General features: G+C 44.0%; 1 protein-coding gene and 1 pseudogene across 2 annotated transcripts in view; both read left to right on the top strand.

Annotated features, from left to right (window-relative positions):
• Window positions 1–2,047, top strand: part of LOC131193417 (uncharacterized) — a 14,212-nt gene extending 12,165 nt beyond the window's left edge. For both annotated transcript variants that reach the window (XM_058173536.1, XM_058173537.1), the window contains exon 5: window positions 411–2,047. In XM_058173536.1, coding sequence (XP_058029519.1) covers window positions 411–1,300 — 890 coding nt within the window. In that variant the 3' untranslated portion in view covers window positions 1,301–2,047. The remainder of the gene's footprint in view (window positions 1–410) is intronic.
• A 13,290-nt stretch (window positions 2,048–15,337) lies between these two features.
• Window positions 15,338–67,771, top strand: LOC131193449 (zinc finger protein 845-like; annotated as a pseudogene).
• Window positions 67,772–72,089: the final 4,318 nt, after the last annotated feature.

The following is a 72,089-nucleotide window of genomic DNA, read 5'->3' as shown; positions in this document are numbered from 1 at the left end:
TCGGGGTCCCCAATCCCTCGGTTGCGGCCATGGCCCATTTGGAAGTGGGCTGCGCAAGTGGCGGGCGAATGTGCATGCACACCTAGCTCCACCTATGTGGGAGGCGGAGCAACTGCACTCGCAGCTCCACTCACGAGAAGCGTGTGCGAGCTGACACACATGTGCCTGCCATTCGCATGGAACCATCCCTCCTTCCACCAATACCATCCGCACTGAGCCGCCAAGCCGGAAAGGTTGAGGACCACTGGCTTAGACCAGAGTATTTAACGTTAATCGGCAGAACACCTTTCCAAATAGCGCAGAACCCTCGACAGAATTTACACTAGGACATTTTTATTTCCTGTGCTGTGAATTCTTATTTTGCTTCCCCTACCTTGCCTCAAATTTTCATTCCTTCGTTTTCTCTGAAGGAAATCACGTTCAAGAGAACAAGGAAGCCTTCCAAACATCCGGGGATGAAGAGAAGAGAGCAGAGTTTGCAAATCCGACGGAAACAAAAGAGCACGAAAGAAATCTGTCAGGAAACGACAGCAAGAACAGCTCAAATTCGCCCACTCCGGACATTCAATACTCTCTTCCCAAAGGAGATCCGAAAGACAAAATAAAAATGGAAAGCGCAGAAACATCTGAGGAAAGCTTAGATTTATATGAAGAATGCACAATTCGCACTAAAGAAGAGACTCTGGGCCAAGAGGATGAAGAAAATTACAGGAATAGGACTACTTTCCTTTCTGAATGTGGAAAAACTGACGTGGAAAATAAGCTACATAAACAGAGTGGGAAACCCTTCGATGAGAGTGGTTCCTTCGCTCCCAGGGAAAGGATCAATTCAGGGGAAAAGCCATATAAATGCATGGAATGTGGAAAGAGTTTCAGCCAGCGCAGGTATCTTACTTCCCATAAAATAATCCACACGGGGGAGAAACCTTTTAAGTGCGCAGATTGTGGAAAGAGCTTTAACCACAAGGCTAATCTTAATTCCCATAGAATGAATCACACAGGAGAGAAGCCGTATAAGTGTAACGAGTGTGGCAAGAATTTTACCCACAACTTTCAACTTACCTCCCATAAGAGGATACACACCGGGGAGAAACCGTACAGATGCGCGGTATGTGGAAAGCGTTTCAACCAGCGCAGTAACCTCAATTCTCATAAAAAAATCCACACAGAAGAAAAACCGCATAAGTGCACGGAGTGTGGAAAGAGATTTACTCAGAAGGGTAACCTTAAATCCCATAAAAGGATCCACGTGGGGGAGAAACCTCATAAATGCAAGAAGTGTGGAAAGGCATTCCATTAAAAATGGGTCTGGGGTCCCCAGCTTTTATAGTTTGATAGCCTGGGTGTGTGTGTGTGTGCTATCTTGTGCAAGTTGAGCTGCGTGTGCACGCTGGCTCACCACTCACTCATACAAGTTGACTTGTGTAGGCCTATACGCCGGCCCGCCGCTCATAACCACCCGGTTCTGAACGGGCCAGAGCCTGGTAGTGTTCTGCAGCCCAGGGACTGAGGACCCCTGCCTTCACTCTCCCCGAAATGATCCATATTGGAGAGAAGCCGTGTAAATGCTTGGAAAGTAGAAAAGAAATTCTGCGAAAAATTCACGAAACCAGTGGTGGGATTAAAATAATTTAACAACCAGTTCTCTGCCCTAAGGATTTCTTCCAACAACCGGTTCACAAAACTGATCAGAAAGTTCGCAACCGGTTCTCCCGAAGTGGTGCGAACCGGCTGAATCCCACCACTGCATGAAACCCATCAGTTCAGAGGTCCAGCGCTTGGAGCTTCCGAAGTGTCCACTTCCAGGACAGTAAGGGGCCCAAAGAGATTCCCGCCTGCCTACACCACCTTCGCCGTCGGTGGCTGAATCCAGAAAGGCAACCACATTTTCAGATGCTGAATCTGTTGCACCTGGAACAGTTCTCAGGTCCTGGCCTTGGCTGGAGCCTTCCTCCTGAGCCAGACGGAGGACAGGACAGGACAGGCGGCAAGTGGGAGTAAACTCTAAATGGGATTTTAAATAATAAAAAACTGTTTAATTGTGAAAGGGCTTCCTATCTTGAATTGTTGGATTTAATAATAACAGATGTTTCAAGGCAAATTGTTCCAGTTCTAGTTCCATCCCAGACAATGTATTTTAAGAGAAATCCTTCCGCTGTCGCCTTCCGTTCTTGCCTGCTGTAATAAACGATTAGGCAGCTCCCCATGGGACACTGTGTCAGGTTTGCCTCTGTCCCGTATCCTTTGCCTTCATACAGTAGATTTAGAGAAAAGTACTTTTACTAGGAACCAACTGAAAGCAAGAAATTCCAGGCAAGCTCTGAGGCAAAGTGGGCGAAAACAGCAACTTGAAGCAAACTGTACGGCCCAACCCCCTTGTAGCTAGGCAACCAGAGGCTGCTGCATACCAGAGCTAACAGAAATGGCCTTGGAGAGAGAAGCGAAAACCCAGGCTGTAGTTGCAAAGCTGCAATGAAAAATTCTCCCCTCTTTTCTGTGGCAGCAAGCAGCAGGCTAGCTGACACAGACCCAGGGCCACAACTCACACTACCAGTTCAGACACCCCAAATATAACAGAGTTGGAAGGGACCTTGGAGGTCTTCTAGTCGAACTCCCTGCTCAAGCAGGAGACCCTATAGAATAGATTGGAATAGAATAGAATAGAATAGAATTTTTTATTGGCCAAGTGTGATTGGACACACAAGGAATTTGTCTTGGTGCATAGGCTCTCGGTGTACATAAAAGAAAAGATACCTTCATCAAGAATTCTAAAGTACAACACTTAATGATAGTCATAGAATAGAATAGAATAGAATAGAATAGAATAGAATAGAATAGAATAGAATAGAATAGAATAGAATAACAGAGTTGGAAGGTACCTTGGAGGTCTTCTAGTCCAACCCCCTGCTGAATAGAATAGAATAGAATAGAATTTTTTATTGGCCAAGTGTGATTGGACACACAAGGAATTTGTCTTGGTGCATAGGCTCTCAGTGTACATAAAAGAAAAGATACCTCCATCAAGGTACAACATTTACAACACAAATGATGGTCATAGGGTACAAATTTAACACTTAATGATGCAACACTTAAAGATAATCATAGGGTACAAATAAGCAGTCAGGAAATAATATCAATATAAATCATAAGGATTACCAGCGACAAAGTTACAGTCATAAGTGGGAGGAGATGGGTGATGGGAACGATGAGAAGATTAATAGTAGTGCAGATTTAGTAAATAGTTTGACATTGTTGAGGGAATTATTTGTTTAGCAGAGTGATGGCCTTTGGGGAAAAACTGTTCTTGTGTCTAGTTGTTCTGGTGTGCAGTGCTCTATAGCGACGTTTTGAGGGTAGGAATTGAAACAGTTTATATCCAGGATGTGAGGGATCTGTAAATATTTTCACGACCAGTGATGGTGAACCTTTTAGACAACAAGTGCCCAAACTGCGCGTGTGCTCATGCCCAAACTGAAAGTTGCGCATGCACGCAGGTGCAAACAGGCACATGTGCGGACGTGCGCACGGATATGCATGGACATGCATGCATGTGCAGCAGAGACCTAAAGACCAGCTAGCCGGCAGGAAACGGCGTCCCAACACCGGCAGCGTGGCAAGCGGTAAGATCTGTTTCTTTCGTGAGCTTCTGTTTTCTTGTTTGCAGGGAAAAAGCAGCTTACAAAAGAAACGACACGGAGATCTAACCTGTGGTGACGGCACGCGTGCCAGCAGAGAGGGTGCCATAGGTTCGCCGTCACGGCCCTACACTATTTTAGACAAATGGTCGTCCAATCTCTTCTTAAAAACCTCCAGTGTTGGAGCACATCTCTTGACTGAGCTGTTGCTGGAAAGATTCACCCAGGATTTAATGGGGTAAAAGGTAAAGGTTCTCCTCGCACATACATGCTAGTCGTTCCCGACTCTAGGGAACGACTAGCATCTCCGTTTCAAAGCCGAAGAGCCAGCGCTGTCTGAAGACGTCTCTGTGGTCATGTGGCCGGCATGACTCAACCCCAAGGTGCACAGAACACTGTTATCTTCCCATCAAAGATGGTCCCTATTTTTCTACTTGCATTTTTTACATGCTTTCGAACTGCTAGGTTGGCAGAAGCTGGAACAAGTAACGGGAGCTCACCCTGTTACGCGGGACTAGGGATTTGAACTGCTGAACTGCTGACCTTTTGATTGACAAGCTCAGCGTCTTACCCACTAAGCCACTGCATACCCATTTAATGGGGACTTTCCCTATTTGGACAATCCCATTATGTTATATTCTTTATCAATTTAAATTCTTAACCTATCCTAAAGTTCCAATATGATGGATGCTTCTCTTTGTGTTCAAAATACTAAGTTTATCAAAGCTGGCGTCTCCTGATTTTTCTCCTTTTCAAATTATTCCTCCTTTAAGGTAAAGATAAAGGTTCCCCTTGCAGATATGTACTAGTTGTTGCCGACTCTAGGGGGCGGTGCTCATCTCCGTTTCAAAGCCAAACAACCAGCGCTGTCCGAAGACGTCTCCGTGGTCATGTGGCCGGCATGACTCAACACCAAAGGCGCACGAAATGCTGTTACCTTCCCACCAAAGGTGGTCCCTATTTTTCTACTTGCATTTTTTACGTGCTTTCGAACTGCTAGGTTGGCAGAAGCTGGAACAAGTAACGGGAGCTCACCCTGTTACGGGGCACTAGGGATTCGAACTGCTGAACTGCTGACCTTTTGATCGACAAGTTCAGCGTCTTACCCACTAAGCCACTGTGTCCCCATTTAAGTTAGAACAATTAATCAGTGGAACAACTTGCCTGCAGAAGTTGTGAATGCTCCAACACTGGAAATTTTTAAGAAAATGTTGGATAGCCATTTGTCTGAAATGGTGTAGGGTTTCCTGCCTCGGCAGGGGTTTGGACTAGAAGACCTCCAAGGTCCCTTCCAACTCTGATATTATTATTATTATTATTATTATAATGGGGACTTTCCCTATTTGAACAATCCCATTATGTTATATTCTTTATCAATTTTAATTCTTAACCTACCCTAAAGTTCCAATACGATGGATGCTTCTCTTTGTGTTCAAAATATTAAGTTTATCAAAGCTCGCGTCTCTCCTGATTTTTCTCCTTTTCAAATTATTCCTCCTTTAAGGTAAAGGTAAAGATTTCCCTCACACATATGTGTTAGTCGTTCCTGACTCTAGGGGGCGGTGCTCATCTCCGTTTCATAGACGAAGAGCCAGCGCTGTCCGAAGACGTCTCCGTGGTCATGTGGCTGGCATGACTCAACGCCAAAAGTGCATGGAACGCTGTTACCTTCCCACCAGAGGTGGTCCCTATTTTTTCTACTTGCATTTTTACGTGCTTTTGAAACTGCTAGGTTGGCAGAAGCTGGGACAAGTAACGGAAGCTCACCTCATTAAACGGCAGTACTAGGGATTCGAACCGCTGAGCTGCCGACCTTTCGTCCTAGTCCCTGAGCCACCACGTCCTACTTTAAACTCCCTAAAATTTGCCCTTTGCAGCTGAAGAAAGTTAGCACTCTTAGACGAATTAGATATTTTAAGAAATATTAAAAAGGCAGAATATTATATTTTCCCTAAAGGAGAAAACACGTTTCTAAAGACAAACTCATAGCCTCGGCTTTCTGCCCCAAGTAGAAGCCAAGGGGCCAACTTTTAGAAATGCAGATTTGGTCCTCCATTCAAGTCTCAGCTCTCTGCCCCAAGTGGAAATTAAGGGGCCAACTTTTAGAAATGCAGATTTGGTCATCCATTCAAGACAGGATTAAAACTCCCAAGGAAGTCAGCGTCAAGGATTAATTTTATTAAACAAAACTAAAAACCCCAACACATTGCCTGCCTTTCCGGAGACAAAACAAATTAAAATCAAATAACAAAATCCACAAAACAAGCCTCTAAATTACAAAATGCTGTAGAACGAACTGTATAAAAATCCATACCGGGTGGTCAGCTACCCAGAATTACCGGTGCTTGGTGGTTCTGCTTCACTATTAAACCATCTTTCCAATTGGCCTCCATGTTTGCAATGCTTTTCTCCTCACTTGGAACTGAACCCAGATGGACATTTCTTCCAACACAGCCCTTAAATTTCCCTACCTTGGTATAATTCCTGAGCTAAAATTTTTGAAAAAGGGTGCTGCTTTAAGTATGTATTTTTGCTCCTCGAGGTCTTTTTAAATATTGTATCATTTTCTTCCGGGTTTTCATCCCTTTTCCACCTTTGGCTCTCCCTATCCTGGAGCTGTGGTAGCCTGTTGTTGGAAGAAATATCCATCAGGGTTCAGTTCCAAGTGGGGACAAAGACACTGGAAACATGGAGGCTGCTTGGAAAGATGGTTTAATGGTGGTCAGGATCACATGGCTTGAGTTCCTGAACAGAAAAGGGGCTGAGATCCTGTGTGCTCCCTGGCTTTATGCTTTTTCTGAGCTTTGAACTTTCTGGGGCACAGGAAGAGTATCCTGATTGGCTGTCAGACTCCCAGGGGGTGGGGGTGGGGTCTTAGCTAGCCTTGCTGGCTGATGTAATCTTCCCAGGTGCCATGTGGTGAGTTTCAGTTGCTAGATGGGTTCTATTATGATGCAGATGATGGCCCATTGACAAAGGTGGGGGGTGGCAGGAAGTTGCAGGGAGCTGCTTTGTCTTTAAAACATGTTTCTCCATTTCTCATCCAGGGAAATATATTCTGCCTTTTTAAATATTTTCTAAAATATTTCATTCTTCTAGGAGGGGGGTGGGTGCTAAATTCCTACACTGTGAATCTTATAATTGCTAAGGGAAACCGTTTAGAACGGAACCACGAGGTCAAAGATTCAGAAGCGCTATTATTTCGTAGGACAAATATCTTGGGGTTGTTTTCAGCTAGCCTGCTGCTTGCTGCCACAGAAAACGGGGGAGGGATCAGTGGAGAATTTTTCATTGCAGCTTTGCAACTACGGCCTGGGTTTCGCTTATCTCTTTGCTTAAGGCCATTTCTGTTAGCGTTGTGACCAAGGCCCAAGTAGTGATTACTAAACACAGTTCAGGCCTCAACAAACTTATTTTATTAAAACAGCTGAGAATTAATTCATTCTCAGCTTAGTCCAAAGCAAAATTCTTAATAACCAGTCCACAAAATTTCAAGAGACACTGACAGGGCCTCTATGGCTCAGACTGCTGAGACAGTCTGTTATTAACACAGCTGCCTGCAATTACTGCAGGTTCTAGTCCCACCAGGCCCAAGGTTGACTCAGCCTTCCATCCTTTATAAGGTAGGTAAAATGAGGACCCAGATTATTGGGGGCAATAAGTTGACTTTGTATATAAATATAGAAATAGGATGAAGACTATTGCTAACATAGTGTAAGCCACCCTGAGTCTTCGGAGAAGGGCGGGATATAAATGCAAATAATAATAATAATAAAAAAAAGAAGCACAGAAATCAACGTTGCTTTTCGACAAAGAACCCAACCGTTCGTTGCTGTTCTTTTAAGCTTTATGGGAGTAGCCAATCATCTTCTGGCCTTATTCCCTTTTTTCTTCAGCTGCTCTTGCCTTCTGGCAGCTCTTTGCATGCGTGCACTAGGAACAGGCTCCTCCTTTTCCTCTGCCTCTTTGCTGTCCGCCTCTGGAGGCTCCAGAGTTCAGGCATCACTCCCAGATGGTCCTGGCCCAATCTCTGCCTCCGATGCAGAGCCCTTGTTTGGGTCTTCCCCTGACTCCAGGAATGGCCCATTGTCCTCCCCAGGCTCCTCACTGTCTGACTCCATTGCCAGGTCCGCTGGCTGCTGGCGGACCACAACACTTAGCTCTGGTATGCCGCAGCTTCCAGTTGCCTAGCTACAAGGGATTTGGGCTGTACAGTTCGTTTCAAGTTGCTGTTTTCACCCGCTTTGCCTCAGAGCCTGCCTGGAATTTCTTGCTTTCAGTTCATTCCTAGTAAAAACTTCATATTTATCGTATTGTTCAAGTATAGCGACATTTCCTTTCAGACTCTTTAGAAAGATGACTCTTTTCCGATGTTTCATGTCCAGTTGAGTCTCAGTTTATTTATTATTTATTTCATTTATTGGCTGCCCATTTTACTGCAGGGTAACTGGGTGGCTTACAATTGTAAAAATTCCCCCCCCCTCTCTTTTCTCTCGCTCTCCAGATAGTCCTCGACTTACAACAGTGGGATTTGGATCTGGGGCAAGCCGATCATGAAAGACTATGGGGTAGGGCAGGGATGGCGAACCTTTTATCCACCGAGTGTCCAAACTGCGCGCGCATGCCCAAACTGAAAGGTCCGCATGCATGCAAATGTGCACATGCGCAGCAGAGACCCGAAGACCAGCTGGCAGCGCAAGCCAACACCAGCAGTGCGGCAAGAGATAAGATTTTTTTTTCTTTTGTGACCTTCTGTTTCGTCGTTTGCAGGGAAACAGTAGCTCACGAAAGAAACGTCACGGAGATCTGACCTAGGGCAACGGTGGCTTGCCAGCAGAGAGGGCTCTGCGCGCCCCCTCTGGCACAGATGCCATAGGTTCACCATCACGGGGGTAGGGATTTGCCTCTTCATTAACTAAAGGTAGTCCTCAACTTACAACAGTTCGTTTAGTGACTGTTCAAAAGTTACAACGGCGCTGGAAAAAAGTGACATGAACATTTTCCACACTTACGTGGAATGATGAAGGTATCATTTCTTTTATGTACACTGAGAGCATATGCACCAGAGACAAATTCCTTGTGTGTCCAGTTACACTTGGCCAATAAAGAATTCTCTTCTCTTCTCTTCTCTTCTCTTCTCTTCTCTTCTCTTCTCTTCTCTTCTCTTCTCTTCTCTTCACCCCATTGCAGCATCCCCATGGTCACACGATCCAAATTCAAACGCATGACCACTGCCTCATATTTATGATGGTTTATTTATTTATTTTTTATTTATTTTTATTTTGTCACAACAGTATATACAATCATCAACATAAACAATAACCATCATGAGAGTAAAAGTATATAAAAGTAAAAGTATGCATATAATAATAATAATAATAATAATAATAATAATAATAATAATAATAATAATAATAATAATAATAATAATAATAATAATAATAATAATTTAATTTTTATACCGCCCTTCTCCCGAAGGACTCAGGGCGGTGAACAGGCAGATAAAATAATACAATATATTACAATAAAAATATAATACTATAGTGAAGGGAACAATAGGACAGGAACGGTAGGCACTTTTGTGCTCTTATGCACGCCCTTTATAGTCCTCTTAGGAATGGGGTAAGGTCAATAGCAGATAGTTTTTGGTTAAAGATTTTGGGATTTTGAGAAGAGACCACAGAGTCAGGTAGTGAGTTCCAAGCGTTAACAACTCTGTTACAAAAGTCATATTTTCTGCAATCAAGTTTGAAGCGGTTTACATTAAGTTTGAATCTATTGTTTGCTCTTGTATTGTTGCGATCGAAGCTGAAGTAGTCTTTTACAGGAAGGATATTACAATAGATGATTCTGTGTGTTAAAAACAGATCATGCTGGAGTCGGCAGAGTTCTAAGTTTTCTAATCCCAGGATTTCAAGCCTGGTGGTATAAGGTATTTTATTGTTTTCGGAGGAGCGAAGAACTCTTCTAGTAAAATATTTCTGGACGCGTTCGATAGTATTAATGTCAGAGATGTGGTATGGGTTCCAGACGGATGAGCTGTATTCAAGAATAGGTCTGGCAAATGTTTTGTATGCTCTGGTTAGTAGTGTAGAGTTTTTGGAAAAGAAGCTATGTAAAATTAGGTTTACAACTCTTAGAGCTTTTTTCGCTATATAGTTGCAGTGGGCTTTGGCACTTAGGTCATTTGATATGAAAACTCCAAGGTCTTTGACAGGGTGAGGGTCATCAGTAAGGTAATGTCCATCAAGCTTGTACTTGATATTAGGGTTCTTTTTACCAATATGTAAGACTGAGCATTTGCTGGTTGATATTTGAAGTTGCCAAGTTTTAGACCAATCGGAAACAAAGTCAAGGTCATCTTGAAGGGTAGAAGTATTGTTAGTGGTATTGAATAGTTTGACATTGCAACATCCCCGGGGTCACGTGATCCCCTTTTTGCGACCTTCTGCCGGGCAAAGTCAATGGGAAAGCCAGATTCGCTCAACAACTCTGTTGCTAACTTTGCCACCGCAATGATTCGTTTCACAACTGTGGCAAGGAAGGTCGCAAAGTGGGACAAAACCCGCTCATTAAATGTTTCACTTTGCGACATAAATTTTGCGGGTCAATAGGGGTTGCAAGTCGAGGACTGGCTCTGTGTGTGTGTGTGTGTGTGTGTGTGTGTGTGTGTGTGTAGATAGTGAGAGAGAAAGAGAGAATTTTTATAATTGTAAAAGGAGGAGGGAGAGGGAGGGGGAGAAAGAAAGAAAAAAATTATAAGTTTAGAATTAGTTCTCCAGAAAGATGTTTATGGAGAGCCTCCATCATCCAGGTCATGATTGTTCCAAAGGTACTTTTTCCAAAAGGCGACTAGACTCGATATTTTTTTTTCTTTGAAAACGTTTCGCTTCTCATCCAAGAAGCTGAACTGAACCGAAGAAAGCAGCTTGGATGAGAAGACAAACGTTTTCGAAGGAAAAAAAAACAAAAACACAAGTCCGGTTGCCTTTTAGAAAAGAAGAGATTGGACTGCCATCTGTCAGAAATGGTGTCGGGTCTCCTGCTTGGGTGGGGGGGTTGGACCTACAAGGTCCCTTTCAAATTCTATTCTATTCTATTCTATTCTATTCTATTCTATTCTATTCTACTCTACTCTACTCCATTCCATTCCATTTATTCCATTCCATATTTTTTCTATTCTATTCTATTCTATTCTACTCCACTCTACTCTACTCTACTCTATTCCATTGTAATTATTCCATCCCATATTTTCTATTCTATTCTATTCTATTCTATTCTATTCTATTCTATTCTATTCTATTCTATTCTATTCTATTCTATTCTATTCTACTCCATTACATTCCATTTATTCCATTCCATATTTATTCTATTCTATTCTATTCTATTCTATTCTATTCTATTCTATTCTATTCTATTCTATTCTATTCTATTCTATTCTATTCTACACTACTCTATTCCATTGTAATTATTCCATCCCACATTTTCTATTCTATTCTATTCCACTCTAAGCTACTCTATTCTATTCTATTCTGTTCTATTCTACTCTATTCTATTCCATTCCATTCCATTTATTCCATTCCATATTTTTCTATTCTATTCTATTCTATTCTATTCCACTCTACTCTACTCTATTCTATTCTATTCTATTCTATTCTATTCTATTCTATTCTATTCTATTCTATTCTATTCTATTCTATTCTATTCTATTCTATTCTACTCCATTCCATTCCATTTATTCCATTCCATATTTTTTCTATTCTATTCTATTCTATTCTATTCTATTCTATTCTATTCTATTCTATTCTACTCCACTCTACTCTACTCTACTCTATTCCATTGTAATTATTCCATCCCACATTTTCTATTCTATTCTATTCTATTCCACTCTAAGCTACTCTATTCTACTCCATTCCATTTATTCCGTTCCACATTTTCTATATTCTATTCTATTCTATTCTATTCTATTCTATTCTATTCTATTCTATTCTATTCTGCTGTATTATTATTCCATTCCATTCTAAAACATGAACCACGACTCTCGTTTTGATCACGCTGGCTACATCTCCCACAGAGTCATGCTGCCCCAGCGCTCCTTTCTTTCCCCTTTCCCTGAACTAGGGGTTTTCCGATGAAATCTCAAGGAGAGATTCAACCTAGAAACAAGGAGACATTTTCTGACCACGAGAGCAATCAGTCCATGGAACAGAAGTTGCATTCTTTTTTTTTTTTTGTTTACATTTATACCCCGCCCTTCTCCGAAGACTCAGGGCGGCTTACAATGTATAAGGCAATAGTCTCATTCTATTTGTATATTTTTTTACAAAGTCAACTTATTGCCCCCCCAACAATCTGGGTCCTCATTTTACCTACCTTATAAAGGTGGAAGGCTGAGTCAACCTTGGGCCGGGCTCGAACCTGCAGTAATTGCAGGCTCTGTGTTTTTAATAACAGGCTTTTCTATTGCCTGTGCTATCCCGGCCCCTTCTATTCAGAAGTTGTGGGAGCTTCATCACTGGAAGCTTACAAGAAGAGACTGGACTGCCATCTGTCAGAAATGGTGAAGGGCAGGAGTCTCTAACCTTGACCACTTTAAGACTTGTAGACTTCAACTCCCAGAGTTGAACTCTGGGAGTTGAAGTCCACAAACCTTAAAGTTACTAAGGTTGGAGACCCCTGATCTAAAAAATATAAATAAAATAAAATAATAAAATAAAATATTTGTGCAGCTTTCTGAGATTTGGTGTTTTTCTGTGGTGTTTCACTCTAACTACACAAACACACAAAATCTCACAAAGCTGTATGTGGCATTTTGTGTCTCTGTGTGTGTGTGTATGTATGTGTGTGTGAGTCGTGGTGTGTGTGTGTAAAGTGTGAAAGTTGGTTTTTGAGCTTTTTGTGGCTGTGTGAGGTTCCTGCTTGTTGCAGGGGCCATTTTGGGTGAAGTGCAGCTGCTTTTACATTGTGTGTGAGTCTATTGTGTTGTGTGTGTATAAAGTGTGAAAGTTGGTTTTGGTACCTCTTATTGTTTTATATACTTTGTTTGTTATTTTTATTATTTATTATTATTGCCCATGCCCACCCAGTCACATGACTGCCACAAGTCTTGAAGTGGCCAAGATTGGAGACCCCTGGTGTAGGGTCTCCTGCTTGGATGGGGAGGGCGGGGGTTGGACTAGATCAGGGGTCTCTAACCTCGGCCACTTTAAGACTTGTGGACTTCAGCTCCCAGCCAAACTGGCTGAGGAATTCTGGGAGTTAAAGTCCACAAGTCTTAAAGTGGCCAAGGTTGGAGACCCCTGGAGTAGGGACTCCTGCTTGGATGGGGAGGGTCTCCTGCTTGGATGGGAGGGGGGTTGGACTAGATCAGGGGTCTCTAACCTTGGCCATTTTAAGACTTGTGGACTTTAACTCCCAGCCAAGCTGGGTGAGGAATTCTGGGAGTTGAAGTCCACAAGTTTTAAAATGGCCTTAATATGGAGCTGCTGATCCAATTCTACAGAGGAATTATTGAGTCTGTCATTTGCACCTCTATAACTGTCTGGTTCGGTTCTGCAACCCAACAAGAAAAACACAGACTTCAGAGGATAATTAGAACTGCAGAAAAAATAATGGCTACCAACCTGCCTTCCATTGAGGACCTGTATACTGCACGAATCAAGAAGAGGGCCGTGAAAATATTTGCAGATCCCTCGCATCCTGGACATAAACTGTTTCAACTCTTACCCTCAAAACGACGCTATAGAGCACTGCACACCAGAACAACTAGACACAAGAACAGTTTTTTCCCGAAGGCCATCACTCTGCTAAACAAATAATTCCATCAACACTGTCAGACTATTTACTGAATCTGCACTACTATTAATCGTTTCATAGTTCCCATCACCAATCTCTTTCCACTAATGACTGTATGACTATAACTTGTTGCTGGCAATCCTTATGATTTATATTGATATATTGATCATCAATTGTGTTGTAAATGTTGTACCTTGATGAACATATCTTTTCTTTTATGTACACTGAGAGCATATGCAGGAAGACAAATTCCTTGTGTGTCCAATTACACTTGGCCAATAAAAAATTCTATTCTATTCTATTCTATTCTAAAGTGGCCAAGGTTGGAGATCCCTGGTGTAGGGTCTCCTGCTTGGATGGGGAGGGGGGTTTGTTCTAGAGCAGGGGTCTCCAACCTTGGTCCCTTTAAGACTTGTGGACTTCAACTCCCAGAATTCCTCAGCCAGCAAAGCTGGCTGAGGAATTCTGGGAGTTTAGTATTTAGTATTTATTAAATTTCTATACCGCCCTTCTCCCGAAGGACTCAGGGCGGTTTACAGCCTACATAAAAACAATATTTATAAACAGAATTAAAAGACAATATAAAAATCTAATTCAATTTGGCTAGTACCTATTAAAAATTATTCAAAGAGCAATGATAAAACCCCACTTAAAACAATAGTATCTCAGGCCAACCCTGCGCGGTGAAATAAAAAAGTCTTGAGCTCGCGTCGGAAGGTCCAAAGGTCGGGGAGTAGTCGTAGCCCCAGAGGAAGCTCATTCCAGAGAGTGGGTGCCCCCACAGAGAATAGAATAGAATAGAATAGAATAGAATAGAATAGAATTTTATTGGCCAAGTGTGATTGGACACACAAGGAATTTGTCTTGCTGCATATGCTCTCAGTGTACATAAAAGAAAAGATACGTTCATCAAGGTACAACATTTATAACACAATTGATGGTCAATATATCAATATAAATCATAAGGATTGCCAGCAACAAAGTTACAGTCATACAGTTATAAGTGGAAAGAGATTGGTGTTGGGAACTATGAGATGATTAATAGTAGTGCAGATCCAGTAAATAGGCTCTCCCTTGTTGAAGTCCACAAGTCCACAAGACTTAAAGGGACCAAGGTTGGAAATTGGAGGTCCTACGGGGCCATCTACTGCCGGCCTCTATCTCCAGCGTCCGGTGCGTTCCCACAGAGAGGGACTCCTCAGGGTGCCGTCAGCCAAACAGTGTCGATTGGCGGCCCCCAGGGGGAGGGCCTTCTCTGTGGGGGCTCCTACCCTGTGGAACGAACTTCCCCTCGGACTTCGACAATTACCTGACCTTAGGACCTTTCGCCGCGAACTTAAAACCTATTTATTTCATATGGCTGGACTGGCCTGATTTTAATTTTAAATTTTAATTGAATTGTGATGGGTTTTAAATTTCTGTAATTTTATGGGGTGTAATGTCATTTTATTATTTATTTTATTATTATTTATTAAATTTTTATACCGCCCTTCTCCCGAAGGACTCAGGGCGGTGTACAGCCAAAGATAAAAAATTGATAGACATACAATTTAAAACCAAGATTTAAAACTAAGCAAATTACAAAAGGCCAATATTAAAATTTAAAAATTCAAAAAACCCTAAGACAATAAAAACCCGATTTAAAATTAATAACACTATTATGCCAGTCCCGCTTGAATAAATAGATGTGTTTTAATTTTAATTTCCTGGCAAATTTGAATCAGTTTTTTAAGGGTTGTTTTAATTATTGTGTATGTTTGTCTGTATTTTATTTGCCTGTTCACCACCCTGAGTCCTTCGGGAGAAGGGCGGTATACAAATTAAAAACATTATTATTATTATTATTATTATTATTATTATTATTATTATTATTATTATTATTATTATTATTATTATTATTATTATTATTATTATTATTATTATTATTCTTGGACTAGATGACCGACAAGGTCCCTTCCGGCTCTGTTATTCTATATTCCTATCTGGGTGCAGAAAGAGATCACCTTTCACCAAGTGGCGCCCGCGGGCCCTCGGTTGAAGGGCCGGGAGGCAAGGGGATCCCGCAGGCTGGCCGCAAGACCGAAAGGGGCGGGGTTTCACGAAGCTCCGCCTTTGGGGAGGGGGGGGTTCCAAGCAAAGGAGAGCGGACTTCCCACCAGCTTAACGTCGGGCAGTTAAAGAAGCAGAGCCGAGGCGGCTGAGCGATGCCTCCGCGAGGTTTCTCCCCGGAGCAGCTGGCGCGCCGGCTGGCCGAAGCGGAGGCGCTGCTGGCGGCGCACGTGTCGGAGCCCATCCGGGCCAGCTGGTGCTGGGCGCTGAAACTGGGAGAGCCGCCGGATCTCGAACGTTTTTGCGCCGAGTTCCACCAAGCCCGGCGAGGCCGGGAAGCTCTGCTAGCCGGAGACGCGGTTCTCACCGTGGACGAGCAGGAGCGGCTGCAGGGGTTGCTGAGGCTGGAGATGGCTCTCCTGCGCGGCATCCAAACGCTGGGCGATCCGGCGGCGGCGGCGGCAACAACAACAACGGCGCTGCGGGCGGCTCTGCTGAACGTGGCGGCGGGGCTGGAAGAAGGATCCGAGGGACCGAGGTCGCCCGGAGACGCCGCGGTCGCTCTGCAGCTCGCCCTGGAAGCGCTGCTGGAGAAACGGCCGCGGGAAGCGCTCTGGGTGCTGGAGTGGATGGTGCGGGAGGAAGGGAGAGTCCAGCCGCGGCGGCGGCGGCTGCAAGCCTTGATCCGAGCCCTGCGGGAGGAAGGCTGGGCCGAGCTGCAGCTGGAGGAGCTGCGCCCGCTGCTGGAGGAGGCGCTGCGCCTGGTGCGCAAGGAGCGGAGCTGGCCGGCTGCGGAGCCGGAGGAAGCACCTCAAGGAACCTCGCGAAAAATCTCGCCGGAGGAGGAGGCAGAGCTTCCACGGGAGCCGCTGGAGTCAGGAAAGACTGTGCAGGTAGTCCTCGATTGACGGTCACTGTGGAGGTCAAGCTTTCTGTCGTTAAAGCGAGGCGTTGGTTGAGTGAGTTTCGGTTGGTTGAGTGAGTTTGGTCCCCTTTTAACCCCCTTTCTTGCCCCAGTTGGGAAGCCAATCGCTGTGCAGGTAGACCCTCGGCTTCCGACCACAACGGAGCCCAATATTTCTGTCGTTAAGTAAGTTGTTCCTTAAGGGAGTTTTATGTCCCATGTTTGTTGCTTTTAACTTTGTTAACTTTGTTGCTGGCAATCCTTATGATTTATATTGATATATTGACCATCATTTGTAAATGTTGTACCTTGATGAAGGTATCTTTTCTTTTATGTACACTGAGAGCAGATGCACCAAGACAAATTCCTTGTGTGTCCAATCACACTTGGCCAATAAAAAATTCTATTCTATTCTATTCTATTCTATTCTATTCTATTCTATTCTATTCTATTCTATTCTATTCTATTCTATGACTATCATTAAGTGTTGTACGTTAGAATTGTTGATGAAGGTATCTTTTCTTTTATGTACACTGAGAGCGTATGCACCAAGACAAATTCCTTGTGTGTCCAATCACACTTGGCCAATAAAAATTCTATTCTATTCTATTCTATTCTATTCTATTCTATTCTATTCTATTCTATTAAGACCCTTCTTGCCACCGTGGTTATAAGTGAACCCCTGCAGTTGATAAGTTGGTCACACGCTTGTTAAGTGAGATTCCATTCCAGCCCGTTGAGTTTTTGCTCGTCGGGGTTGCAAAAGATGATCACATGATCGCAATGGTCATAAGTACGGACCAGTTGCCAAGCCTCTGAATTTTGACCGCATGGTCGTGGGGATCCTGCAAAGGGTCATAAAACTGAAAAACGGTGATGTTTTTCAGCGCCGTCCTAACTTTCAATGGTCACTAAACACTAACTGCTATAAGTCAATGACGACCTGTATCCACCGACTTCTGCTTTTCCATCATCCAAAGGAGCTGCAGGCAGAGACGGACCTCCCCTTTATGAGCGATGCTCCGTGGAGGAACGTGAAGGACCTGCGGGAAACGACCAGGAGGAAGATGCGTGTTTTGCCATCCAGCTTGTGGGACCAGGGGCTCCGGAAGATGTGCAGCCATCTCCACCAACTTTGCCGCCAGTGGTTGCAGCCGGAAAAACACACCAAGGGACAGATGCTGGACCTGGTTATCTTGGAGCAGTTCCTGGCTCTCCTGCCCCCAGAGATGGAGAACTGGGTGCGGGAGTGCGGAGCAGAGACCAGCTCCCAGGCGGTGGCCTTGGCCGAAGGATTTCTCCTGAGCCAGGCAGAGGAGAAGAAGGAACAGGTGAGAGACCATCACCTGGCAAGCCCAAAAGGGATCTCAAGAAATAACCATTTGTTGGCATTTTTTACAGGGGGCCTTAACAGGTTTGTGAAGATACTTGGGAGATGTTGAACTCACAATAAATCATAATACAGCTGGAAGGGACCTTGGAGGTCTTCTAGTCCAACCCCCTGCTCAAGCAGGAGATCCTCTACCGTTTCAAAAAAATTTATTACTTATTTATTAGATTTCTAGACCGCCCTTCTCCCGAAGGACTCAGGGCGGTGTACAGCCTTATTTAAAACATATAGATACACAATACAAATCCCAATTTAAAATGAAATATTTAACAGGCCAATTTAAACTAAAACGGTCATAGACTGATATAAAACCCTTAGAATTTAAAAATTATAAATAGATTAGTACAATTAAAATTCAATTAAAATTCAATTAAACTAAATATTAAATTAAAATAAATATTTAGGCTAGTCCCGCCCGATTGAATAGTAGAGTCTTCAATTCCCGCTTGAAGGTACGGAGGTCGGGAAGTTGGCGAAATGACTGTCTAGGCTCTTCTTACAAAGCACCTGCAACTCCTGATGGCAAGCTGTTCCACTGGTTAATTGTTTTCACTGTTAGGAAGTTTCTCCTTAGTTACAGGTTGCTTCTCTCCTTGATTAGTTTCCATCCATTGTTTCTTGTCGTGCCCTCTGGTGCTTTGGAAAATAAATTGACCCCCTCCTCTTTGTGACAACCTCTCAAATACCACGATCGTGTCCGGCCTTTTGTCCTTTTGTCTCTAGACTGGCCAAACCCATATCCTGCAGCCATTCTTCATATGTTTTAGTCTCCAGGCCTTTAATCATCTTAGTTGCTCTTCTTTCCACTTTTTCCAAAGGCTCAACATCTTTGTAATGTGGTGACCAAAACCAGAGGCAGTATTCCAGGTGTGGCCTTACTAAGGCTTTATAAAGTGGTACTACTACTTCATGTGATTTTAATTCTTATTCCTCTGTTTATACCAGGGGTCTCCAACCTTGGCAACCTTAAGCCTGGTGGACTTCAACTCCCAGAATTCAAAGCAACGCTGGCTGGGGAATTCTGGGAGTTGAAGTCCTCCAGGCTTAAGGTTGCCAAGGTTGGAGACCCTTGGTTTAGACAACCAAGGACTGTAACGGGGCCTCTGTGGCTCAGACTGGTAAGATAGTCTGTTATTAACAGCAGCTGCTTGCAATTACTGCAGGTTCAAGTCCCACCAGGCCCAAGGTTGACTCAGTCTTTCATCCTTTATAAGGTAGGTAAAATGAGGACCCAGATTGTTGGGGGCAATAAGTTGACTTTGTATATAATATACAAATGGATGAAGACTATTGCTTGACATGGTGTAAGCCGCCCTGAGTCTTCGGAGAAGGGCGGGATATAAATGCAAATTTTTTTTAAAAATAGTTTTTTTGGCTGCTGCCACATACCGCTTGCTCATTTTTATTTTTTATTTTTTTTTATTTTATTTTAATCAAATTTTTATACTGCCCTATCTCCCGAAGGACTCAGGGCGGTTCGCAGCCAGATAAAAATACAGAAATCATACACAATAAAAACTAATTAAAAAACTTATTTAAATAGGCCAGAATTAAAATTATAGTTAAAATGATAAAACCCCATTATCTAAAAATTAATAATTAACCCCGGTTAAAATTAAGTAAAACTTTTAGTCCAGTCCCGCTTGGATAAATAAATGCGTTTTCAGCTCACGGCGAAAAGTCCGAAGATCAGCCACTTGGCCTAAACCAGGGGGAAGTTCGTTCCAAAGCGTAGGAGCTCCCACAGAGAAGGCCCTGCCCCTGGGGGCCGCCAGCCGACATTGTTTTGCGGACGGCACCCTGAGAAGACCCTCTCTGTGTGAGCGTACGGGTCGGTGGGAGGCATGGGGTAACAGCAGGCGGTCCCGTAAGTACCCGGGCCCTAAGCCATGGAGCGTTTTTGAGCTGGCAGTAAGAATATGCTTCCTTTTTCATAAATTCTCTTACTTTTTTGTTGTTGTTGTTTTTGTTTTGCTTTTCCTGGTCCATCAGTTCCAAGGACTGAACTTGAAGTCTGTGAATCCGGAGGAAAGAAGGGATAGGCCTGATTATTCTGGGGACCTGCCCTTCCGTGAGATCTTCCATGAAAATCCAAGTCAGGACACCTTCTCAGGTAAGAGAAGGTTCTTTGGAAAGAAGGGATTTTTTTTCAGATTCTCTCTGCCCTGTTTTGTATAATACTAGCCCATATCTTAATAACTACGGTTCTGAAAATTCTGCTTATGTCACTTTTACCTCACAGGGAATGGAAAATCTGCACTCATAGGTTCTTCTGTTTCTCGTGAAGTTGAAGAGCCAGTTGAACCCCAAACTCAGGTAGGAGTGGAAATGTCAGTTAAGATACAAGCATCAGGTTTTTTTACTTTTAAAAGCATTTTTTCTACAACTTCTTCGGCTGAAGAGGTTGTAAAAAAATGCTTTTCAAAGGCTCTGGCGATCAGGCAACTCAGCTGAGATCGCCAGAGGAGCCTTTTTTTTTTTTTAATTACTTTTTTTGCAACAAACAAACAAAAAGAAAATACATTATTACACCCTTGTGCTATACATAAAAGGAAGATTTGGGTCTTCGGATATATCCTCATGATTGCCAAAATCCACGTTCTCGAGGTACAGGTACTGAAGCGTCCAATGTTCCAAGCGCAAAGTCCACAAATGGTTTCCAAGTCTTCCAGAAAATATCTTCTTTATACACACCACTTCTAATTTTAATATCACATGTCATTTTATCATTTAAAGCTAATTTCCACATTTCAGAATTCCACTCTTCTATTCTAAAAATCACATCTAGTTTCCAATATCTAGCTATTATAATTCTACCTATTATAATCATAATTCTAATCAATTCTTTTTCATATTTTGTTAATTCTATTTCCTTAATTACCAACAATAATATAGTTTCCACTCTCAATGTTATTACTTTCCCCATCATTTCAAATATCATTTTCTCCAATTGTTGCCAAAACTTTTTAACCTTATCACAATTATACCACATATGTTCATAAGTCCCCAATTCCATCTCACATCTCCAACATTTTTTACTAATTTTTTTATCCATTTGTGACAATCTTACTGGAGTCAAATACCATTTCCAAACAACTTTATAATTGTGCTCTTTAATCCTTATAGATAAAGTTCTCATAATTCTACTCTTCCAATTCACATTCCAATCTGACTCTGGTATTTCAATATTAAGATCTTTTTCCCAATTTGTCCTCATCACTCTTTGTAATTTTTCATCAGAATTTATAATCTTATAAACCCTACTAACGAGTCCCTTTAGCCCAATTTCATCTTTCATAATCCGAGATACTAAATATTCAAATTCAGTTTCACATCTATTTATCGAATAATTACCCTCAAAACGACGCTATAGAGCACTGCACACCAGAACAACTAGACACAAGAACAGTTTTTCCCCGAAGGCCATCACTCTGCTAAACAAATAATTCCCTCAACACTGTCAGACTATTTACTGAATCTGCACTACTATTAATTGTTTCATAGTTCCCATCACCAATCTCTTTCCACTTATGACTGTATGACTATAACTTGTTGCTGGCAATCCTTATGATTTATATTGATATATTGATCATCAATTGTGTTGTAAATGTTGTACCTTGATGAACGTATCTTTTCTTTTATGTACACTGAGAGCATATGCACCAAGACAAATTCCTTGTGTGTCCAATCACACTTGGCCAATAAAATTCTATTCTATTCTATTCTATTCTATTCTATTCTATTCTATTCTATTCTATTCTATTCTATTCTATTCTATTCTTTAGTTTTTTTGTCCATTTTTCTATCTGTATTTTTTCAAACCAACTTAACCCTAATTTTTCAATAATTTCTTTATTCCTCCTTTCATTTCCCATAACTTTTATCCAATCTTATCACCATTATATTCAGAGGAGCCTTTTAAAAGCATTTTGTCGGCCGAAGAAAAAATGCTTTTAAAAGTAGGAAAAAAAAACCTCTGATGATCGCGCGGCTCAGCTGGGCATGAGGGGAGGCAGGGATTTTTGCTACCGGTTCTCCAAAATGTTCATGGAGATTCTCAGTCATCCAGTTCATGGTTGTCCCAAAGGTGCTTTTTCAAGAGGCAACTGGACTTTCTAATTTTTCTTTGAAGACATTTCACTTCTCATCCAAGAAGCTTCTTCAGCTCTGACTGGATGGTGCAGAATGGAAGGATTTATACTTCTTGCAGGCAGCCAGTCGTTTGCATTCTTTTAGAGCAGGGGTGTCAAACTCTTGGTGTCACGTGATGTATCATGCCTTTATTGTGGTGAATCAGCAGCCTACGGAGCTGGCAACGGAGTTGGATAGCGAAGAGGCTGAGGTGAGGCCAGGGCCATCGGGAAGTGAGGTGCGGACTCCAGAGCCTTCAGAGACTGATGGTAGTGAGGCAGAGGAACAGGAGGAGCCTGTTCCTAATGCACACATGAGAAGAGCTGCCAGAAGGCAAGAGCAGCTCAAGCAGAGAGGACAACTCGGGAGTAGAGCCAAGAGATGATTGGCCCCTCCCATAAGGCTTAAAGCAGACCAGCACCGGCATTTGGCCTTTGCCAGAAAACAACGTTGTAGCTGTGTCTTCAGCTTCGTCTTCTGCTTCATATACGTCTTTGTTTTTGTGGCTTCTGGACGTTTGCCAGGAAGGGCCTTTGGCAGTTTGCCTAATTGGACGAAGGTTTGTGAGATAACTGAGGAATTTGTGTTGGGAGGCATTTGTTTTACTTTTAGTTGAACGAGGCTGGGAATGAAGTAATTCCCAGCTGTTCGAATAAAGTTTGTTTTTCCATGGACTAAGTTTACTACCACCTACTTGGGCCTGGGTCACAACAGACTTTTTCCTCCTTCACTAAACCGGGGGTGGGCGTGGCCAGTGCGTGATGCATCTGGTCTGCGGGCCGCGAGTTTGACACCCCTGTTTTAAAGAGTTGTTGAGGCCACTGGAGGTTTAGCTGTGTCGGCAGGGTCACCTGAGTAATATTTATTTATTTATTGTTTAAATTTCTATACCGCCCTTCTCCCCCAAAGGACTCAGGGCGGTTTACAGCCAGAATAAAACAATTGATACAAAAATTAAAACCAAAAAATTAAAACCAAAAGCCAAAAATTAAAACTAGTGCAAATGGGAGTGGAGCCTTCTTGGAACTGTTGAAAGGATTGTGTTTTAGACTGGAGATAGACGATGTCGTATCCCTCCCCCCACTGTTTTCACACAGATGGCCTCTTTGACCTCTCTTTGAAACCAGTAGTCCTCTCTGTCCAAAATGTGGACTTTGTTGTCTTCAAAAAAGTGTCCTTTGCCTATTATGGACAGGTTGTTGGGTAGGTTAAATGCCACCACGTGTTTACTGGACCCGTGCCCCTCCTGGTTGGTGCTGGCCACTCAGGAGGTGACACGAGGCTGGCTCCAGGCGATTACGAGCGCTTCTTTGTTGGAGGGAGTCTTTCCGGCCGCCTTGAAAGAGGCGGTGGTGAGGCCCCTCCTCAAGAAGCCTTCCCTGGACCCGGCTGTTTTAGGTAATTATCGTCCGGTCTCAACCAACCCGGGCGAAGGTTGTAGAGAGTATGGTGGCATATCAGTTTCCTGCACCTGGATGAAACTGTCTATCTAGACCTGCTCCAGTCCGGTTTCCGGCCCGGTTACAGCACTGAGACGGCTTTGGTCACAGGATGATCTCTGGAGGGCCATAGTTGTTCCTCTGCCCTGGTCCTATTAGACCTCTCAGCGGCTTTTGATACCATCGACCATGGTATCCTGCTGCGCGGTTGGAGGATTGGGAGTGGAGGCACCGTTTATCGGTGGTTCTCCTCCTATCTCTCCGACCGTCGCAGACGGTGTTGACGGGGCAGAGGTCGGCCCGAGGCGCCTCACTTGTGGGGTGCCGCAGGGCCGATTCTCTCGCCTTCTGTTCAACATCTATATGAAGCCGCTGGGTGAGATCATCAGTGGCTTCGTGTGAGGTACCAGCTGTACGCTGATGACACCCAGCTGTATTTCTTCACACTGGGCCACCCCAATGAAGCTATCAAGTGCTGTCCCGGTGTTTGGAAGCCGACGGGTCTGGATGGGGAGAAACAGGCTCAAGCTCAATCCTCCAAGACAGAGTGGCTGTGGATGCGGCATCCCGCACAGTCAGCTGAGTCCACGGCTGACTGTTGGGGCAGTCATTGGCCCCGATGGAGAGAGTGCGCAACTTGGGCGCCCTCCTGGATGAACGGCTGTCTTTTGAAGATCATTTGACGGCCGCCTCCAGGAGAGCTTTACCAGGTTCGCCTGGTGCGCCAGTTGCGCCTTTCTAGACCAGGATGCCTTATGCACGGTCACCACGCCTCGTGACGTCTCATCTGGATTACTGCAATGCTCTCACATGGGGCTCCCTTGAGGGGCATCCGGAGGCTTCAGTTAGTTCAGAATGCGGCTGCGGGTGATAGAGGGAGCCCTCGTGGCTCCGTGTGACACCTATCCTGCGCAGACTGCACTGGCTACCTGTGGCCTTCCGGTGCGCTTCAAGGTTTTGGTAACCATCTTTAAAGCAGCCCATGGCATAGGGCCGGGTTACTTACGGGACCGCCTACTGCTACCGAATACCTCTCACCGACCAGGCGCTCTCACAGAGAGGGACTCCTCAGGGTGCCGTCAGCTAGGCAGTGCTGTCTGGCGACACCCAGGGAAGGGCCTTCTGTGGGGCTCCCACCCTCTGGAACGAACTCCCCCCAGGACTTCGTCAACTTCCGGACCTCCGAACCTTCCGTTGCGAGCTTAAAACACATTTATTCATCTGCGCAGGACTGGATTAGATTTTAAATTTATACTGGTTTTAATGGGTTTTATTATTTATATTGCTTTTTAATAATTCGGCTATGTAGAATAAGTTTTTTAATTGTTATTTTAGTCTGTATTTATATGTACTTTTTTACTTGCCTGTGAACCGCCCTGAGTCCCTAGGGAGATAGGGCGGTATATAAATGTGAAAAATAAATAAATAAATAAATAAATAAATTATATGCAGATGGACTGCTGAATCTAGTCCTGATTTTTTATTTTTTATTTTTATTTTTTTTTGCATTTATATCCCGCCCTTCTCCGAAGACTCAGGGTGGCTTACACTATGTCGAGCAATAGTCTTCATCCATTTGTATATTATATACAAAGTCAACTTATTGCCCCCAACAATCTGGGTCCTCATTTTACCTACCTAAAGAATGGAAGGCTGAGTCAACCTTGGGCCTGGTGGGGCTTGAACCTGCAGTAATTGCAGGCAGCTGCTGTTAATAACAGACTGTCTTACCAGTCTGAGCCACAGAGGCCCTTTTTTTTGATGGGTTTGTTCTCAACATAAGAGAACACGTTTTCAAAGAAAAAACAGAAAGTCCAGTTGCCTCTTGAAAAAAGCACCTTGGGGACATGTGGGCCCAAAATTGATGTCACTAAGTGAGAAATTTGTTAAGTCGGCTTTGCCCCATTGTATGACTCCTCTTGCCCCGTTTGTTAAACGAATCACTGCAGTTATTAAATTGGTAACAGCGTCGTTAAGTCAACCCGGTTTCCCCCATTAAGTTCGCTTATCACAAGGTCACAACTGGTAATTATTTGTCCCCGGGATACTGCAGCCCTCAGAAATGTAATTCAGTTGTCAAACATCCGAATGTAAATCGAGTGACTGTGTATGCTGCAGTGGTGAAAAATGGCCATAAGTCACTTTTTTCAGCACTGTCGTAACTTTGAACAGTCACTAAGTGAATTGTTATGAGTCTAGGACAGGGTTCTGCAAACTTGGCTCTTTTAAGACTTGTGGACTTCAACTCCCAGAGTTCCTCAGCCAGCTGGCTGAGGAACTCTGGGACTTGAAGTCCACAAGTCTTAAAAGTGAATTGTTATGAGTCTAGGACAGGGGTCTGCAAACTTGGCTCTTTTAAGACTTGTGGAGTTCAACTCCCAGAGTTCCTCAGCCAGCTGGCTGAGGAACTCTGGGACTTGAAGTCCACAAGTCTTAAAAGTGAATTGTTATGAGTCTAGGACAGGGTTCTGCAAACTTGGCTCTTTTAAGACTTGTGGACTTCAACTCTGGGAATTGAAGTCCACAAGTCTTAAAAGAGCCAAATTTGCAGACCCCTGGTCTAGGACTACCTGTAAGTGACAGTTTCTGATAAACGTTACTCTGGGATATCGCAAATGGCCCTAAACGCAGCCATGTTCCCAAGGCCCTGACGTGTAGTCATACGAGGGGAGTCGCCACAAGTTCAGATGCGGGTTGTAAGTCCCCCTTTTCAAGTTGGTTGTAAGTCAAGGCCTACCTGTAAATCTCTCCAGATCTGGATGATTGCGAACTGAAGCCTGACTGAAACAGATCTAAAAGAATCCACTTCCTCAGATAATTTGCTTCTTCTACCATTGTTACCTCAGTCAAATGCTGTGAGCGCCGACGGGTTTTTCCACATCCGATTTTTAACCCTGCAGAAGATTCCTGTTTGACCCATGGCAAATAAGTCCCTTATATTGACTTATAACATAGCATAACAACATAACATAACATAACATAACATAACATAACATAACATAACATAACATAACATAACATAACATAACATAACATAACATAACATAACATAACATAACATAACATAACATAACAACAGAACAGAACAGAACAGAACAGAACAGAACAACAGAGTTGGAAGGGACCTTGGAGGTCTTCTAGTCCAACCCCTTGCCCAGGCAGGAAACCCTACACCATTTCAGACAAATGGCTATCCAACATTTTCTTAAAAATTTCCAGTGTTGGAGCATTCACAACTTCTGAAGGCAAGTTGTTCCACTGATTAATTGTTCTAACTGTCAGGAAATTTCTCCTTAGTTGTAAGTTGCTTCTTTCCTTGTTTAGTTTCCACCCATTGCTTCTTGTTCTGCCCTCCGGTGCTTTGGAGAATAGTTTGACTCCCTCTTCTTTGTGGCAACCCCTGAGATATTGGAGCACTGCTATCATGTCTTCCCTAGTCCTTCTTTTCATTAATCTTTGCTTTGGGATTCTTGAACCAAAGGAGAGAATTTGCAAATGCAATTGGTTTGCTCATAGAGGTATGCTTTGCTTTTTTTTTTGGCAGGTTCCTGTCTCTCTAAAGGAAGTTACGGTGTGTTTCTCTGAGGAGGAATGGTCTTGGCTAGATCCTGTTCAGAAAGCCCTGCACAGAGACGTGATGCTGGAAAATTCCAGAAATGTGGCCTTTTTGGGTAAGGCTCCCGGCCCGGTCTTCTGATGCTTGGAAGAAATATTTTACGGAGAGATAAAATATAGATTTGTCACTTTTCAGTGCTGTTGTAACTTCAAATGGTCACTAGAATAGAATAGAATAGAATATTTTAATTTATAGACCGCCCTTCTCCCGAAGGACTCAGGGCGGTGTACAGCCAGGATAAAATACAGGAAAAAACAACACATACAAAGCTAAAAACAACCCTTAAAAAACCTATTCAATATGGCTACTTTAGATAAAATATTTCCCTATAAAATTTACAAAAAATTTAAAACCCATAAAATCAATTTGATAATTTTAAAATTTAAGCTAAGTTTAAAATTTAAACTAATGGTTGTAAGTTGAAGGCTGCCTGTATATTCGTTTTTTCCGGTTAATAGGCGTTTCAAGTCACACAACAAATTAGACCATTTAGCACAGCTCCTTGTTCCCATTCTCTCCCTTTTCCACCTTTACAATAAATACAAGCTTCTTTCCCAATCTCTTATTTTCTTAAATGAAACTCCGTATGTGAGTAGAATTTGATAAGTAAAACATGTTTATTGAGTACAACGGGGCAGATGTACCCCTTTATTTAAACCAGGGGTCGGCAACCCGTGGCTCCAGAGCCACAAGCGGCTCTTTGGGCCCTCTGACACGGCTCCCTTTCCCATCACTGGTTAGCTCTGCCCCTCTTATTTCTTTTTTAGACTTCAGCCCGAAGCGGCAGGAAGCGAAGGTTGCCTTACATGCAAATGTGGCATGAAGGCAGGTACAGGGCAGCCTCGCTCCTGCACTCTCCTCCCCCCTTCTCTTGTAACCCCCTGGCCAGCTGTGGCTGAGCCGGGTGAGTGCGCACGCATGGGGAGACCCTCCTTAAGCGAGCCGCTGCACGTCCCACATGCGTCTTTCCTGAGCTTTGGCGCTCGCTTGAGGAGGGTCTCCCCGCACATGTGCACGCTCCTGGCTCAGCCACAGCCAGCCTGGGCATCCTGAGAGGAGGAGGGGGAAGAGGGTCGCTGGAGAGTGCAGTAGCAAAGTGGCCGTATACCTGCCTTCATGCCACATTTGCACATAAGGCAGCATTCGCTTCCTGCCATTTCAGACTGGAGTCCAAAACAGAAATAAGAGAGTCGGGGCCAACCAGTGATGGGACAGGAATGGAAACTCCTCACTTTGAAATAGCAATACAAATCCCCAAGGTAATTACTATTTATGTTGTATAAGAGAGAGAGTAACATATCGCTTTGGCAACTGGTTATTGAGGGAGCGGTTCGGAGCTCCCACGTAACACCTATCCTGCGCAGACTGCACTGGCTACCTGTTGTTTTCCAGGTGAGCTTCAAGGTATTGGTTACCACCTTTAAAGCGCTCCATGGCTTAGGAACGGGTTACTTACGGGATCGTCTACTGCCGGCCTCGATCTCCCATCGTTGGGTGCGCTCCAACAGAGAGGGACTCCTCAGGGTGCCGTCAGCCAAACAGTGTCGACTGGCGGCCCCCAGGGGGAGGGCCTTCTCTGTGGGGGCTCCGACCCTGTGGAACGAGCTTCCCCTCGGGCTTCGACAACTACCTGACCTTAGGACCTTTCGCCGCGAACTTAAAACCTATTTATTTCGTATGGCTGGACTGGCCTGATTTTAAATTCTAAATTTTAAATTTTAACTGAATTTTGATGGGTTTTAAATTTCTGTAATTTTTATGGGGTGTAATGTTATTTTAAATTTTCTGGCAAATTTGAATCAGTTTTTTAAGGGTTGTTTTAATTATTGTGTGTGTTTCTGTTTGTATTTTATTTGCTTGTTCACCGCCCTGAGTCCTTCGGGAGAAGGGCGGTATACAAATTAAAACATCATTATTATTATTATTATTACTATTACTATTACTATTACTATTATTATTATTATTATTATTATTATTATTATTATTATTATTATTATTATTATTATTATTATTATTATTATTTCACATGACTTCCTAATATGCAACTATTACACATCCACACGAACTTTTCAATTGCCTCAACAGAGTTACAGTTACACCCTCAGGAAAGACGCATGCGCGTTCTCTCTCTCTCCCTCCACGCTCGGCCAAAGAGCTGCCAGGGGTGGGGGATGACACGGCAAGGCGATGGCCGGAGCATTAGTGCAGGGAGAGAAGCCACGTTCTGTTAAGACCCTCCTAAGCGAGTGGCTGCCCATCCTGCGTGCCTTTGCTGCACTTTGTACTCGCTTGAGGATGGTCTTTCTGCAGCATGTGCGCGCTCCTGGCTCAGCCACAGTTGGCCAGGGCTGTTGTAACTCCAGCCCCCGAACCTGGCCCCATGCCCGAAAGTGACTCCGAGAGTGAGGGGGAAGGGCCGGTAAGGCTTACCTCGGGAGCACCGATTCCTTTGGCTCAGCTCCAGGAGCCAGAACCAGACCAGTCGGAGGACGTAATGAGGCTGTCATCCCCTGATTCCTCCCTTCCTCAGGCTACGCCTTCAGACCCAGCTGATGATAATAATAATAATCAAGCTTGGATTGACCTGCGCTTCAGAAGATTAGAGAGGTGGCGTCATCAAAGGGAAGGGTGGGGCAGGAACCCCACCCCACAGGATATTTATTTATTTATTTATTTATTTATTTATTAATTAAACTTTTATACCGCCCTTCTCCCGAAGGACTCAGGGCGGTGTACAGCCAAGATAAAAAGCAATAAATATACAAAGTTAAAATCAATTTAAAAAACTTATTCAATGGTGGCCGAATTAAAACCGTCAAATGGACAAACCTAAAATGCCCCATATAAAATTACAGAAGATTTAAAAATTTAAAATTAAAATTTAGAAATTTAAAAAGTCTAAAAAATCAGTCCAGTCCCGCTTGAATAAATAAGTGAGTTTTTAATTCCCGACGAAAGGTCCGAAGGTCAGATATTTGGCGCAAACCGGGGGGAAGGTCGTTCCAGAGAGTAGGTGCTCCAACAGAGAAGGCCCTTCCCCTGGGGGCCGCCAGCCGGCATTGCTTGGCGGACGGCACCCTGAGGAGACCCTCTCTGTGGGAGCGTACGGGTTGATGGGAGGCATAGGGTAACAGCAGGCGGTCCCGTAAGTACCCGGGCCCTAAGCCATGGAGCGCTTTAAAGGTGGTAACCAAAACCTTGAAGCGCACCCGAAAGACCACAGGTAGCCAGTGCAGACTGCGCAGGAGTGGTGTTACCCGGGAGCAACATGGGGCTCCCTCAATCACCCGCGCAGCTGCATTCTGGATATATAAGGAGCTTTGGGACTGCTCTCATTCCACGGGAAGCAAAAGCTAGCTGAACCGTTTCAAAAAGAGCTGAAAGTCTGGCTCTGTGAGTCACTTGTTTGAACTTTGGCGGGCCGCTGCGATTTCTCTGCCAGGACTGATAACAGCCGTGAATCCACTGGCTGAAGGCCAGCTCGGTGATCCAAAGTGGGGAAGGAGACAGAACGAGGGCATTATAAGAGGATGGGGGAGAGGAGGAGGTGGTTGCCCGAAAGGAGGGAGGAGACACACACACACACACACACACACATATACACACACACACAGAGAGATAGAGACACACAGAGTGATACATAGAGCGGGGAAGAGAGGGAGAGGGACAGACACAGAGATACAGAAAGTGTAGGGAAGAGAAGGAAATAGGGAGAGGGGGAGAGAGACAGAGAATGGTTTTGTGGCTGGGGGGTCATGTGACTGGGTGGGAGTGAGTGACATCGAGTTGGCCAAGCCCACCCAGGTTTTGTGGTTCCCGGTGTGTTTTTTTTTTCCTGTAGGAAACGGGTCCAAGTGGCTCTTTGAGTGTTTAAGGATGCCGACCTCTGATTTAAACAAATGGATTTTGTGACGGTTTAAAGAAGTTCATAAAATAGAAGTGGTCCATTTTCATACTGTGCAGTTTTACAGATAATCCTCGACTTGTAACAGTTCATTTAGTGACCGTTTGAAGATGCAATGGCCCTGAAAAATGTGATTTATGACCATTTTTCACACTTATGACTGTCCCAGCATCCTCATGGTCATGTGATTGACCACTGACTCACATTTTTTTGCATGTAAGTTTTTTGTTTTTGCTATAAGTAGAACAACAACATTTTCAATATCCACATGAATAGTGTGTTGTCTGGTTACAATTACCTTGAGCAATCTTCATCCTGTTTGTATTAATATTCTTCAGTAATAGTCCTGTAATAACAATGCTCTCTTATCATAAAATTAATACATATTAATTATTAGCACTAATCAAAGTTAATAACAACACACAGTAATCAGCCCTCATAATAAAACTAATCCTTCTCTTGTGGTTTTAAAGGGTCTAACTTCTATTTGTGTTGTTTAACCATAGATAAAACAAATCCCATATTTCAAAATATTCAATGTCTTCTTTCTCCTTAATTTCAAGTGCTAACAGTTAATCTATTCATTTTTGCACATTCTAATATTTTTTTATTATCTTTTCTTCTGTAGGGATCTCCTCACCCTTTCAATATTTTGCAAATACAATTCTGGCCGCTGTTAACACATGTAATATTAAATACATATTCCCTTTACCGTATTTTTCTGGTATGATACCCAACAAGAATGTTTCTGGTTTTAAATCCATATGTTCCTTTATCATTTTTTCTATTTGTATTTATTTTTGTCCAATATATTTTTGCCTTTGGGCACATCCACCTCATATGGTAGTATGAGCCCGGAATCCGGTTACACTTCCAACATTTAGCAGACATATCTTTGAACATCTTGGTTATCTAGCTGGTGGGATGTGCCATGTATAATACATTTTATATAAGTTTTCTTTATATGAAGTAGACATTGTTAATTTATAGTTTCTATCCCACACTTTTTGCCATTTATTCAATTCTATAGAGCAGTGGTGGCGAACCTATGGCACGCATGCCAGAGGTGGCACACAGAGCCCTCTCTGTGGGCATGCGTCGCCACGCCAAGTTGCTTTCTGGCCGAAAGCAGACTTCCCATTTACAAAATGGGGGGGAAAAAATGGATCGCTTGACTGCCGTTCCCGATCGCCCGGACCACATGGCCCAGGCCCAGCTGCTCCTGGACCTCGCCTGCTGCTCCCGGACCTCGCCCGCTGCTCCCAGACCCCGCCTGCTTGCCTGCCATCACCGATCGGGCCCAGCTGCTTCTGTTATCGCCGATTAGGCCCAGCTGCTCCTGCGGCCGCCGACCGATCCCAGCTGCTCCCAGACCTCACCTGCTTTGCCGCCACCGATCGCCCGAACCTCCTCAGTGGGATCTTCCATGAAGATCCAAGTCAGGATACCTTCTCAGGTAAGAGAAGATTCCTTGTTCCATATTCGTTCTAAAAGACGCAGACATTTCCACCCACTTTTTGGCATTTCCACCCACATATCTTTGAATATCTGGCTAATCTAGCTGGTGGGAAGTGCCGTCTATAATACATTTCAAAGAGGTTTTCTTTATATGGAGTAGACATTGTTAATTTATAGTTTCTATCCCACAATGTTTGCCATTTATCCAATTCTATAGAGCAGTGGTGGCGAACCTATGGCATCCATGCCAGAGGTGGAACACAGAGCCCCCTCTGTGGGCACGCGTCGCCGCACCAAGTTGCTTTCTGGCCGAAAGCAGACTTCCAATTTACAAAATGGAGGGTAAAAAATGGACTGCTTGACTGCCATGGCCAATTGCCCAGACCACGTGGCCTAACCCCAACTGCTTCCGGACCTCGGCCACTACTCCCAGACCTCACCCGCTGCTCCCAGACCTCGCCTGCTCCTCCCAGACCTCGCCCGCTTGCCTGCCGTCGCCAGTCGGGCCCAGCTGCTCCTGCCATCGCCGATTGCGCTCAGCTGCTCCCAGACCTCGCCCGCTTGCCTGCTGTTGCCGTACTTGCTGTGAGTATGGGGACTATGTGACCCTCCCCTCCTTGCTTCTGTCGCTGCTCACCCAGACCACGCTCAGGCTGTTGGAGGTGCATGGAAACTCTGGAGCCCCTCGAGGTCTTCAGAATGATCCATCCAAGGATTTGCTCTCTGGGGAATGTTGTGTGAGAGCCTGGGCCCAAAAGGCAACTGAGCCTCACCATCCCCACTGTGGCCCGTGCATTTTTTACAAGGCTTCCCCGCTGCGTCCTGCTCCGGCTACTTCCCTGAGCGATGGATGTTCCTGTGCCGAAAAACCTTCCCTTACCCTCCTCCTCCCAGCATGTGCCACTGGCCCTGCCTTGTTCCTTACACCTCCACTTCATCTTATTTATGCAAATTCCCCAAGAAGTAGGTCCAACGCATGTACAGCGTAGGTGACTCAAAGGTAGAAAATGCACTCAGATGCCTTTTCAGAGCAGGCCAAAAGCTGGTGGTCAGTGCTCAGCAAATTCAAAAGGAACTCCAGCTGGGAATCACTGCCATAGATTGTTGTTTCAGGGAATATCTATTTCATTAGTATTAACTAATAGTGTTAGCTATTTTAGTACAGGAGTAGATTTGTATTGGATGCCTCTTTTTTTTTTTTTTTTTAAATGTTGTGTTTTTGTAGACTCCAAGTCTTGAACACCCAAGAACGAGTGCAGCAAAAAAAGCAAAAACAGATAGTGGAAGATCATTCCAAGAAGCCTGGACAGAGTCATTTGGAATGATTGAACACAACGGGAAAGCGTTATGCACTTTGTGTCATGAAAGTGTTGTGTGTCGCACATCAAGTGTCAAACGGCACTTTCTCACCAACCACAAAAGTGCTGCCGCACTTGGTGCAGCGGAAAGAAAAGAGTTTCTTGAAGGGACATTGAGGGCATATCCCTTCCGGTCTTTTAGTTTTTCCAACCATCTTTCCAGGACAAACCATCTGACAGCTGCCAGTTTTCAGATTTCACTGTGCATAGCAAAACATTGTAAGCCCCTCTCTGATGGAGATATGATCAAAACAGCGATGTTGTCTAGGTGCAATTCCCTCTTCCATGATTTCCCAAACAGGGATAAAATTATTAAACGCATCTCTGAGATGCCACTCAGCAGGAATACTGTGAAAGATCGAGTCCAGCGCATGGCGAGTGATGTCAGTCAGCAGCTCGCCACTGACTTACAAAAGGCAGCCTGTTACTCTATGTGCTTGGATGGAAGCACCGATGTAAATAATCATGCCAGGCTAGCAATAATTTTGCGTTATGCTGTTGGTGACGTCATGAGAGAAGAGCTGGTGAAACTGGTGTCTTTGCCCGAGAGAACGCAAGGGACAGATATCTACAATGCTGTGATGGAGGCTTTTTTGTCACAAGACGTAAGACCAGAAAAAGTGGTTTCGATTACTAGTGGTGGGGCACCTTCTACGGTGGGGGCAACATCTGATTTCATACAGTTGTTTGTTAAAGAAATAAAGCATAAAGTCATTGAGTTCCGTTGCATTATACATCAAGAATCTCTTTGTGCTAAGGAAAGCAGCAAAAAATTTGACGATGTCCTCAAAGATGTCACAAAAATGGTGAATTTCATCACGGCTCGTGCTTTGAATTTTCAACAGTTTAAAGCACTTTTTGAGGAGGTTCAGGCACAGTATAATTGTTTACTTATGTACAATAATATCCGGTGGCTGAGCAGAGGACGAGTCCTGGAGAGATTTGTCACCTGCTTGGATGAAATTAGGCTGTTTATGAATGAAAATGGGCAGGAATATCCACAGCTCACTGATACAGCTTGGCTTACCAACCTCACGTTTTTTACAGATTTTACAGTACACTTCAATGTACTGAACGAACAACTACAATATGTAGGGAAAACAGCAGAAAGGACGTTTTGTGATATCAAAACATTTGAGAGAAAACTGCAGGTTTTTGAAAGAGACCTTGAAAGTGGGCGGCTGAAATACTTTCCAAATCTAAAAATGCATTTAGAAAATTCTGCGTCATTTGCGGGCAATCCTACAAGCCAGCAGGAAATCTACAAGGAATTTTCTAGCATTGTAGCAGCGGCAAAGGTGAATTTTAGTAACAGGTTTGTACAGTTCCGTAAGATGGAGACGACCCTGTGTTTTCTTACTTCTCCAGATAAAGCCAAATTTGAAGAACTTGACCTTTCCTGCTTACACTGGTTAGATTTAGAAAACCTGGAAATGGAGCTATTGGAATTCCAAGAAAACCGTATGTGGAAAAATAAATTCTGTGGCCTGCGTGAAACACTTGAGAAGATGGAGAAGATGATGAAGGACAGCACAGTTAGTTCTGAAAATGAAATTCTTAAAGTATGGAATTCTCTGCCAAATAATTTTAAATCAATGAAAGCACTCGGGATTGCTTTCCTCACTTTGTTTGGATCATCTCATGTTTGTGAGCAGCTGTTTTCGGCTTTGAATTATATCAAACCTGACACCAGAAACAAACTAACGGATGACCTGAATGCTGCATTTGTTGCTCTCAAACTTACAAAGTATGAGCCAAGGATAGAAAAATTATCAGCAGGCATACAACAGCAAAAGTCACATTAAAGCCTGCCAAATGCAAACTTTTACCTTTCAATAAAAAGTTGTTCGTATCACTGAAAGCTCTGTTATTGTGGGTTTTTTTTTAAAGACAAAGTATGTTAATAACGTACGAGTTGTTTTTTTCTAAACGAAAACCTCAGTATTCAGGTTAAATTGCTGTGCCGGCACTTAGCAATAAATAAGTGGGTTTTGAGTTGCAGTTTGGGCACTCAGTCTCTAAAACAGTGGTAGTCAACCTGGTCCGTACCGCCCACTAGTGGGCGCTCCAGCTTTCATGGTGGGAGGTAGGGGTTTCATCCGATACTGAAGCACTTTCCTTTTTTTAAAATTTAATTAACTTTTTTTAAAAAAATTCATAGCATTATTTAAAAACATTTTCATTAGGTTTTCATAAAATTCCCCGTGACAATTTAAATTTCTGAAAATATACTATTTGTATCGCCCCCGCATAAGTTTAGTTCGCGTTACGTAAGTGAAACTAAACGGCGCTATAGTGCGACCGCAAACAAAAGAGCCTCGTCCCAGAATAGCTCGCGCATCTCCCCCCACACCAGCCAGCCAGCTGTAACAGACAAGCAGAGCTGGTAGCCAGCGCCACCCCCCCAAACCCAATCCATGATGCGCGAGAGGCATGCGCAGACGACAATACACGGCACATTACTGTGGAACCAGTGGGCGGTTAGAAAATTTTACTATTAACAGAGATACAAAAGTGGGAGGTAGGTATAAAAAGGTTGACTACCCCTGCTCTAAAAGATTCACCATCACTGCTGTAGAGAAACCAAAATTTCTAGCCCATACATGTTTTCTTTACTTGCTCTTCTTCGATTCTAATACTCAGTAAATAGTTATACATTTTTAAAATTAATTTTTCTTAGTTTCCTGGCATCTTTTTCATATCTTGATTGTATTTGTAAATGCAGCCACCATGCTAAATCTACCCCTTGAGTATTCAATTCCTGTTTGTTATTCAGTTCCCCTTTCTCATGCAAGATACCTTTATATCTTATAATTTTCCCCATATCAATCAAGTTTGGACATATCAATGCCTCCATCGTGGAAAGCCAGGCTGGTGTTTTCAAATAGTGTTTTTCCTTAATTTTTGCACCATACTAAGAACAAAGCATTTCTAATATAATGTCCTTGGAAATATTTGTGTATTTTTTCCCGTACCATAGAAAAGCATACCGCCCCAGTTGCAAATCACGACCCTCCAGAATTAATAATTGTCTGTGCCTCAAAGTTATCTGTTCTTTTAGGCAAGCAAGTGCAGATACCTGGTAATTTAGCTCCCAGTCTGTCAACCCAAACCCTCCTCTATTGTTAGAGTCTTGTAGTAGTTTTGAACTTATTCTTGCTTTTTTTACCTTGCCATATAAATTTTAATACTATTCTGTTTAATTCCTCAAAGTATTTCTTTTCTAATTTTATTGGAATTGTTTGGAACAAAAATAATAGTCTCGGCAAAATATTCATCTTGATGGTAGCTATTCTTCCTAACAATGATAGTTGCAGGTTTTTCCACTTTTCCAGGTCAAACTTGATTTGGAATAATTATCTTCTTTTATAGCTGCACATCTTACTGATAAATAAATTCCCAAATATTTTACTTTCTTCACTATCTCCAGATACTGACTATCTGTCTTTTCCATTAAATCTTTTTTCTGTTTATCTGTAAGGTTTTTGACTAAAAACTGTCCTTGTTTTTATCCTGAACCGTCTGCCAAATGGTAATAGTTCAAAAAAAAAAGGGTGCCCAGGATGAGATGGATCTTTAAGAATGTTTTGAACTTCCTTAAGGCAGCAGGAGCTTTAAAGCTCTTCCAAAGAGGGGAGAGGGCAACCAGTGATCCTCAGGGCAATGATGTTGACCCTCTGGAGTGCTGTCCTATCTGCCGTTGTGCAATTGGCAAACCATACACAGGTGCAGTAAGTTAAAATACTCTCTATGGTGCAGCAGTAGACGGTCACCACCAGTTTCTCATTCAGTTGTTGTTTCCTGAGAAGTCTCTGGTAGTATAATCTCTGCTGGGCCCTTTTGACCAGGGCTGCCAGGTCAGGCCCTCTTTTATGATAACATCCAGAAACTTAAAACTGGCCACTTGCTCCATTCTGCCTCCCTTGATGAGCAAGGGCTGGATGTCTGATCTATTCCTTCTGTAGTCCACTATTAGCTCCTTGGTCTTACTGGTGTTAAGGAACAAGTTATTGTCTCCATACCGTGAAAGCAACTGGTCCACTTCATCTCGACTGGCCAACTCATCTACCCCGGAGATGAGTTCCCCCCCACCACTGTTGTATCATCTGCAAATTTAATAATCCTATTACTGGTGTGAGCGGGAATGCAGCCATGCACATAAAGACTATAGAGCAGTGATGGTGAACCTTTTCGGCACCGAGGAAGGCTTGTGCATACACGTGCATCGGAGCACCGGAAACCCGAAGACCAACTGGCTGGTGTGTGCATGTCTGTTTTTTGGGCATTTTCAGGCCATTTTTCGGACTGTTTTTGGCCCCAAACTGCCCCCCCCAAAACGCCCTGAAAACACCCCCCAAAACGCCCTGATTTTTGGCCTTTTTCAGGCTGTTTTCCAGTGCTCCGGCGCCTGCGAGGACCAGCTGGATGACACGCATGTGCGCATCAGAAACCAGAAGAGCAGCTGGCAATGGCACGTGTGCCCACAGAGAGGGTTTTGCGTGCCATCTCTGGCACGTGTGCCATAGCTTCGCCATCATGACTACAGAGTAAGGGTGTTGTGACTCCGGCTCCCGAGCCTGTCCTCATGGAGAAGGATGACTCTGAGAGTGAGGGAGAGGAGCCGACAAGGCCTCCCTCTCCAGGTCCCTCCTTTCTGGCAATGCCTCAGGTGCCAGCTGAAGGCAAGGAGAAGGCGTGTCGGAGCCTCCACTGACAGAGGGCAAGGAGGATCAATCCAGGACAGCGTCGGAGGGAGAGGCATGTGCAGCAAAGGAAGAGGTGTGGCAGGCCCAGAGAGTGCTGAGTCACTGAGCCACACCCACAGGGGATAAAAGCAGGTGGAGTTGCTCCATAGCTCCTGTGACAGACAAAAACTGCATTGTGTGAGCTTCAGACAGTTTTTGGATTTTCGTAAGTAACTCTTGACCATTCTTTAGACTCCTGGTTGCCCCGGCAACAAACTGCAAACACACTCTCTCCTATTAAGAAACTTGGCAGGCACTTGGAGAGTAGCTGCCAGAACTTTCCTCTGCCAAAGGAAACCAGGTCAACTTGTAAATAAATTGCTGGCAGATGTCCTTCGGCGCGTGCATTTTCTTAGGTGAGGTGGGGGGGACAGAACAAAGGGACTCAACACACAACCCTGTAGTGTACCAGTGTTAAGAATAAGAGCTGAAGAGATACGGTTACCTAATCCAACCCTTTGACAACAGCCAGACAGAAAATCCATAATCCAAAGGCAGATTGAATAAGGAAGCCCAAGATCCATAAATTTAGACACTAGTTTATATGGTAGAATTGTGTTAAATGCAGAGCTAAAATCTGGAAAAAGCATCCTCACATAGCCCTCCCCCCCCAGTTGTTCCAAATGAGTCACAGCAGTGTGCAGAGTGATGGCTATGGCATCCTCTGCAGATCGATTTGTTCTGTATGCAAACTGGTGTTTATCAAATGTATGCGGAAGGCAAGAAATGATGTGCCGGCAGACCAATTTCTCAAAGCACTTGATGATGATAGGAGTGAGTGCCACTGATCTGTAATCTTTGAGGTTATTGATAGGGAACTTCTTTGGCAGCAATGATGGAAGCCTTCAAACACGATGAGATAGTGGACTGGGATAAAGACCGATTGAAGATCTTGATAAAGACTCCAGCCAACTGATCAGCACAGTCTTTAAGCACTCGGCCAGAGATACCATCAGGACTGGCAGCCTTTCTAGGGTCCACAGCTCTCAAATGCTCCTCATCTTCTGTTCCTCCACAATGAGGTGGGGGCTACAATGGGCTGGTGGCTGTATTTTAGCTGTCTCTGATGTTTCCACTTCAAAGCGGGCAAAGAAATGACTCAGCTGCTCTGCTAACGAACCCCGTGAAAGTGCATCGTTTTCACCGTGTGAAAGTGCACCGTTTTCACCGTGCTGTCAGCTACACCACCAACTGACTCACTGTTCTGTCTCCTTCCCCACTTCGGAGTAACGAGCTGGCCTTCAGCCAGTGAATTCACGGTTCTTATCAGTCCTGGCAGAGAAATCGCAGCTGCTTGCCAAAGTTCAAACAAATGACTCGCAGAGTAAGACTTCAGCTCTCTTTGAAACGGTTCAGCTAATCTTTTGCTCCCCATGGAGTGCGAGCAGTCCCAAAGCTCCTTATATATCCTGTGGGTGGGGCTCCTGCCCCACCCTTCCCTTTGATGACGCGCCTCTCTAATCTTCTGAAGCGCGGGTTAATCCAAGCTTGATTATTATTATTATCAGCTGGGTCTGAAGGCGTAGCCTGAGGAAGGGAGGAATCAGGGGATGACGGCCTCATTACGTCCTCCGACTGGCCTGGTTCTGGCTCCTGGAGCCGGGCCAAAGGCATCGGTGCTCCCAAGGTAAGCCTTACCGGCCCTTCCCCCTCACTCTCGTAGTCACTTCTTCACGCCTTCAGACCCAGCTGATGATAATAATAATCAAGCTTGGATTGACCTGCGCTTCAGAAGATTAGAGAGGCGGCATCATCAAAGGGAAGGGTGGGGCAGGAGCCCCACCCCACAGGGTATATAAGGAGCTTTGGGACTGCTCTCACTCCACGGGAAGCAAAAGTTGAGCTGAACCATTTCAAAAAGAGCTGAAAGTCTTGCTACGTGAGTCATTTGTTTGAACTTTGGCAGGTAGCTGCGATTTCTCTGCCAGGACTGATAAGAGCCGTGAATCCACTGGCTGAAGGCCAGCTCGTGGATCTGAAGTGGGGAAGGAGACAGAACACCTCCATAGAAAGAATGACCTCTTAATATCTTTTCCAGGTTTATCGTTCTCCAACCTCCTAAGCATTTTTCTCTCTCCCCAGTCATCTCAGAATTAGGCTCTGGATAGTGGGACAAACCTTGTAGAAGGTTGGCCAAGAAAATGTCACTGAGATGATACACATGTGCAAAGGTAAATTTGAAGGGGATTTCCTCCTTGCTTTGAAAGAGTAAAGACCAAATGTGGATTAGCTGACGCGGTTACACCAGAGGTGGGTTTCAGCAGGTTCTGACCAGTTCTGAAGAACCGGTAGCAGAAATTTTGAGTAGTTCGGAGAATTGGTAGTAAAAATTCTGACTGGCCTCGCCCCCATCTATTCTTTGCCTCCCAAATCCCAGCTGATTGGGAGGAAATGGGGATTTTGCAGTCACCTTCCCCTGGATTAGGGTGGGAATGGAGATTTTACAGTATCTTTCCACTGCCCCGCCCACCAAGCCACACCCACCAAGCCATGCCCCGCCCACCAAGCCACACCCACAGAACCGGTAGTAAAAAAAAATTGAAACACACTACTGGATTACACTATTTGCATTGCCTTGTGTGAAACCGACCATCGTTGCTGCCACCTTCATTTTTTTACAACTTTTTTTACAACTTGACGCGGTATATAAGCCTTAAGTGCTATTAGTTGCCCATGTTCAGCAGGCAGGGACTGAGTCCTTGGTTGAAACTGGTATTGTTTGGCAAGCCACTGGAGTTTAGGTCCACGCTGGACCCTGTTTCATTCCCAGATGCCAATGGCTCAAAGGAGGAAAATCAGGGCGAGAGGGAGATTCCTTCCTTTTGCTGATCTCCGTGTAAAAGAGTCGTGGTGGTGCAGTGGTTAGAGTGCTGTATTGCAGGCTAATTCTGCCAACTGCCAGGGGTTCAATCCTCACCCGCTCAACCTTGACTCAACCTTCCATCTTTCCGAGGCTGGTAAAATTAGGATCCAGACTGTTGGGGGCAATAGGCAGACTCTGAAAACTGCTTTTTGTTGCTAGTTGCGAAGTCGTGTCCGACCCATCGCGACCCCATGGACAACATTCCTCCAGGCCTTCCTGTCCTCTACCATCCTCTGGAGTCCATTTAAACTCATGCCTACTGCTTCAGTGACTCCATCCAGCCACCTCGTTCTCTGTCGTCCCCTTCTTCTTTTGCCCTCCATCTTTCCCAGCATTAGGCTCTTCTTCAGTGAGTCCTTCTTTCTCATTAGGTGGCCAAAGTATTTCAGTTTCCTCTTCAGGATCTGGCCTTCTAAAGAGCAGTCAGGGTTGATCTCCTCTAGAACTGACTTGTTTGTTCGCCTTGCATTCCAAGGGACTCGCAGGAGTCTTCTCCAGCACCAGAGTTCAAAGGCCTCCATTCTTTGGCACTCAGCCTTCCTTATGGTCCAACCTTCATAGCCATACATTGCAACTGGGAAAACCATAGCTTTGACTATACGCACTTTGGTTGGCAGGGTGATGTCTCTGCTTTTTAGTATGCTGTCTAGATTTGCCATAGCTTTCCTCCCCAGGAGCAAGCGTCTTTTAATTTCTTGGCTGCAGTCCCCATCTGCGGTGATCTTGGAGCCCAGGAAAATAAAATCTGTCACTACCTCCATTTCTTCACCATCTATCTGCCAGGAATTGAGAGGGCCGGATGCCATGACTTTAGTTTTCTTAATGTTGAGTTTCAAGCCAACTTTTGCACTCTCCTCCTTCACCCGCATCAAGTGGCTCTTTAGTTCCTCTTCGCTCTCTTTGCCATTAGAGTGGTATCATCTGCATATCTGAGGTTGTTGATATTTCTTCCGGCAATCTTAATTCCAATTTTTATTTACGGGTTATTTACGGGACCGCCTGCTGCTACCAAATACCTCTCACCGACCCGTGCGCTCTCATAGAGAGGGACTCCTCAGGATGCCGTCAGCGAGGCAATGTCGTCTGGCGACACCCAGGGGAAAGGCCTTCTCTGTGGGGGCTTCCACCCTCTGGAACGAACTACCCCCCGGACTTCGTCAGCTTCCGGACCTTCGGACCTTCCGCCGCGAGCTTAAAACCTACTTATTTAATTGCGCAGGACTGAGTTAGATTTTAAATTTATGGGTTTTAAATTGGGTTTTATTTCTATATTTTTAATTATTGGGCTTTTAGAATAAGTTTTTTAATTGTTTTTATATTGTATTTATGTGTTTTTTAAGTGCCTGTAAACCGCCCTGAGTCCTTCGGGAGATAGGGCGGTATATAAATATGATCAAATAATAATAATAATAATAATAATAATAATAATAATAATAATAATAATAATAATAATAATTTTTGATTCTGAAAATTTATTTGAAAATTTTTTGAAAATTTTTGAAATTCAAAAATTGATTTTTCCCCCCCAATTTTTGATTGAAAACTGCTTAGAGAGGGCTATAAAGCACTGTGAAGCGATACATAGGTAAGCCTCAACTTACAACAGTTCATTTGGTGATCGTTCGAAGTTACGACGTCACTAAAAAAAAAGTGACTTATGACCGCCTATCACACTTGCAACATTTTTTTGTTGTTGTTTACATTTATACCCCGCCCTTCTCCGAAGACTCAGGGCGGCTTACAATGTATAAGGCAATAGTCTCATTCTATTTGTATATTTTTACAAAGTCAACTTATTGCCCCCAACAATCTGGGTCCTCATTTTACCTACCTTATAAGGATGGAAGGCTGAGTCAACCTTGGGCCTGGTGGGATTCGAACCTGCAGTAATTGCAGGCTGCTGTGTTCTAATAACAGGCTTCTTACAGCCTGAGCTATCCCGGCCCTTGAACCATCATATGATCAAAATCTGGAAAACTGGCAACTGACTCATATTTAGGACGTATCCTGGGATGATATGATCCCCCTTTGGCAGCCTTCTGATGAGCAAAGTCAGTGGGGAAGCCAGATTTACTCTAGAACCGGGGTTACTAACTTGACAGCTGCAGTGATTCATTTAACAACGGTGGCAAGAAAGGTGATAAAATGGGGGGAAATTCATTTAACATAACATAATAACAAAGTTGGAAAGGACCTTGGAGGCTTTCTAGTCCAACCCCCTGCCCAGGCAGGAAACCCTGCACCATCTCAGACAAATGGCTATCCAACATTTTCTTAAAAATTTCCAGTGTTGGAGCATTCACAACTTCTGCAGGCAAGTCGTTCCACTTATTGATTGTTCTCACTGTCAGGAAATTTCTCCTTAGTTCTAAGCTGCTTCTCTCCTTGATTAGTTTCCACCCATTGCTTCTTGTCCTACCCTCAGGAGCTTTGGAGCAGGGGTCTCCAACCTTGGTCCCTTTAAGACTTGTGGACTTCAACTCCCAGAGTCCCTCAGCCAGCAAAGAGTTGGAAGTCCACAAGTCTTAAAGTTGCCGAGGTTGGAGACCCCTGCTTTGGAGAATAGTTTGACTCCCTCTTCTTTGTGGCAGCCCCTGAGATATTGGAACACAGCTATCATGTCTCCCCTAGTCCTTCTTTTCATTAAACTGACCATCCCCAGTTCCTGCAACCGTTCTTCATATGTTTTAGCCTCCAGTCCCCTAATCATCTTTGTTGCCCTTCTTTGTACTCTTTCTAGAGTCTCAACATCTTTTTTTAAAAAAAAACAACTTTAACAACTTTAAATTTAACAACTTTCTTGCCTGGCAATATAAATTCCGGGCTCCATTGTGGGGATAAGGCTAGGACTAGTTGTATAACTCTAAAGTTTTGAAGGAGATCTTCTGCAAAGAGGGGTGGGTGGGATGGAGAGAAATTGAAGGTGGGCACCTCACCATGAGATGCGCGGTGACGTTTTCCTTCCTTCTGGGGGAGGTCACATGTCAGCGCAGAGAAGAGCATCAAAGAGGATTAGGGGACTGGAGGCTAAAATAGTTAAAGAATGGTTGCAGGAATTGGGTTTGTCTAGTCGAGTGAAAAGAAGGCCTAGGAGTGACATGATAGCAGTGTTTTATTATTTGAGGGGCTGCCCCAAAGAAGATTTGGGGGAGGGTCAAGCTATTGTCCAAAGCACCTGAGGGCACGACAAGAAGCAATGGATGGAAAATAGGAGAGAAAGCAACCTAGAACTAAGGAGAAATTTCCTGACAGTGAGAACAATTAACCAGTGGAACTGCTTGCCACCAGAAGTTGTAAATGCTCTAACACTGGAGGTTTTTAAGAAGAGAGTGGACAACAATTTGTCTGAAATAGAATAGAATAGAATTTTTTTATTGGCCAAGTGTGATTGGACACACAAGGAATTTGTCTTGGTGCATATGCTCTCAGTGTATGTAAAAGAAAAGATACGTTCATCAAGGTACAACATTTACAACACAATTGATGGTCAATATATCAATATAAATCATAAGGATTGCCAGCAACAAAGTTACAGTCATACAGTCATAAGTGGAAGGAGATTGGTGATGGGAACAATGAGAAGATTAATAGTAGTGCAGATTTAGTAAATAGTTTGACAGTGTTGAAGGAATTATTTGTTTAGCAGAGTGATGGCCTTCGGGAAAAAACTGTTCTTGTGTCTAGTTGTTCTGTTGTGCAGTGTTCTATAGCGTCGTTTTGAGGGTAGGAGTTGAAACAGTTTATGTCCTGGATGTGAGAGATCTGTAAATATTTTCACGGCCCTCTTCTTGATTTGTGCAGTATACAGGTCTTCAATGGAAGGCAGGTTGGTAGCCATTATTTTTTCTGCAGATCTAATTATCCTCTGAAGTCTGTGTCTTTCTTGTTGGGTTGCAGAACCGAACCAGACAGTTATAGAGGTGCAAATGACAGACTCAGTAATTCCTCTGTAGAACTGAATCAGCAGCTCTTTGGGCAGTTTGAGCTTACTGAATTGGCGCAGAAAGAACATTCTTTGTTGTCCTTTTTTAATGATGTTTTTGATGTTAGCTGTCCATTTTAGATCTTGCGATATGATAGAACCTAGAAATTTCAAGGTCTCTACTGTTGCTACTGTGTTGTCTAGTATTGTGAGAGGTGGAAGTATGGAAGGGTTTCTCCTAAAGTCTACCATCATTTCTACGGTTTTGAGTGTGTTCAGTTCCAGATTGTTTTGGTTGCACCACAAGGCTGGTCGTTCGAAATGGGATAGGGTTCCCTGCCTGAGCAGTGGGTTGGACTAGAAGACCTCCAAGGTCCCTTCCGACTCTGTTATTCCGATTGTAAAGTGCTATTAGTTGGCCACGTTCGGTTGAAAGGCGTAGAGAAGTGAATCCCCCCCCACCCTTCGCCGAGTCAAGGGAAAGGAGCGGGCGTGGAAGCCCCGCCTCTGGGGAGGAAGGTCCTGTAAGGGTGGGCATGGCCCAACAAAGGGGTTGTGGGTGGGTGGGCTCCGGGCGGACCTTAGGAGAAGTCGCCGGCCGGAGGGCTCGCAGGGATCCGGGTCAAGTAGGCGATGGCGGCGCTGGGCATCTCCCCGGAGCAACTGGCGAACAGGCTGGCCGAAACGGAGGCGCTGCTGGCGGCGCGTGTCTCCGAGCCGGTCCAGGCCCGCTGGCGCTGGGCGGTGAAGCTGGACGAGCCGCCGGACCTGGAACGCTTCTGCGGGCAGCTGAACCAAGCCCGGCGCGGCCGGGAGACTCTGCTCGCCCGGAACTCGGCTCTGTCGGAGGCTGAACAGGAACGGCTGCAAGGGCTGCTGAGGCTGGAGATGGCTCTCTTGCGCGGCATCCAAGCGCTGGCCGAGGGCGCGAGGCCGGCCCCGGCTACGACGGGACGGAGGCGCGGGAGGAAACCCGGCGTGGCGGCGCTGCGGGCGGCTCTGCTGGGACTGGCGGCGGAGCTGGAGGCAGAGGAAGGACCGGGCCTGCCCGGGGACGCCTTGCTCGCTCTGCGGCTCGCCCTGGAGGCGCTGCTGGAGAAGCGGCCGCGGGAGGCTGTCCGAGCGCTGCTGCGGGAAGGAGGGAGCGGCCGGCCGAGGGGGCTGCAAGCCTTGATCCGAGCCCTGCAGGAGGAAGGCTGGGCCGAGCGAGGGGACGAGCTGCCCCTGCAGGAGCTGCGCCCGCTGCTGGAGAAGGCGCTGCGCCTGGCGCGCAAGGAGCGGAGCTGGCCGGCTGCTGATCTGGAGAGGGCTGTTGGGGCAGGCCCGCTGGAGGACGACGACGAGGAGGAGGAGGAGGACGCTCCGAATGGGACCTTGCCAGAAGTCTCCTTGGAGGGGTCAGGACTGGGGCACAGGTCGCCCCAAGTGGTCCCCGAAGAAAGCTCCCCAAAAGACCCCCATCAGGATCATCTTACACCGGGAAAGATTGACTTAAAGCCTCACCTTCCAAACGAGGCGGGTTTGTGTAGACTGCAGGTGGAGATGGATGCTCCCTCTTGGAAGGATGCTCCAGAGAGGAAAGCAGAAGAGCTTCAGAAAGTTGTCCGGGAAACGACCAGCAAGAAGATGGGTACGCTGCCATCCGGCTTGTGGGACCAGGGTCCCCGGAAGATGTGCAGCCATCTCCACCAGCTTTGCCGACAGTGGCTTCAACCCGAAAAGAACACCAAGGGACAGATGCTGGACCTGGTGATCCTGGAGCAATTCCTGGCGATCCTGCCTCCAGAGATGGAGAGCTGGGTCCGGGAGTGCGGAGCAGAGACCAGTTCCCAGGCGGTGGCTCTGGCTGAAGCTTTCCTCCTGAGCCAGATGGAGGAAAAGAAGGAGAAGGCAGAAGTTCAGGTGAGACACCTTCAGCTGGGATGCTTAAAGCGGGACGTGAAAGAAGACCCATATTATTATTATTATTATTTATTTGCATTTATATCCCGCCCTTCTCCGAAGACTCAGGGCGGCTTACACTATGTCAAGCAATAGTCTTCATCCATTTGTATATTATATACAAAGTCAACTTATTGCCCCCAACAATCTGGGTCCTCATTTTACCTACCTTATAAAGCAGTGGTTCCCAACCTTTTCTTGTTTGAGGCACAACCTTTTCTTGTTTGAGGCACCCTTGGAAAGCTTTTCAAAAGTTCCCGGCACCCTTATAAGGAAATAGATATTTAAAATCTCCGTAGCTCAAAAGTTCCCGGCACCCTCAAAAGATCTCACGGCACCCCTTAGTGCCGCGGCACACTGGTTGGGAACCACTGTTATAAAGGATGGAAGGCTGAGTCAACCTTGGGCCTGGTGGGGCTTGAACCTGCAGTAATTGCAAGCAGCTGCTGTTAATAACAGACTGTCTTACCAGTCTGAGCCACAGAGGCCCATATGTTGGGGTTCTTACAGTTTTCCCTAATAGTGTTTTGAAGGAGCTAAGGAAAGATGTTTAGAATAAAATAGAATAGATTTTTTTTTAATTGGCCAAGTGTGATTGGACACATAAGGAATTTGTCTCGGTGCATTTGCTCTCAGTGTACATAAAAGAAAAGATACCTTCATCAAGGTACAACATTTACAACACAAATGATGGTCATAGGGTACAATTTAACACTTAATGATACAACACTTAATGATAATCATAGGGTACAAATAAGCAATCAGGAACAATCAATATCAATATAAATCATAAGGATTGCCAGCAACAAAGTTACAGTCATACAGTCATAAGTGGAAAGAGATGGGTGATGGGAACGATGAGAAGATTAATAGTAGTGCAGATTTAGTAAATAGTTTGACAGTGTTGATGGAATTATTTGTTTAGCAGAGTGATGGCCTTCGGGAAAAAACTGTTCTTGTGTCTGGTTGTTCTGCTGTGCAGTTCTCTATAGCGTCGTTTTGAGGGTAGGAGTTGAAACAGTTTATGTCCTAGATGTGAGAGATCTGTAAATATTTTCACGGCCCACTTCTTGATTCGTGCAGTATATAGGTCCTCAATGGAAGGCAGGTTGGTAGCCATTATTTTTTCTGCAGTTCTAATTATCCTCTGAAGTCTGTGTCTTTCTTGTTGGGTTGCAGAACCGAACCAGACAGTTATAGAGGTGCAAATGACAGACTCAATAATTCCTCTGTAGAACTGGATCAGCAGCTCCTTGGGCAGTTTGAGCTTTCTTTTTTTGAGCTTATTGAGTTGGTGCAGAAAAAGGCAGATTGTTCCATTGAGCAGACAGTGAGAATCTTCTTTTATTTTTTTTCCATAAATTCTCCAACTTCTTTGCTTCTCCAGGCCCTTCATTTCCAGAGGCCTGATGTGAAATCCATCACTGGGAACCCTGAGGAAAGGAGGGATCTTCCAGATCCTTCCCAGGAGCTGGTCTTCAGTGGGATCTTCCATGAAGATCAAAGTCAAGATACCTCCTGCGGTAAGAGAACGTTCTTAGGAGAGATAGGGGTTGTATCTCGTTATTTTGGGATCTCCTTTGCATCCCCATGTTAGTAATGATATTTCTTAAAATTCCGCTTGTGTCACAGAGAATGGAAAGTCTGCATTCATAGATTCCTCTCCTTCTTCTGATGGGATTGAAAAAACAGTTGAACTTCCAACTCAGGTATATTTAATTCTATTTTTATTTACTGGATTTGTGTGCTGCCCATTTCATCTAGAGGTAGGAGGACAAATGTCAGGGAAGATACTTTACAGGTAGTCCTCAACTTACGACCACAAATTGACCCCAAAATGTATATTGCTAATTGAAACATTTACGTGAGTTGGCCCCATTTTACGGCTTTTTTTGTTAAGTGAATAGTTACATGTGTTAAGTTAGTAACATGTTTGTTAAGTGAATCTGCATTCCCCCTTGAGTTTGCTTGTCGGAAAATCGCAAAAGCTGATCACATGACCCTGGAACACGGCAATCATCATAAATATGAATCCGCTGCCGAACGTCTAGATTTTGATCATGTGACTATGGGGATGTTGCAACGATCATCAGTGTGAAAGACGGTCATAAATCAGGTTTTTTTCAGTGCCGTTGTAACTTTGAACGGTCATTAAATGAACTGTTGTAAGTCAAGGACTACCTGTATATGCGGTCTCTTGTTTATGGGCTCAGTATATAATACTGTATATTGTTTGTAGCAATATAAAATGGGGGCTCAGCTTCAGTAATGCTTAGCTCAGCTCTCCTCTCAAAACTCTTTTGGATCCGACAAGCCAAAATTGGATTGAGCGTCATCCAGATATTGAATGGCCTTCACAATTCTAATCTTTTAATGAGCTCTCTGCACGTTCTTGGGAAAGTGTATGTGTTCTGTCCCCCTCGCCTCAGTCCGAGCGATGACTTAATTAGCTGGCAACTATCAGTTCTGGCAGCAAACTAGCGAGCGTCTGCCAAGTGTCTCTGTTATCTCTCTTGACGCCGATGAGTCAACCAGGAACAAACAGTACTTCAGCTCTAATTAAGCAGTTGATTTGCTTGCCATGAAGAGGTATAGCAGCCCTTGGTGCTTTTATATCCTGTGGGGTGTGGCTCCATGACTCAGCACTTCCTAGGCCTGCCCCACCCCTGCTTCTGTTGTTCCCGCCTCTCTTGCCTATGAAATCTAGGTTCCAGCCAGGCCTGATTGCCATCAGCTGGGTCTGGAGGCGTGGCCTGGGTGGGGAAAGAGTCAGGGGACGGAGGCCTCATTATCTCCTCCACCTGGCCTGCCTCTGGCTCCTGGAGCTGAGCCAGGGAAGCCGACACTCCAGGGGTAAGTCCTGATGACCCTTCCCCCTCACTTTCCAAGTCACTTTCTGGCAGGGGGCCCGGCTCGGGGTGTGTGTGCGGACACAACAGTATGTGTATGGGGGCGGGGGGCAGGATTGATTCCCCACAAGACCCTCAGTCCATTGGCTAACATATTAGAGAAGATCCCAGCTACGCACGCTTCTGCAATTGGCAGGCAAGACACAAACCAGTGATAAGCCTATCTGTGAATTAATCCAAAAAGATACTTTGGTTCATCCACAGAAGGGACATTAAAAGCCGTGCAAGCACGGTTTATTTGATTCAGTGGCCATTTCCAACCGCCGCTTCTGAGAGACCAATAAAAGACACTATTTAACTGTAGCTTGCAGCCTTTTGTTACATTGAACCACTTGGGCTGATACAAAAGGAGATAGGTGTTCCCTTAAACATCTGGGACCTTTGTTATATAGGTTACAATAATTGTTCAATTTATTACCCCCCCTAAGGCCAGATCAAGGGACGCGGTGGCTCAGTGGCTAAGACGCTGAGCTTGTCGATCGAAAGGTCGGCAGTTCAGCGGTTCGAATCCCGAGTGCCGCGTAACGGGGTGAGCTCCCGTGACTTGTCCCAGCTTCTGCCAACCTAGCAGTTTCGAAAGCACGTAAAAATGCTAGTAGAAAAAATAGGGTAGGTAACAGTATTCCATGTACCTTTGGCATTTTAGTCATGCCGGCCACATAACCACAGAGACGTCTTCGGACAGCGCTGGTTCTTCGGCTTTGAAACGGAGATGAGCACCGCCCCCTAGAGTCGGCAACGACTAGCATGTATGTGCAAGGGGAACCTTTACCTTTACCTTTAAGGCCAGATAAAGGAACGTGATGGCTCAGTGGCTAAGACACTAAGCTTGTCAATCGAATGGTCGGCAGTTCAGCAGTTCGAATCCCTAGTGCCGCGTAACGGGGTGAGCTCCCGTTACTTATCCCAGCTTCTGCCAACCTAGAAATTCGAAAGCAGGTTAAAAAAAATGCAAGTAGAAAAATAGGGTAGGTAACAGCGTTCCATGCACCTTTGGCATTTAGTCATGCCGGCCACATGACCACGGAGACGTCTTCGGACAGCGCTGGCTCTTTGGCTTTGAAACAGAGATGAGCACCGCCCCCTAGAGTCGGGAATGACTAGCACATATGTGCGAGGCGAACCTTTACCTTTAAGGCCAGATGAAGCAGTACTGAACCATACCAGGAACCAGTTCTGCATTTTGAACCAGTTAAACCCGGTCCAAATGGTCTTGAAGGGCAACCCCAAGTATACGAATGACTGAAGATCCCGCTAATCTAGGAAAGGATGCAAATGGCACACAAGTTGAAGTTTTTACAAAGTCCTTTCTGGTCATTGAGATGTCACCTCAGGTTGTGCACCAACCTTGAAAGGAGGTGTGCCACCCTTTCCAAGATCAGAGATGAGATATTTATTTATTTATTTATTTATTTATTTATTTATTTATTTATTTATTTATTTATTTATTTATTTATTTATTTATTTATTTATTTATTATTTCAATTTCTATACCGCCCTTCTCCCAAAGGACTCAGGGCGGTTTACAGCCAGATAAAACAACAGATGCAAAAATTAAAAACAAATTTAAAAGACTGATTCAAAATTGGCATAAAATTCTAAAAAACTAATTAAAAACCCCCATTAAAAACTATTAGGCCAGTCCTGCGCAATGGAATAAAAGCGTCTTCAGCTCGCGTCGGAAGGTCCAGAGGTCAGGGAGTTGGTGTATCCCTGGAGGTAGCTCGTTCCAGAGGGCTGGGCCCCCCACAGAGAAGGCCCTCCCCCTGGGGGTTGCCAGTCGACATTGTCTGGCCAACGGCACCCTGAGGAGGCCCTCCCTATGGGAGCGCACTGGTCGATGGGAGGCCACCAGTAGCAGCAGGCGGTCCCGTAAATAACCCGGTCCTATGCCATGGAGCGCTTTAAAGGTGGTAACTAACACCTTGAATTGCACCCGGAAGACCACCGGAAGCCAATATCTCCAGATCTGAGTGGATGGGGATCTAAACAGATCTTGATAATCTGTTTCCTCAGATAAATGTTCTCCGTCCACAGATGTTATTACGTCGGTCAAATGCTGCACACTCTGGGTTTTTTTACATCAGGTTTTTAACCCTCCAACGCAAGATGGTTTTTCAAAAGGTGACTGGACTTTTTTTTTTCCTTGAAGACATCTCATTTCTCATCCAAGAAGCTTCTTCAATTTCTTCACCCAACTTCTTGGATGAGAAATGAAAAGTCTTCCAAGGGCCGGGGAGAGGGGGGAGGGGAGGGAGGGAATCCATCTGCCTTTTGAAAAAAGCAACCATGACCAGGATGTCTGAGAATATCCCTAGACATCCTCCAGAGCATGCCTTTTTTAATCCATTGTAAGCAGGAGTGAAATCCAGCAGGTTCTGACAGGTTCTGGAGAACCGGTAGCGGAAATTTTGAGTGGTTCAGAGAACCAGCAAATACCACCTCTGGCTGGCCTCAGAGTGGGGAGGGAATGGGGATTTTGCAGTATCCTTCCCCTGGAGTGGAGAGGGAATGGAGATTTTACAGTATCCGTCCCCTAGAGTGGGGAGGGAATGAGGATTTTGCAGTATCCTTCCCCACCGCACCCATTAAGCCACACCATGCCCACCAAACCACACCCACAGAACCGGTAGTAAAAAAAATTTGGATTTCACCACTGATTGTAAGTCTTTGGGGATTCTAGAAACCGAAGAGAGAAGATTTATGACATTTTGGGGAGACTGTAAGCTAATGACTGCATCTATGAGAACAAATGCCTGGTTTTTAAGTGAACTGCAATGATCATAAGCGTGAACCCATCGTTCGTTATGGGACTGGTTTTGTCAAAAACTGAACTGAGTGCTGGTTTTTGGTAAAACTATCATAAACCATGGTCGCATGACTGCTGGTTGCTACAAATGGCAGTAAATGCAGCCATGTTGCTGTGGGCCCAAAATATGGTCATGTGACCATGTGGTGGGAGGGGCGTATCGGAACTTTAAATGCGGGTCGTAGACCCCCTTTTTTCAGGTAGATTGTAACTAGTCAAGGGTTTACCTGTAAATATCTCCAGATCTGGATGATTACAAACTGAAGCTTGACTGAAACAGATCTAAAGACTCCTCGGATAATCTACTTCATCCACAAATCTTAACTTCAAGTCAAACGCTGCGAACTCTTGACAGCTTTTTCACATCAGTTTTTTTTTTTACCCTTGCAGAATGTATCTATTTAACCAACTGCAAATCTTTTTTGCTTTGGGATTCTCGTATCAAGTGGAGAGAATTTTGCAAATAAAATTGGGTTGCTCACAGGGATATGCCTGTTTGCAGGTTCTTGTCTCTTTAGAGGAGGTGGCTGTGTGTTTCTCTGAGGAAGAATGGTCTCGGCTAGATCCTGTTCAGAAAGATCTGCACAGAGAAGTCATGCTGGAGAACTCCAGAAATGTGGCCTTTTTGGGTAAGGCCCCCTTGCCCTGCCCTGCTTAGAAGAAATACTTTGTGAATAAATAGAGCCAGTTATTTTTTTCCTTTTTTAAAAGTTCAGAAAATGATCTTACCTGGCTAGGAAAAGGAGGGGAGCTGTCATCTTACAGTGAAAAAAATCATTTAATGACACTAGATGTAACTGTTGCTACTATGTCGACTCCTATTTCTCTATCCCAAATTCCTCCCTCTTTTCATTATATGCTTTTCCCAGGTAATAGCAAGTATTTCAAGATAAGCAAAAAAATTAGATGTAGTTAGCACAACTCCTTGCTCCCATTCTCCCCCTTCTCCATCTCTGCAATAAATATTACGAGCTTCCTCATTTTCTTAAACTGAATTCCAGCTGTAAGTGAAATCAATTTATTGAGTAAAATGTGTAAGTGTAAAAGTGGATTTTGTGACAGTTTAAGAAATTCATAAAATAAGAAGTGCTCTATTATTATATTGTAGTTTTCTTCATATTACTGTTATAACAACCTGTCACTCAAAGTCCAACTTTTGTCAGGTTTTATCAGAGTATTTAATGTTGGTCAGCAGAACACCTTTCAAAACTGGAGAATCCTTGGCAGATTTTCACTAGGAAATTGACACTTACCGCCTATGTGATGAATTATTAGTTTGCTTCCTTTACCTTGCCTCAATTTTCGTTCATTCTTTTTCTCTTAAGGAAATAATATTCAGGAGAACAGGGAAGCCTTCCAAACGTTCAGGGATGAAGAGAGAAGAAAGGAGTTTTCATACCCAATGGAAACAACAGAAAACGAAAGAAATCTGTCAAACAATGGAAGTAAGAGGAGCTCAACTTTCCCATCCACTGAAATTCAAGGCTTGCTTCCCAAAGGAGATCAGAGAGAAAATCTAAAAGTAGAAAATGTGGAGACATTTGAAGAGATCTTAGATTTATATGAACCTTACACAATTCACATTAAAGAAGAGGATCTTGGCCAAGAGGTTGCAGAAAAAAGCTGCAATTGGACTTCTGGCATTTCTTTATGCGGAGAAGCCAAAATGAGCAATAAAGCATATAAAAGTACAGGGGATGGAAAGTATTTAAGTGGGAGCGGTTCTCTTGTTCCCAGTGAAAGGACCGACGCGGGGGAAAAACCGTATAAATGCATGGAATGTGGAAAGAGTTTCAGCCAGCGTGGTAATCTCAATTCCCATAAAAAAATCCACACAGAGGAGAAACCTTATAAGTGTGACGAGTGTGGAAAGAGCTTTACTCAGAAGGTCAATCTCAATTCCCATAAAATGATTCACACAGGGGAGAAACCGTATAAGTGTGAAGAGTGTGGAAAGAGCTTTACTCAAAATATTCAGCTGACTTCGCATCAGAGAATCCATACAGGGGAAAAGCCGTATACGTGCATGGAGTGCGGGAAAAGCTTTAGGTGGAGCACTCAGCTTACTTCCCATCAAAGGATCCACACAGGAGAGAGACCGTATAAATGCATGGAGTGTGGGAAGACTTTCAGTGAAAGCAGTTCCCTTACTTTCCACAAGAGGATCCACACAGGGGAGAAACCCTATAACTGCATGGAATGTGGAAAGAGCTTTAGCATGAGCAGTTCGCTTACCTACCATAAAAGGATCCACACAGGGGAAAAACCGTATAAATGCATGGAATGTGGAAAAAGTTTCAGCCAGCATGGTAATCTCAATTCCCATAAAAAAATCCACACAGAGGAGAAACCTTATAAGTGTGACGAGTGTGGAAAGAGCTTTACTCAGAAGGTCAATCTCAATTCCCATAAAATGATTCACACAGGGGAGAAACCGTATAAGTGTGAAGAGTGTGGAAAGAGCTTTACTCAAAATATTCAGCTGACTTCGCATCAGAGAATCCATACAGGGGAAAAGCCGTATACGTGCATGGAGTGCGGGAAAAGCTTTAGGTGGAGCACTCAGCTTACTTCCCATCAAAGGATCCACACAGGAGAGAGACCGTATAAATGCATGGAGTGTGGGAAGACTTTCAGTGAAAGCAGTTCCCTTACTTTCCACAAGAGGATCCACACAGGGGAGAAACCCTATAACTGCATGGAATGTGGAAAGAGCTTTAGCATGAGCAGTTCGCTTACCTACCATAAAAGGATCCACACAGGGGAAAAACCGTACAAGTGCTTGGAGTGTGGAAAGACCTTTACGCAGAACATTCAACTTACTTCTCACAAAATGATCCACACAGGGGAGAAGCCATACAAGTGTACCGAGTGTGGCAAAAGCTTCAATACAACCAGCAACCTTGCTTGTCACAAGAGAATCCACACTGGGGAGAAACCCTACAAATGCGTGGAGTGCGGAAAGAGCTTCACTCAAAATATTCAACTCACGTCCCACGTAAGGATTCACACGGGGGAGAAGCCGTATGAATGTAAAGAATGTGGAAAGAGCTTTACTCAAAAGATTCAACTTACCTCTCATAAAAGGGTCCACACAGGGGAGAAACCGTATAAGTGCAGGAAATGTGGAAAGAGCTTCCGCAATAATGGGTCCCTTACTCTTCATGAAAGGATCCACACTGGAGAGAAACCGTATACGTGCATGGAGTGTGGAAAGAGCTTCAGCCGGGGCAGTCATTTTGCTTCCCATAAAACAATCCACACAGGAGAAAAGCCACATAAATGCCTTGAGTGTGGGAAAAGTTTCCGTGAAAACACTTCTCTTACTATTCATAAAAGGATCCACACTGGGGAGAAGCCCTACAAATGCTTGGAATGTGGAAAGAGGTTCCGTGAAAATGGGTCATTTACCTCCCATAAAAGAATCCACACAGGGGAGAGGCCATATAAATGCATGGAGTGTGGGAAGAGCTTCACAACGAGCAGTAATCTTACATCCCATATGAGGATCCATTTAGGTACGAATGTATATTTTTAGATAAGAATATATACATATACATATATGTGTGTGTGTGTGTGTGTGTGTGTGTCTTTGGTTATTCGGGTTTTCTCCCGCGTAAAATTGGAAGTGTCTTGGTGACGTTTCGACGAAGTCTCATTCGTCATCTTCAGGCTTCAGCTTCATGCTTCTGGGAGCAATGTGTGATCGCAGCTGTTTCTTCCTTTTAACTGCTAGTGGGGGTTTGAACTGATTGGGTGGGAGCTTGGCTGTGCTCTGATTGGCTGGGGTTTTTTTTGTGTGCTCTGATTGGCTGGGGGTGTGTCCTGTTTGGGTGGGGGCTTGGTTGTGCTCAGTTTAGTCTGTGTTGTGATATCACCAAAATTCACAACATAATTGGAAATTATAATTCTTCAACCATCTCCCCAATGAAATAATTGCAGTCTCCAGAGATAGACCAGAATATAAAAACAGTGATGGATCAATAGCACCAAGATTCTGCAGAGTTATCTGACTCTGTGGTCTCTTCTCATAACCCCAAAAGCTTTAAACAAAATCTATCCACTGTTGACCTCACCCCATTCCTAAGATTTTATATATATATATATATATATGTTTTCTGAGGTTTTCACGGGTGTTTGTATATAGGTCTTTGGTTGTTCGGGTTTTCTCCCGTGTAAAATTGGAAGTGTCTTGGCGACGTTTCGACGAAGTCTCATTCGTCATCTTCAGGCTTCAGCTTCATGCTTCTGGGAGCAATGTGATCGCAGCTGTTTCTTCCTTTTAACTGTTAGGGGATCGCTAAGATTTTTTAGATGGAGAAAATCAACAACCAAAGACCTATATATTTATATATATATATATATATATATATATGTAGGTCTTTGGCCATTCGGGTTTTCTCCCGCGTAAAATTAGAAGTGTCTTGGCGACGTTTCGACGAAGTCTCATTCGTCATCTTCAGGCTTCAGCTTTGTGCTTCTGGGAGCAATGTGTGACTGCAGCTGTTTTTTCCTTTTTAACTGCTAGTGGGGGTTTGAATTGATTGGGTGGGAGCTTGGCTGTGCTCTGATTGGATGGGGTTTTTTTTTGTGCTCTGATTGGCTGGGTGTGTGTCCTGTTTTGGTGGGGGCTTGGTTGTGCTCAGATTAGTCTGAGTTGCAGGGGGATTTGAGCTGGTGAGCTGCATTGCTGTTGTTTGGCTTCGTGTTCGTGGTCGTGCTACATCTTCGTAGTGGGTGTCAGTCTGCTGCATGTATGGATTGGAGGGGTTTGAAATGGCTAATGTTGCAGCTGCGGTCTGGCTTCTGGTCCTTGGTCGTGCTTCATGATCAGTGTGGGTTTGGGTCTGCTTTCTGGGTGGATGTGTGGTAGTGACATCCTGTGTGGACCTCGTGAGTGTGGGTCTGGTGTCATTCCTCGTGTTAGGGACTCGTTTGTCAATAAGGGCGGGTTTCCAAATGTCTGGTAGGCGGGAGGTATCATCTCGTTTGTTCATGCTGTGTGGGCGTTTTTCTATCTCGATGGCTTCTCTGATTATTCTGTTGTTAAAGTGTTCAGTTTTGGCGATAGTTCTGGTCTTTTTAAAGTCAATATCGTGTCCTGTGACTTTAAGGTGTTGGATCAGGGAAGAAGTTGGTTCCTCTTTTCTGACTGAGTTCTTGTGTTCTTCAATGCGTGCACTTATTCTTCTGTTGGTTTGTCCAATGTATGTAGTGGGACAGGCGGTGCATGGGATTTCATATACTCCTTGATTTTCTAACTCAATTTTGTCTTTGGGGTTTCTTAGGATGGTGGATATTTTTCGGTTTGTGCAGAATGCTGTCTTGATGTTGTGTTTGTGGAGGATTTTGCTGATTCTGTCTGTGGTGCCTTTTATATATGGGCGGAAGGCTGTGCCGTTTTCTTGTTCTCTGTCTTGGATTTTAGTGGGGGGCTCTTTTTGGATTAGTTTGGTAATCTTATTTCTCTGGAATCCATTGGATGTTAGTACGTTAGTGAGAGTGTGTAGTTCGATTTTTAGGTGTTGTTTGTCAGCTAAGCGTTTTGTTCTGGAGATGAGTGTCTTGGCTACGGAGTTGATCTGTGCTGGGTGGTGGTGTGAGAGTGCGTGCAGATAGCGGTTTGTGTGTGTTTTCTTCTGGTAGATGGTGTGTCCTAGGGAGCCATTGGGTTTCCTGTAGACTAAGACATCTAGGAAGGGAAGTTGGTTGTTAACTTCTGTTTCCATGGTGAACTGTATTTTGGGGTGTAGGCTATTGAGGTGTGTGAGGAAGTTGTCAAGTTTTTCTTTCCCGTGTGGCCAGATTATGAAGGTGTCGTCTACGTATCTGAGCCAGAGTTTGGGTTTGTGATCAGATTTTCTAGTGCTTGGGTGTGGAAAGACCTTTACGCAGAACATTCAACTTACTTCTCACAAAATGATCCACACAGGGAGAAACCGTATAAGTGTGACGAGTGTGGAAAAGCTTCAATACAACCAGCAACCTTGCTTGTCACAAGAGAATCCACACAGGGAGAAACCGTATAAATGCATGGAGTGTGGAAAGAGCTTTACTCAGAAGGTCAATCTCAATTCCCATAAAATGATTCACACGGGGAGAAGCCGTATGAATGTAAAGAATGTGGAAAGAGCTTTACTCAAGATTCAACTTACCTCTCATAAAAGGGTCCACACAGGGAGAAACCGTATAAGTGCAGGAAATGTGGAAAGAGCTTCCAATAATGGGTCCCTTACTCTTCATGAAAGGATCCACACTGGAGAGAAACCGTATACGTGCATGGAGTGTGGAAAGAGCTTCAGCCGGGGCAGTCATTTTGCTTCCCATAAAACAATCCACACAGGAGAAAAGCCACATAAATGCCTTGAGTGTGGGAAAAGTTTCCGTGAAAACACTTCTCTTACTATTCATAAAAGGATCCACACTGGGGAGAAGCCCTACAAATGCTTGGAATGTGGAAAGAGGTTCCGTGAAAATGGGTCATTTACCTCCCATAAAAGAATCCACACAGGGGAGAGGCCATATAAATGCATGGAGTGTGGGAAGAGCTTCACAACGAGCAGTAATCTTACATCCCATATGAGGATCCATTTAGGTACGAATGTATATTTTTAGATAAGAATATATACATATACATATATGTGTGTGTGTGTGTGTGTGTGTGTCTTTGGTTATTCGGGTTTTCTCCCGCGTAAAATTGGAAGTGTCTTGGTGACGTTTCGACGAAGTCTCATTCGTCATCTTCAGGCTTCAGCTTCATGCTTCTGGGAGCAATGTGTGATCGCAGCTGTTTCTTCCTTTTAACTGCTAGTGGGGGTTTGAACTGATTGGGTGGGAGTTTGGCTGTGCTCTGATTGGCTCTGGGGTTTTTTTGTGCTCTGATTGGCTGGGGGTGTGTCCTGTTTGGGGGGGGGCTTGGTTGTGCTCAGTTTAGACTGTGTTGTGATATCACCAAAATTCACAACATAATTGGAAATTATAATTCTTCAACCATCTCCCCAATGAAATAATTGCAGTCTCCAGAGATAATTCACAGAATATAAAAACAGTGATGGATCAATAGCACCAAGATTCTGCAGAGTTATTCTCTTATAACAAAAAGCTTATATCCACTGCCTCACCCCATTCCTAAAGATTTTATATATATATATATATATATATATATATATATATAGGTCTTTGGCCATTCGGGTTTTCTCCCAGAAAATTAGAAGTGTCTTGGCGACGCTTCATAAGTCTTATTCGCCATCTTCAGGCTTCAGCTTCGTGCTTCTGGGAGCAATGTGTGACTGCAGCTGTTTCTTTCTTTTTAACTGCTAGTGGGGGTTGGACTGATTGGGTGGGAGCTTGGCTGTGCTCTGATTGGATGGGGGTTTTTTTGTGCTCTGATTGGCTGGGGTGTGTCCTGTTTGGGTGGGGGCTTGGTTGTGCTCAGATTAGTCTGAGTTGCAGGGGATTTGAGCTGGTGAGCTGCATTGCTGTTGCTTGGCTTCGTGTTCATGGTCGTGCTACATCTTCATAGTGGGTGTCAGTCTGCTGCATGTATGGATTGGAGGGGTTTGAAATGGCTAATGTTGCAGCTGCGGTCTGGCTTCTGGTCCTTGGTCGTGCTTCATGATCAGTGTGGGTTTGGGTCTGCTTTCTGGGTGGATGTGCAGTGGTGACATCCTGTGTGGACCTCGTGAGTGTGGGTCTGGTGTCATTCCTCGTGTTAGGGACTCGTTTGTCAATAAGGGCGGGTTTCCAAATGGCTGGTAGGCGGAGGTATCATCTCGTTTGTTCATGCTGTGTGGGCGTTTATCTCGATGGCTTCTCTGATTATTCTGTTGTTAAAGTGTTCAGTTTTGGCGATAGTTCTGGTCTTTTAAAGTCAATATCGTGTCCTGTGACTTTAAAGTGTTGGACCAGGAAGAAGTTGGTTCCTCTTTTGAATGAGTTCTTGTGTTCTTCAATCGTGCACTTATTCTTCTGTTGGTTTGTCCAATGTATGTAGTGGGACAGGCGGTGCATGGGATTTCATATACTCCTTGATTTTCTAACTCAATTTTGTCTTTGGGGTTTCTTAGGATGGTGGATATTTTTCGGTTTGTGCAGAATGCTGTCTTGATGTTGTGTTTGTGGAGGATTTTGCTGATTCTGTCTGTGGTGCCTTTTATATATGGGCGGAAGGCTGTGCCGTTTTCTTGTTCTCTGTCTTGGATTTTAGTGGGGGGCTCTTTTTGGATTAGTTTGGTAATCTTATTTCTCTGGAATCCATTGGATGTTAGTACGTTAGTGAGAGTGTGTAGTTCGGTTTTTAGGTGTTGTTTGTCAGCTAAGCGTTTTGTTCTGGAGATGAGTGTCTTGGCTACGGAGTTGATCTGTGCTGGGTGGTGGTGTGAGAGTACGTGCAGATAGCGGTTTGTGTGTGTTTTCTTCTGGTAGATGGTGTGTCCTAGGGAGCCATTGGGTTTCCTGTAGACTAAGACATCTAGGAAGGGAAGTTGGTTGTTAACTTCTGTTTCCATGGTGAACTGTATTTTGGGGTGTAGGCTATTGAGGTGTGTGAGGAAGTTGTCAAGTTTTTCTTTCCCGTGTGGCCAGATTATGAAGGTGTCGTCTACGTATCTGAGCCAGAGTTTGGGTTTGTGATCAGATTTTTCTAGAGCTTGGGTTTCAAAGTGTTCCATGTAGAGGTTGGCAATGACAGGTGAGAGGGGTGATCCCATGGGTGCTCCTTCTATTTGTTTGTATTTTTGTCCATTATAGATGAAGTATGTGTTGGATAGGCAGTGGTTGGTCAGATCTAGGATGTGCTTGGGGGGGTTATATTTGTTTTGGATAGCTGTCAAGGCTTCTTTGATTGGCACTTGGGTGAAGAGGGATATGACATCAAAGCTCACGAGTAGGTCGCTGGGCTGTAAGTTTTGTTTCTTTATGATCTCTATGAACTGGAATGAGTTTTTTACGTGTGAGGCGATGGATTCTGCATAGGGCTGTAGTTGTTTGGCCAGAAATTTGGCTAGGTTTTGTAGAGGTGAGCCTATGGAGCTAACTATGGGTCTGAGTGGGGTTCCTTCTTTGTGTATCTTGGAGAGACCATAGTGTTTAGGGCATTTGGATGATTTCTCTCTGGGAATGATTCTTTGTTGGATTTCTTCGCTGATGGGGGAGGCTTATATTTTGGAACTAGTGGTTTTTTCTAGGTAGGTGGTGGGGTCTGTTTTTAGGGGCTTGTATGCAGAGGCTCACCTCTACAAAACCTAGCCAAATTTCTCGCCAAACAACTACAGCCCTATGCAAGCCAGAACGCAGCTGCAACATTAGCCATTTCAAACCCCTCTAATCCATACATGCAGCAGACTGACACCCACTATGAAGATGTAGCACGACCATGACCACGAAGCCAAACAACAGCAATGCAGCTCCCCAGCTCAAATCCCCCTGCAACTCAGACTAATCTGAGCACAACCAAGCCCCCACCCAAACAGGACACACACCCAGCCAACCAGAGCACAAAAAAACCCCCATCCAATCAGAGCACAGCCAAGCTCCCACCCAATCAGTTCAAACTCCCACTAGCAGTTAAAAAGGAAGAAACAGCTGCAATCACACATTGCTTCCAGAAGCACAAAGCTGAAGCCTGAAGATGACGAATGAGACTTCGTCGAAACGTCGCCAAGACACTTCCAATTTTACGCGGGACAAAACCTGAATAACCAAAGACCTACATACAAACACCCGTGAAAACCTCAGAAAACAAATATTTATTTATTTATTTATTTATTTATTTATTTATTTATTTATTTATTTATTTATTTACATTTGCTTGGCTCCCGAGTATATAATGTATATTCCTGAAAAGGTACTTTTCTCATGGTGAAATCTTGATTGAAAACTGTGGGTGTCCAAAAGGTATGGTCCAAAAAGTACAATCAAAACTGCATGTTTCTTTGGTAAGTCGCACACACAATACACAAAAGAGGCAGAGCTTGTATCACACAGTTATAGGTGCTCTGTTTTTTTAAAGTTTTGTCATTTTACAGTTCCAGCCATGTGGCACATCAATAAGAGAAAAACCTTTTTTCAGAAATTTGGAGCTGAAAACGCTTGGAATGTCCAGCTTTGCTTCAAAAGCCAGTAGAACCACCATTTTATTCATCTTTGGATAAATTTGAAATTGTGTGCTATTTCAATTCATTGAAACGGTGTGCTCATACAATTAATCTCATATATTGTATCTTTGTAGTTTGTGTCTTACATTTCTAATGAGTTTTTTTTCCTTTTCGTTCCAAGTAAGAGACATGCAGGAGAATGAGAACAAAAAGAAGTCATGCGTGTTGACATCGCGAATAATGAAACATGAAATGAGAGAAGAGAGATTTGGAAATCATGAGGAATCAAAATAAAGAAAATGGAAATAAGGGATACCTTTCAAAGAACATTGGCAGAAGTTTTTCATATCTGAAGATATGGCCCAGATGTTGCTACTGATCTGATAAGATCACAGAACAAGAAGAGAACTGCGTTTTGCAGTTATTTTTGTGCGGAACAAAAATCAAAGAGAAATTAGACTCAGAGAGTGGAACTGAGGCTAGAGACAATTAGAATGAACAGATAGCAGGGAACAATTGTAGTCAACAATTTCTTTTTTTTCTTTTTGTCCTAAGAATCCACCTGGAGAGAAACCAAATAAATGTTTGGAATGTGGAAATTTGCTTCAGGAAGAATTTATAGGATTCCGATGCATGTGCAAGAGAGTTTTCTTTCGAGCAGTCACCAGGGTCGTTTCTGCCTTTGTGTACTGTGATGAGAGCCAGAACAAAAACTACATGTTAAAATAACATTAAAATAAGTTGTTGGGATTGATTTCCGGTCAGGGTTTAATTATCTCTCATTTTAGTCACATTGGAAAACAAGAGATGTGACAAATAGCGTAAATAAATAAAATGAGTAATTTTTGGAAAGCCATTGGAGCCAGCACTGAAGGTTTCAGAGTTGACATTGGCTGGAAAGTTTCTCAAAGAATGCTCAGCCACGTTGCTGCTCAAATTGAATAAAAAGCCAGTGGTTTGTTCGGTATCATCAGCATTTTTATCACACCACATATACAGAATAGTTTAAAAAGTAATTGCCAAACTCAAAGAACTATTGATAGATGAAAGGAATAGTTTGAAATGAATGGGCTTCCCACAACTGTAACTACTGTACTCTTAATTTTTATTTTTGGAACTTTGCAGTGTGCCTTTTTTTTAAAGTAGCATTTTATTTGGTTGCCGTTTTATGGGCATTTCCTTTTTTTTTTGTTCTTTGATACAATTTCATCTCTACTTTCTTTTTCTTTCATATCCAAAAACAAATAATTTCTTCAAAGTTGGTTATTTTTTTCCTGCATCTTCTGCTTTCTACTCTGAACAATAATGGTAACTCATTTTTCTGAGCTACTTATGTTTCATCATGATCTCGAGATACATAGAAACTTGATATTCTTAAGGGTTCTTTAGACTTCACTTAAAGTATTCAGACAAAGTAAAGCTTTGTCTAGGGACGCGGTAACTCAGTGGTTAAGATGCTGAGCTTGTTGATCAGGTCAGCAGTTCAGCGGTTTGAATCCCTTGCGCTGCGTAACTGAGTGAGCTCCTGTTACGTGTCCCAGCTTCTGCCCACCTAGAGTTTGAAAGCATGTAAAAAATGCAAGTGGAAAAATAGGGACTGCTTTGGTGGGAAGGTAACAACGCTCCATGAGTGTTCGGCATTGTGTCATGCCAGCCACATGACCATAGAGATGTCTTTGGACAATGCTGGCTCTTGCTTAAAAACGGAGATGAGCACCGCCCCTAAGAGCCAGAAACAACTAGCACACACATGCAGGGAACCTGTTGTGCCTCGCCCGTCCCCCTCTCCTGTTATCTGAGCCAGAGACTGATAGTGAAGAAGAATGGCCTGGCATGTCTCCAACCCCCAGCCCAGGCACCATGCCCGGACAGACTGAGCAAATAAACCTCCCTCCTACAGCGTGTGAGCAAGAAGCCAACCACGAGCTAGAATTGCCGGCAGCTGAGCAGGACAAAACGTGGACAGATCCCTGTTTCCGGAGAATGGAGAGGCGACGTCAGCAAAAGGAAGGGAGGGGCAGGCCTGGATAAGTGCTGAGTCATGGAACCACACCCCATGGCCTATATAAAGGATCTGCTTTTTGGCATTCCTTGAGTCAGGCAAAGTCTCATCTGGTTGCTGAAGTCACACCTTGGATTCCTGCCTGCCCTGAGAACTCTGACAGGAATTTGGCAAAGCTGCAGAGGCTTTGTAGCCACGCTGGATATAGACTTCCCAGACCCGGCTGTCAGAGGAGGAGTGGGACACGACAGAACCTTTACCTTAATTTCGAATATCACTGCAATTTCCAAGGTTTTTCTTTCCCCCTTCTGAGTCTTTATTTCTTTGACAAAGTTACTAGGCTTTAAATGAAGTTACTAGGCTTTAAATGAAGCCGCTGGGTGAGGTCATCAGTGGTTTCGGGGTGAGTTATCATCTGTACACTGATGATACTCAGCTGTACTTTTCCATCCCGGACCACCCCAACGAAGCGGTCGAAGTGCTGTCCCGGTGCCTGGAAGCTGTACGGGTCTGGATGGGAAGAAACAGACTCAAGCTCAATCCCTCCAAGACGGAGTGGCTGTGGATGCCGGCACCCCGGTACAGTCAGCTGCATCCGCAGCTGACTGTTGGGGGCAAGTTAGTGGCCCCAAAGGAGGTGGTTCGCAACTTGGGCGTCCTCCTGGATGGACAGCTGTCCTTTGATGAACATCTGGCGGCCGTCTCCAGGAGGGCTTTTTACCAAGTCCGCTTCCTTGACCGGGATGCCTTATGCACAGTCACTCATGCTCTGGTTACGTCTCGGTTGGATTACTGCAATGCTCTCTACATGGGGCTGCCCTTGAGGTGCACCCGGAGGCTGCAGTTAGTCCAGAATGCGGCTGCGCGAGTAGTGATGGGAGCCGCTCGTGGCTCCCACGTAACACCACTGCTCCGTAGTCTGCACTGGCTTCCTGTGGTCTTTCGGGTGCGCTTCAAGATTTTGGTTACCACTTTAAAGCGCTCCATGGCTTAGGACCCGGGTACTTACGAGACCGCCTGCTGTTACCCTATGCCTCCCACCGATCCGTACGCTCTCATAGAGAGGGTCTCCTCAGGGTGCCGTCCGCCAAACAGTGTCAGCTGGCGGCCCCCAGGGGTAGGGCCTTCTCTGTGGGAGCATCGACGCTCTGGAATGAACTCCCCCCGGCCTACGTCAAGTGCCTGATATTCGGACCTTCCGTTGTGAGCTAAAAACATACTTATTTATTCAAGTGGGACTGGCATAATAGTTTGATTTTAAATTGGGGTTTTATTAATATTCTTAAATATTTTAAATTTAATTTTAATCATTAGCCGTTTTGTAATTTTGCTATGTTTTAATTGTACATATTTTGTATTTTATCTCCGGCTGTACACCGCCCTGAGTCCTTCGGGAGAAGGGCGGTATAAAAATTCAATAAATAATAATAATAATAATAATAAATATGTATATTTTTTCTTTCTATTTTTTCCTGATTTTACACCAAATGTCATATAGCCATCAGTCTTCCATTATATCAATCACTGCTTACTCCCTAATAAAATGTAAGGTATGTGTTTTTTTTACTTCCAAATCCTGATAGTATTTAGCTGTTAGCTGTCATGTGCTCTTTTTAGTGAAGGTAAAGGTTTCTCCTTTCCAGTTGTGTCAGACTCTAGAGGTCGGTGTTTCATTTCCGTAACAAATTCCATTTGTTAGCCAACGAAGCCAGCATTGTCCAAAGACATTTCCATGGTCATATGGCCAATGTATGACTATATGCTGAGATGCATGGAATGTTGTTACCTTTCCACCAAAGAGGCATCTACTGTATTTATCAACCTCCATTTCCTGCTTTCAAACTGCTAGGTGGCCAGGAATTGTGGCAAATAACAGGAACTCACCCCATCGATAGTGCTCAGGTCTCAAACTCAAACTTTTTTTATTAAATTCTTCTTTAGAGGGGCTACATAAGATAGTCCTTGATTTATAGCCACAATTGGGACCAGAATTTCTGTCACAGGTCATTACAATTGTGAAAACATAGACACTAAAACATTTCCCAAGACTGTTGTAACATTGAACCATCATTAAACAAATGGTCATAGGTCACATCTTCTCCAAAAGAAGTTGCACACAAGAGGTTTGCATTGCTGGTTGGGGAATTCTGGGAGTTGAAGTCCCCCAAGCTTAAAGTTGCCAACGTTGGAGATCCCTGCCCCAGGTAAAACAATGTTCCCGATGGAGGCCTTAGAAGCCTTTATTTATAACATTTATTAGGTCTGTAAGGGGCGTGATAAGCGCACCAACATGCCTACCGTCCCTGTCCTAATGTCCCTCCTTCTTCGTATCCGTTTCATGTATTCATAATCATGTTTATACATTTCATGTATTCATAATCATGTTTATATTTTTTATCTGTAATCTTGTATATGACTGACAAAAATCATAAATAAAAATTATCAGCTGCCCATCTTACCATAAGATAAATCTAGGCGGCTTAGTCATAAAAATATGTCTATACAATGAAAACATAAATAATTACAATCAAACATTAAAACCTAAGGATACATGGGGAGCACGGGGGCAGATTTGGAGGAAATGGGATCTACTGTTACTCGATCAACTACCTCCCTTGTGTTGTTCCTCCACGGGCCCCAAGCCAACTAACAGTCACATCTCTAGTCCCTTATGAAAGGATAGGAGAGTTGAGGCCAGGGGTGAAATCTAAAAATTTTCCCTACCAGTTCTGTGGGCGTGGCTTAATTGGTGGGCATGGCTTGGTGGTCAGGTGACCCGGTGGGCGTGGCCAATAATAATAAATAATAAAAACAAGAAAGTATACAAAACTTGGGACTACACCTATCTTCTTTAAAAATAGGGGCCTCTGGTGGCTCAACAGACTAATGCAGTCTGTTATTAGCACAGCTGCTTGCAATTACTGCAAGCTCAAGTCCCACCAAGCCCAAGGTTGACTCAGCCTTCCATCCTTTATAAGAAAGGTAAAATGAGGACCCAGATTGTTAGGGGCAATAAAAGTTGACTTTGTATATAATATACAAATGGATGAGACTATTGCTTAACACAATGTAAGCCGCCCTGAGTCTTCGGAGAAGGGCGGGATATAAATGTAAACAACAAAAAAAAAAATGTAAGCCGCCCTGAGTCTTCGGAGAAGGGCGGGATATAAATTCAAATTTTAAAAAAAATAGAGGCACTGGTCTACTAGCCGCCTACAGCGCTGATCAGCTGTAGTGCGGCCCTTTGAAGCGCCGCGTCAGTCATTTAAGGTCGTTTGCAGCTATATCACCACCGAGGGCTTCAGGGACAGAGAAGAGGAACAGCGAGGCGTGGGCAGTGGGGTGGGGCGGAGATTTTTGCTGCCGGTTCTCCGAACTACCCTCTCCCATTGCTACCGGATCGCGTGATCTGGTCTGAACCGGGAGCATTTCACCCCTGGTTGAGGCCAACCTCACATGCTGGCATAGGAGCGATGGCCCAATCCCAGTGGGATGAGATGGTTCCCTCAAGTAACCTGGATCCATGCCATGAAGGGAAGCTTCTGCGCATGCGCAGATTGTATTTGATGACGTCCAAGCAGGTGGGCGGAGCCTCCCACTACCACCACTAACAGTTCGCCCAAACCGGGGCAAACCGGTAGCAACCCACCACTGATTTAAAGTGATCTCTTGATCACCAAAAGATGTTCATTCACGATAATGGATTTTTTTAAAATTTGCATTTATATCCCGCCCTTCTCCGAAGACTCAGGGCGGCTTACACTATGTCAAGCAATAGTCTTCATCCATTTGTATATTATATACAAAGTCAACTTATTGCCCCCGCAACAATCTGGGTCCTCATTTTACCTACCTTATAAAGGATGGAAGGCTGAGTCAACCTTGGGCCTGGTGGGACTTGAACCTGCAATAATTGCAGGCAGCTGCTGTTAATAACAGGCTGCATTAGCCTGTTGAGCCACCAGAGGATTTGCAATTACAACCATGTGGTTTGCTTAATGACTGTGGTGGCTTGCTTTAGACATCATAAAAAGTCTCATAAAGTCAAGTCCTGTCACGTGGTGCCTTGATTTATGATGGCGATGACTTACAACTGAAATTACAGGTGCCATTGTGGTTGTAAGTTGAGGTCTTTCTGTAATGGTTAAAAACCCAGGCTAGAAACTAGAAGATTGTGAGTTATAGTTCCACCATAGGCATGAAAGTCAGTCACTCTCTCAGTCCACAATGCCAGGTTGGTCAATTTCCTGTCAGAACCAGTGGAGCAATACTTGGTTGTTCCAAAACAAAGCAGACACTGTATTTGACTTGCAGGATAAAGGGCTAAGGAGAAGAATAAAAGTAAAATTCTCCTGACGTATAAGTGCATTAGGTGACATGAGATGACCTTCCTACACTGAGCATGAAGGCTCTGATTGCAACTAACTTCCGACTTCTTAAAAACTCAGTCTACAATTCTGGCACCATGACACTAGTGGAAAATTATAGTTTGATTTTGGTTTTCCGCCCATTGTCAGCTTTAAATAGGAACATTTATTCTGTTAACATTTATTAAGAAGCGTGATTGCGCAGTAGTTAGAATGCAGAATTGCAGGCTAATTCAGCTCACTGTCAGCAGTTTGATTCCCACCAGCTCAAGATTGATTCAGTCTTCCATCCTTCTGAGGTTGGTAAAATGAGGACCCAGATTGTAAAGGGCAATATGCTGACATTATAAACCGCTTAGAGGGGGCTATAAAGTACTATAAAGCAGTATATCAATCTAAGTGCTATTATCATTGCTATTCTTTCACTTAAACTATTGCTAAGCCACCACTGCAATCAATTTGTTACATTTTCATAGAGGAAAATTAAAAAAAAAAGCTTTCCTTCAATTAAAGCTTAAATCCTGGTGGCTTCCTGGATGTGGTTTTGCATTCAAAGGTTCTAAAAGGCCATTTCCAACACTGATTCTGAATGTATCTGAGTCTAAGCCTCAGTCAAGCTGTAAGCAGGCAGAGTTGTTTACATTTATGGCCTTCAGGTTTAGTGCAGGATGTTGGCCTAACATTACCTTTGCTATTTGGCAAAACGGCTGCTCAAGAGAGTTTTGAAGCAGAGTATGACTGAAAGTGGTTTTTTTTCTAAGTCTTTGCATCTGGGGACCTCTCTTGCTAATTTGGTTTGTTATTGGCTTCAAAAGATAATAAACTTTCCAGAGAGAGAGCGTGCGAGCAGCTAGAAAAGAAATCCCTAGTTTTCATAATTATAGGGGAGAAAAGTGAAGCCTGTCACAACTCCTCTACAGAGGCAGAGCTGAAGCTGAGCCCGTAAACAAAACCTGGTTACGTGATTTGAATGAAATTTCTCGTGTAGTGATTTTCCAAGATGTGATGATGAAAGAGCCTGCAACAGTGGCTAATTAATGCTTACGTACTTGACAAACTTCAAATAGCTCCCTTATGAGTTACAGCCATTTAACGCCTCCATTAAGTCTTATGATTAAATTAATTTGGAACACAGAATTCAAAACAAGATTAACTTCCCACACCAACTCTGAAGGCCCTAATGTAAATATTTTCCAATTTAGGGGGGGAAATTAGTGTCACTAGATAATTTCAGACTCTGGACTTCTGGTTTTTTGTTTTTTTTTAAATTTGCATTTATATCCCGCCCTTCTCCGAAGACTCAGGGCGGCTTACACTATGTTAGCAATAGTCTTCATCCTATTTGTATATTTACAAAGTCAACTTATTGCCCCCCCCCAACAATCTGGGTCCTCATTTTACCTACCTTATAAAGGATGGAAGGCTGAGTCAACCTTGGGCCTGGTGGGACTAGAACCTGCAGTAATTGCAGGCAGCTATGTTAATAACAGACTGTCTTACCAGTCTGAGCCACAGAGACCCTGGTTCCTATGCGCCTCCCTGCATAGAGCAAGACAAGCCATAGTCCTTCACTTCAAAATGTGCTAAGCCAGGTAGAATAAAGGGTTGAATGCAAGGTATTTCAGGGTCACCCCCAAAAAAGCCCTCTTTCCATCCCTTCCCCAAATAGGAGCTTTGCTGTTTGGGTAGTGTTTTGTGTGCTGCAAGCCTCTCGATTCCCTTGTCCCCCTCTTGCCAGGCTCCCCTTTATTTATTCCTTTACAGATAGTCCTCGATTTACAACAGTTCATTTAGTGACTGCTCAAAGTTACAACAGCACTGGAAAAAAAATGACTTATGACCGTTTTTCACACTTACAGCACCCCATGGTCACAGGATCACAATTCAGATGCTTGCAACGGACTCACATTTATGACCGTTTCACTGTCCCCAGGTCATGAGATCACCTTTTGCGACCTTTGGACAAGCAAAGTCAATGGGGAAGCCAGATTCACTTAACAACCATGTTATTAACTTAAGAACTGCAGTGATTCACTTAACAACTGTGGCAAGAAAAGTCATAAAAATGGGGCCACACTCATTTAACAAATGTCTCGCTAAGCCACAACAATTTGGGGCTCAATTGTTGTCGTAAGTTGAGGGCTACCTGTATTTATTTATTCCCCCTTTACAAAAAGGTTGGGGATCCCCGAGCTTTCCAGGTGTGGTTGGGTAACAACTTTCACCCTCTTACCATTAAGTAAGTAAGTAGTAGTGCATGGTACAGCTGCCTGCAATTACTGCAGGTTCTAGTCCCACCAGGTCCAAGGTTGACTCAGCCTTCCATCCTTTATAAGGTAGGTAAAATGAAGACCCAGATTGTTGGGGAGGCAATAAAAGTTGACTTTGTAAATATACAAATAGAATGAGACTATTGCCTTATACACTGTAAGCCGCCCTGAGTCTTCGGAGAAGGGCGGGATATAAATGTAAATAAATAAATAAACAAACAAATAAATACTACATAGTAGTACCATGCACTACTATTAATCTTCTCATAGTTCCATCACCAATCTCTTTCCACTTATGACTGTATGACTATAACTTTGTTGCTGGCAATCCTTATTTTTTTTTTTGTTTGTTTACATTTTTATTTTTTGTTTACATTTATACCCCGCCCTTCTCATAAGACCCTTCAATCTGGGTCTTATGATTTATATTGATATATTGACCATCAATTGTGTTGTAAATGTTGTACCTTGATGAATGTATCTTTTCT

This window comes from Ahaetulla prasina, chromosome 2 (genome assembly GCF_028640845.1).
Source record: "Ahaetulla prasina isolate Xishuangbanna chromosome 2, ASM2864084v1, whole genome shotgun sequence".
In the NCBI taxonomy this organism is placed as follows: domain Eukaryota; kingdom Metazoa; phylum Chordata; class Lepidosauria; order Squamata; family Colubridae; genus Ahaetulla; species Ahaetulla prasina.
This window is presented reverse-complemented; position numbering and strand designations above follow the sequence as displayed.